Source organism: Acipenser ruthenus, chromosome 8 (genome assembly GCF_902713425.1).
Source record: "Acipenser ruthenus chromosome 8, fAciRut3.2 maternal haplotype, whole genome shotgun sequence".
Lineage (NCBI taxonomy): Eukaryota > Metazoa > Chordata > Actinopteri > Acipenseriformes > Acipenseridae > Acipenser > Acipenser ruthenus.
In genome coordinates, this window is record NC_081196.1 from 10,470,557 (window position 1) to 10,541,898 (window position 71,342).

General features: G+C 37.6%; 6 protein-coding genes across 9 annotated transcripts in view; 4 read left to right on the plus strand and 2 right to left on the minus strand.

Annotated features, from left to right (window-relative positions):
- LOC117972629 (galactosylgalactosylxylosylprotein 3-beta-glucuronosyltransferase 1-like) overlaps positions 1–1,368 on the plus strand; it is a 21,072-nt gene extending 19,704 nt beyond the window's left edge. Inside the window, exon 6 of the mRNA XM_034922365.2 lies at positions 1–1,368. This exon is cut by the window's left edge and continues 964 nt beyond it. The gene's annotated coding sequence lies outside the window, so the exon portion shown is untranslated.
- Positions 1,369–7,473: 6,105 nt separating this feature from the next.
- Positions 7,474–20,660, plus strand: LOC117405342 (beta-1,4-galactosyltransferase 3-like). The gene is made up of 7 exons (XM_059028436.1): positions 7,474–7,623; positions 10,477–10,887; positions 11,240–11,475; positions 12,503–12,693; positions 15,226–15,348; positions 15,807–15,911; positions 17,144–20,660. The coding sequence occupies exons 2-7, from the start codon at positions 10,647–10,649 to the stop codon at positions 17,301–17,303; spliced, it is 1,056 nt and encodes a 351-aa protein (XP_058884419.1). The 5' UTR covers positions 7,474–7,623; positions 10,477–10,646; the 3' UTR covers positions 17,304–20,660.
- Positions 20,661–22,949: 2,289 nt separating this feature from the next.
- On the minus strand, positions 22,950–37,811 carry LOC117972656 (beta-1,4-galactosyltransferase 4-like). Of its 3 annotated transcripts, none has more exons than XM_034922459.2 (7): positions 37,558–37,808; positions 32,903–33,506; positions 31,825–32,057; positions 31,269–31,456; positions 30,333–30,455; positions 26,162–26,266; positions 22,950–25,464 (listed from the first exon to the last, which is right to left on the minus strand). In XM_034922459.2, exons 2-7 carry the CDS (start codon positions 33,174–33,176, stop codon positions 25,323–25,325), a joined length of 1,065 nt encoding a protein of 354 aa, XP_034778350.2. In that variant the 5' UTR covers positions 33,177–33,506; positions 37,558–37,808; the 3' UTR covers positions 22,950–25,322. The 3 variants fall into 3 exon arrangements, with proteins under 3 accessions (XP_034778350.2, XP_034778349.2, XP_058884417.1); XM_034922458.2 differs by having other exon boundaries at positions 37,377–37,808; XM_059028434.1 differs by having other exon boundaries at positions 25,405–25,540; positions 37,377–37,811.
- A 6,900-nt stretch (positions 37,812–44,711) lies between these two features.
- LOC117405907 (myotubularin-related protein 2) lies at positions 44,712–54,321 on the plus strand. Its single transcript, XM_034009411.3, has 15 exons — positions 44,712–44,971; positions 46,451–46,547; positions 47,236–47,311; positions 47,723–47,817; positions 48,131–48,235; positions 48,893–48,994; positions 49,158–49,241; positions 49,488–49,637; positions 49,763–49,951; positions 50,555–50,740; positions 50,947–51,153; positions 51,382–51,474; positions 52,122–52,235; positions 52,407–52,583; positions 53,459–54,321. Exons 1-15 carry the CDS (start codon positions 44,892–44,894, stop codon positions 53,621–53,623), a joined length of 1,920 nt encoding a protein of 639 aa, XP_033865302.3. The 5' UTR covers positions 44,712–44,891; the 3' UTR covers positions 53,624–54,321.
- A 1,944-nt stretch (positions 54,322–56,265) lies between these two features.
- Positions 56,266–63,468, minus strand: LOC117405392 (centrosomal protein of 57 kDa). The gene is made up of 11 exons (XM_034008416.3): positions 63,247–63,468; positions 61,827–61,989; positions 60,420–60,599; positions 59,714–59,835; positions 59,449–59,565; positions 58,806–58,883; positions 58,140–58,241; positions 57,924–58,004; positions 57,378–57,622; positions 56,803–56,947; positions 56,266–56,679 (listed from the first exon to the last, which is right to left on the minus strand). Exons 1-11 carry the CDS (start codon positions 63,280–63,282, stop codon positions 56,449–56,451), a joined length of 1,500 nt encoding a protein of 499 aa, XP_033864307.3. The 5' UTR covers positions 63,283–63,468; the 3' UTR covers positions 56,266–56,448.
- Positions 63,469–64,258: 790 nt separating this feature from the next.
- LOC117972859 (protein FAM76B) overlaps positions 64,259–71,342 on the plus strand; it is a 9,646-nt gene continuing 2,562 nt past the window's right edge. The window contains exons 1-10 of one of the 2 annotated variants that reach the window (XM_059028438.1): positions 64,259–64,610; positions 65,627–65,691; positions 66,037–66,091; positions 66,321–66,476; positions 67,341–67,537; positions 68,166–68,213; positions 68,392–68,469; positions 68,703–68,838; positions 70,550–70,651; positions 71,254–71,316. In XM_059028438.1, coding sequence (XP_058884421.1) covers positions 64,524–64,610; positions 65,627–65,691; positions 66,037–66,091; positions 66,321–66,476; positions 67,341–67,537; positions 68,166–68,213; positions 68,392–68,469; positions 68,703–68,838; positions 70,550–70,651; positions 71,254–71,301 — 972 coding nt within the window. In that variant the 5' untranslated portion in view covers positions 64,259–64,523 and the 3' untranslated portion in view covers positions 71,302–71,316. Of the gene's footprint in view, positions 64,611–65,626; positions 65,692–66,036; positions 66,092–66,320; positions 66,477–67,340; positions 67,538–68,165; positions 68,214–68,391; positions 68,470–68,702; positions 68,839–70,549; positions 70,652–71,253; positions 71,317–71,342 lie in introns of those variants that run through there. The other variant, XM_059028437.1, reaches the window with a different exon arrangement.

Below are 71,342 nucleotides of genomic sequence, written 5' to 3' on the forward strand. Positions count from 1 at the left end.
TTTAAATCTGTATATAAAGTTGCATCATATGTAGTTGTATCTTGGTAAAATGTTTCAGATGTGTTATAGTCATATCCAATGAGACAGTGAAACATCTTATGAAGGAATGGTTGAAATCATAACTACAATCAGCACAAACATTGCATTCCAAAGGCTTTATAGCAGTGCTCTTACCTCTTTTCAGAAAAAGGGAAAAAAAGGCATGAAATTCCTATCTTAAGAAAAACCACAAATTGACTTTTACAACAAAGAAACACCTACAACTATTGTAAACTTTTCACTTTGATGGTTTAGTGTGGTCGTTGGACATGCAGTCTTGCTCCAAGCATTTGAAAGAGATTAGTTAAGATGATTTATTGATATAATAACCAGTATCCTTTTTCGTAATCTGTGCATAAATACATTTTAGTAAAATAAATACAAAAATAAATAACCACATAGCTTGGTGGCATAAATGAATATAAACTGTAATTTTATTGTAAAAGCTTTCTTAATTGTACTGTATATAGTTTAAAATATTAATATTAGGTGAATAAATATTTAGCCAAACCGTTCATCAGTGTTTTTAGTGTAATAAGTTTTTTTTTTGTTTTGTTTTGTTTTATCAAGGTCTTTCCTCAGTTTGTACATTAAAATTAATGTCTAAAAAGTGGCCTGTGTTTGTTAATAGTCTTGTTGCCAGTTTTGATACAAAGACATTTATCACTGGGGGCACTGTGTGTTGTTAAATGAAGATCAGTATTTAATAATGTTCAATTAGGCTCATGTTTCTTTGCATTGCAAAAAGGCCTTGTCTTCCAGGTGAGTGATGATTACTGCAGCCTTTTGTTATTGCCGTGGAAACGTGAACATAGGCAAGTGTTTGATCAAGGGAAGACTTGCCTTCTCCATACATAGGCACACAGAAGAGAGGTGTGAGACCAGCTGAATGAGGAATGACGTGGAAGGGTTGTTTAAATAATGTATAAATAATGTTTCAATCAGTGTTTTAATCTAAAAGAGAAATATGTTTTTCTAGTGCTGCTAGTTGCCAAATGAAAATGACGTGCATTCACTGGTAATACAATCTGTTTTGCAATTTGATACTGTGTCCTGTTATACTCATGTACATTTTCTTTTTTTTCTGTATTTGCTTTTTAAAATATAAAACAAATGCGCACCTACCTACTGTAAAACAAGCAACTGGTAAGACAGTGTACACGGTATAATGTCACTGTGCAAATTCACTGTGTTAAAGTCTTACCCCTATCGGTTTGAATGAGATATATTCTTTAAATAATTGAATTAGTAAACAATAAAAGCTGCTTAATATCTCATAATTTGTCAGTAATGTAATAAAAGCTTTCTTTCTAAATCCATGAAAACAAATTGGCCTGCTAGTTTATTTCATTCCATCATGTTCTTAATCTTAGTAGTGCTCCATTCTGCGTTTTAATATTTACACAAGAGATGGATTTTTGTTCTGGATTCTAGCTTTGTGAAGGTATAATCCTTGGCCCTATTTCCTGCCATGTTCTGTTGTATCAATTTTAAGTCACTCCTGAACTCTGGACAATATATGGGTGCTGTTGAGGTGAGTATAGCTTCAGGAACGTGTCTTGCAGTACCATGACTGGATTCTAAGAGCCAGGACGCAAAAACCTACCTGTATGGAAATATTGGAGGGTTGATTGAGTCTCTAGATTACCAATCAACCCTGTCTGGTTCTAGTGCAATGATAGCTACAATGGAATGAGCCTTTGGAATAATGGAACAGTGGTAACTATTTTCACATACCTGTACCAATGGCATCACAATGGTATGAAATGCTAAATATTGGCAACCCATTATAGGATCATGGTAACAATATATATATAGTGATGTGGGTGAAGCTAAAGTACCATGTCAAAAAAAGATGATGCTACGAGTTGGCTAATTTTACAAGTGAAATAATCTCTCAAACAAACCACCACATTACAGCAAGAAGCAATCCAAATGGCAGTACTGTAACAGCAATTTACACTGACATGTACAATACAATTTCTCTTGAGCGGCAATCAATAAGGGTTAACCTCAGCGTTTCAGTCTGCAACCTCAAGTGTACCTGATTCACTTCATGTTCCCATATTGCACAGTCACCTTCCCTTTACATTTGTGGACAGCATATTTTGTGAATCAGCAGTTTCTTTGCTCATTATTTGAGAAGAAATTACATTATTATTATTTTATTTCTTAGCAGACGCCCTTATCCAGGGTGATTTACAATTGTTACAAGATATCACTTCATACACATTATACTGATATCACATTATTTTTACATACAATTACCCATTTATACAGTTGGGTTCTTACTGGAGCAATCTAGGTAAAGTACCTTGCTCAAGGGTACAACAGCAGTGTCCCACACCTGGGATTGAACCCATGACCCTCTGGTCAAGAGTCCACAGCCTTAACCACTACTCCACACTGCTGGCCACATGACCCATCACTTTAAATTCTTGTTCAGTAAGGCAGGTGATATTCAGTATATCTATATTAAAACAAATAAATCATCCTACTAGAGGAGTACCCAGAAAATAGCAGAACCATTTACTTGGTTAATTTGGCTGTTTTCCCCCAATTTAGAATGTCCCCAATTATGCTGCCTCACTGCAACTCTCCACTGAAGGACACTGAAGGACAAAAGCCGGTCCTGCTGTCTGCTTCAGCTCACTAGGCGGCTGGCCAGTAGGGTGCTGTGAGTTGACACAGTCCCATAGGAGCGCCAGAACCAGTGCAACCCTCCCTGTGGAATCCCAAGCGCAGATTGTGCCCGGTGTCGTTTTAGCTCCATTCTTGAATTTTCACTCGCCTCAAATAATAAATAGTTTTCTGTCATTGGCTGAAAAAAAAGGTGAGATTAATGACCTTTGAATCATTAGTGTGCTTGTTTTATAACCATGTAAATCATTTAGAATCGTATTGTTTGTATTTATTGATGCCCTGCAATTTGTGTTGAGTTGTGCCAAATTGTTGGTGATACATATTGCACGTTAATTTGAGACGATCATTATCCTTTTACTTAATCCAGATTCCAAAAATAGGCTTCTGATGATTTTTTTTTTTGGTTTTTTGCATTAACCTACCTAGCTATTATCAATTCCACAAATGTTAACTAAATATATTTGTGCAGTCTGTGCTACCAGTGGATAACCCAACAGTAAAAACAAACCATGACAGGTAAATATAGTAATGTCTTATGTTCAACATTTTTAGCTGTTAAAAAACATTTGTTCCAAATGAGAGTGCTTACGCTGCTGTAATATTATGTTATACACCATCTTATAAATGTTGGTGTGTTGAAAACCTGCATGAAGCTAGTGGCTTCAGGGGATATAATGAGACAAGCATTAATGTCCAGTGGTTGGTCCAGTCCAGTGGTTAAAGAGAAGGGGCTTGATACTTGGAGGTTCCCGGTTCAAATCCCAGCTCAGCAATTGACTCACTGTGCGTGACCCTGAGAAAGTCACTTAACCTCGTTGTGCTCTGTCCTTCGGATGAGACGTTAAACAGAGGTCCTATTGAGGGTTTTCACGTGACGTCACCGGCTGCTGAGGCGCCATGCTGGCAGGAAGCAGGTAAAAAGCACTGTCTTTTAGCGCGGTACGTAGGCCTACCTTAACCACATTGTTAACGCTGTACTCATTTTTGCACAGCATAGAACTTACAGTAACTTAGCTGTCACAAGTTGATTTTACAGGAACCCGTTCTACAGATTTCAGTTAATGACGCTCCCTAGTTTGTTTGTTTTTTATCCTTATATTAAATGATTATACTGTAGTTTATACCAAAAAAATCCTATACATCTATTTTTTTTCTGAGTATAGTACCGAAGTCTAGTTAACAAAAGATGTTATGCGCGTATATAGTACTGTACATAATTCATATTAGTTTTAATTACTGTATTTTCTTTAGAGTCGGGTCCCAAACAGTAACCTTTCCTACCTTAGCCTTGATTACAAAGAACTTCTTCCTCTGTAAGTGCCACCGGATCGGGTCGTTCACCCACCCAGATGTGAAGTATCTGTAGCTGTCAGTACTTTTGAAGCTGTGTAACGTGAGGGATTATCTACCACCAGATACAGCCATTTGTCACAGAAATCAAGGTCGGGGAGTAATGTACACAGTAAGGGTGCACGGTAAGGGTCACATATACCATTAATTTGACATTTCTCGTTGTATCTTATTAACTCCTTATTTTGGAGGTGACGTGTGTTTTCGTTATTAGTGTGTTGTGTGGAATCTATGTAATGTGTGTTTGCCGCCATTGCTGTTTTGCCTGCCAGTATGGCGCTGGGGTCACGTGACTGCAACCCCTCGATTGTTAAGTGACTGCAGCAGCTTCTCAGTCTTTCTGTCACACCCTAGTCTCTGTAGGAGCTAGACTATTTTGGCCATTTTTTTCTAATATAAATTACACCATTTTAACATCATATAACAAATTAAAATCTCAAAACAATTAAAATGATCTACCTGGAGGCTTCGACTAAGTTAAAATGGGGACACGCTTTTGCACCAGCTTCAAAATCAGACTCTGTATCTTTTAAAGGGACCTTATTCGTTTCTGCAGCTACACATTCTGCTGCATCACCTAATTATCCATCCTATCTGAAATGCAGACTATATCCAATTTATTTTATTTACTTTGCAGTGGAGCATCTCTCCTTGCATTGTCCTCTTGAAATAAATGCTCATGTTTATGTATGCAGTGGTTACATATGCAATTCCCCTCTGATCCCGTATTAAAGACACTCAGCCATAAACAAAAACAGAAACAACACACTCCATCTGTAAAGTGGTACTTAAAACAAACCCCCCTTGTACTGTATACGTATCTACTCAGTACAGTAGCACTTGTTTCCTCATTCCATGTCATTATTTTGCTTGGTATCGTCTTTGCTGCAGTCTTGCTTAACAAGCGTAAAAGGCATCTAATGAGAAAAGCAATCAAGGGTTGCATTGGCCTTTGCTCTCCCATGGGATGAGTAATGAGGAAAACCTCATGCACTTCAGTGACCACTAATGGTCAGGCGACCATAAAGAAATATTTTTGGAAGTTTTAAAAATCCTATTGTGGGTACTATTCCGTTTTTAATGAATGACACTTTGGAAACCCATTGCATACACAACTGATAAGTGTTGCTTCAGTGCTTGTGCCTTTAAAAACATGTGAGGATGTTAACGACAGTTAATAGTAATAATAATAATAATAAGAATAATAATAATAATAATAATAATAGAAGCAAATAATAATTGAATGTAGGTTTAATACTGCTCATATGGTACTATCGTTGCTACTTCAAATTATATACCATGTTGTTTACAGCAGTAGCATCCACATAGCCAGCTCCCACTGATTGTGGTCTTCAAATTGTGCTTGTCCTTTCAGAAAAACAGCTTAAAATGTGTTTTATTTTAATTGATTATTAATGATTGCCACTTTGAAAAGATTTTTTTCAGATCCCAAAATTGAATGAATAAATGAACTCACTTAGTTGAAGTTGAAGTACTGTATGCTTTTGGAACTACTGTACTTGTTTAATGACAGCAATCACACACCCTAGTGTCTGTAAGTCGCCTTAGATAAAGGCGTCTTGCTAAATAAACAAATAATAATGAGTGGTTGGCGATTATATAAAAAGTGATCTAGACATATAGTATATTATAGCTGCAAAAATGCAGTCAGGATACTTAGGTGTAATTAATAATACACTTCTTAAAAACAAAGAGATACTGTAAATAAGAGGGGTTACACATATACAAAGAGAGAACAAGAACTGGAATTATCTTGGAAGGTTACAGTAATACTGTGTTATTGTAACTTCAAAATTGTAATTTACAACACTCACCACTGGAGGGCAACATAGACCACCAATTAACATCACTTTATGGACTGGAATTTGAATATAAGTTTTTATCTAGACTAGTATTTCTCAACCTCACCAGACACCAGATAAAAAAAAGCTCTATTGTGCGCTATTACCAGATCAAAATGACTTAAACACTGATTTATAATACATAAAGAGTAAACTCTTGTGTTTTTACAGTGCTACAGTATAAACACAATGAAGTCACTGTTGTATTTTGAAGCTGTCTTGCTGTGCCTTGGCAGTATGAAGACTTTTTTAAAAGCCAGGTGATGACTGTCGTTGTGGTCATTGATGGAGCTCCTGCATCATTTCTAAGCACACCCAGTATGATACCAAAAGCCATAGGGCTACAGAAATAGGAAAGAGGTCATAAGCACCTAATACATGTGTCAAATAAACACTAAACAATTCATTACAATTCTTGTTACACAATGTTTTTGTGATTTTTATGTAAACATCAATATATAGAATTTATAAAAGTATCCAGTAGTCTGCTTGAGCATTTATACCCTCCTGCTGTTTTAATAGTATGAAGGGTATGCTGTGGCAGTGTGGTCCAGTGGTTAAAGAAACAGCCTTGTAACCAGGAGGTCCCCCGTTCAAATCCCACCTCAGCCACTGACTCATTGTGTGACCCTGAGCAAGTCACTTAACCTCCTTGTGCTCCGTCTTTCGGGTGAGACGTAATTGTAAGTGACTCTGCAGCTGATGCATAGTTCACACACCCTAGTCTCTGTAAGTCGCCTTGGATAAAGGCGTCTGCTAAATAAACAAATAACACAAAGTCGGATCTGTCTCGTGGTTTACCTCTGGCTTCCTGACTATGCAAATCCAATCAGGAGAATGACAAGTTTACAACAGCAAAAGCATAGCAAAGTGTGATACAGCACAGCGAAAGCATGGTGAAGCACAGATTGTGAAGCCTAGAGGAGGTATGATAAAGTATAGTTTTAAAAAAAATGGCAAATACTTTTTGATGTCAAATGGCAGAATCTTGCACGAACCGTTAGTCCATCCTAAAATGGTCAGTTTCATGTCTCTACAGTGATATGTTGAGTGAAATCTTCCATTCATTGGCATACAAAATCTTGTTATCCTACTACAGGGCACCGTGCAGTGTTGCAATAATCAAACGTCACAAAGACTCCCATTCACATCACAGCTCTCGTTGATCAGCAACATTTGCTGGAATCGCACAGTAAATGGAGGACAAGATCGATTTTTTCAGTGCTGATGAGAATTTTATTGTTAGAATAAAAGGGTGTCATTTTGTAGACTTTTTAAAATGTGCTTTTAAACAGGATTGAATAGTAAAACAGTAAGTGCCATACCGTCATGTTTATATGACTTCCTAGATATCATATTCATAATCCAAAGAATTAAATAAATAAATACATTTTAAAGTCGGCCTTCATAATATCTGCCGTCAGTAATTATCAGACACATCGTCCTCATACTTTCTACTCAGTCGACCACCTTTCATTTGCTGAACGTAACATAGCTATTGTGCTCCACTGTTGCCAGGAGCTGAAGGGGTGTGGTTTGCTAAAAAAAAAAAAAAAAAAAATCGCAGGCGGGACTAATCCATCCAAATTTTAATGTAGGTCAAGGGAAGTGGTTGTGTAAAGTGAAGGTTCCTCATTAGCCTACTCAGTTGTAGCTGCAAAGTTCACCTCAGTACCGCATCTACCTTCATGACAACACAGCCTGTGACCTGTTATTACGACGTGAAGGGGTAAGTAATGTGCTTAATTACAGCCTGATGTCAATTAAACTTGTTAAAACTTCCAAATAAGTTGCGCTCGCTAGACGTGTTTGTGTCGCGGAGAGCGGAATTGAAGCATTTGTTATTTTTTGGCATCTTAATAACGTTTCGAGTATTAATGAATCTCTAAACTTGCATATAAACTGCGTGTAGTAGCCTAAGCTTTTTAATTTATACTCGCGTAACCACCGACGGAGCAGAATATGATTTTTCAGAATAGGGAAGCGCAGACCTAGTTACGTTACGGGTTTTGACAGGAATAAATAAAGTCTCTCGGTTCCGGGGTTAGGAGCCAATCAGCGATAAAATGGTTTTCTTCATCCAGGTGCTTTCTCAAATTACACTGCGCTGCACATTGCGAGTGACAGCCGGCCGAATTGTGCTCGTGTAACAGGATATAATGGGTTTAATCATCATTATTATTTAAAGTGATGCCGTCAATGCATATACCACCAGTCGTCTTAAGTTAAAAAGCTATTGGAGATATTGGTGAAAGCTGGTGTTTTTGACTGCCAATGTCCACTTTTCAAGGTCAAACCAGTGCACACCTTTCTTAAAAGAGAGTCAGAAGGCTGCACATTACAGAATACCAGTAATAAGATTATATTCGGAAGGCCAATCCAAGTTTTCATATACAGTATATATTAAAAAAAAGACACGATGAATATTAATTATACCATATGTTGTGATTTTGTGGTATATATTGTGGTCTATCATTGTCTTAAGTGTTCCAACCTGTGGAGCAAGTACAGTTTGTTTTTACACCTGCAGGGTATCCTTGTGACTGACTGATTCACTTTGGCAGGGGTGGGTGAGGGTTACAAAAACACATTCCTATGGGGTGCCGTGATTTAACGTAAATCTTGTACTTTTCCCCCAGATTTATAAATGCTGTGAAAATAAATATATATTTTTTAAATGTGTACATTCAGATAATTTATAAATCTAGTTACAAGATTTAACATTTAGCTAAATATTTAACTGGCCAGCTAAATCTCTAAAAAAAAAGATTTAACATTTAGCTAAATATTTAACTAAATCTTAAATCTCTTAACAAGATTTAACATTTATCGCGTGAAAGCACAAAGCGGGCGGAGCTCCTTTGCATACAAACTCCAGATTTAGCTGGCCAGTTTAAATATTTAGCTGAATGTTAAATCTTGTTAAGATATTTAAGATTTATTTAAATATTTAGCTAAATGTTAAATCTTGTAACTAGATTTATAAATTATATCTGAATGTACACATTTAAAAAAATATTTTTTTTCACAACATTTATAAATCTGGGGCAAAAATACAACATTTAAGTTAAATCTGGAAAAAAAAGACGTTAAAACATGAACGCTTTTTTTTTTTTTTTTTTTTTTTTTTTACACATGGCACCTCATACATTCCTGGGAGTTCAGATGTTGTCCAGTATGTGTTGTTTCACGCTGTACCAGTTAGACCGGATAGTTTACCATGTCAATAACTTACACCCCCAGCATGTAGAACTGCCTCGGCAAATGCCCACTTTTATTGTTCCCTCTAGGGTTCATGCGTAGGAATAGGTATACAGCAGACAGTGTCATCACAACTGAACGAGGGACAATAAGTAAAGACAGTCAGTGACGATAGACCTTTTATGATATTGTTAGCTATAATTTTGTATTTTTTTATGATATTGCTAGCTCTAATTTTGTATTTTTTTTATGATATTGCTAGTTATAATTTTGTCTGTGCAACCGTGGCAGGATATGTGTGTTTAAAATTGTTCAGTGACTTCAGTCTACCACAGGAAACAAGTTAAGTATGTAAGTTAATGTCACACCTACGTCATTTTGTATTCTTTCACAAAAGGGAACTGGAAGTAGAATATATGTTATATAGGATGTTTGAAAATCCCCCCCCCAAAAAGTGTCGTAAATACTACTGTGCATTCCCCCATATTTCCGTTCAACAGTGTACAAAACAATACTTGAATGGCAATCCCAGCAAATGTCTATTTCTAATTAAACAGAAAATGAGACGTGTTACGTAATTGCTTTTCAAAAATGAAAACTTTTAAAGAGAATGAGTCAATACTGGTAAGAATATATATATTTTTAAATAACATGAAAGTGTGCTTGTTTTGTGATTTTCATTGTAAAATCACTTTGCATCCTGTCAGCAACCGTGGTAAAGAAAATCATGAGATCATGAATGCTCAGTGCTACTTTGTTTTTTACATTTCAATTTGGTGACTAACATGTTCCACACCCATTCTCAATAGAACTATGTATAGTCCTGGATGCAACATGCATAACAACCACGGATGGAACCAAGATAAAAATGAGTTCATACACATAACCTCAGAATGTTGTTCTTTCTAGGTGTAGTGAAAACACACAAGGTAACGTCACGTGTTTGGGTAGTTGTGTAATCTCTTGGAAGCTTATTTATAAGAGAAAAGAGAAGGGCCAGGGATAATCCTTTCTGAACTTTTGTAAGGTGTTTTTTTTTTTTTTTTAAGTATTATCAAAGAGCTTACAACATTCAAAAGAAAGACGGGATTGTGGGTCATGAGAATCAAGGCTCATTAGGAGCTGAGCATTGTGTTAAAAAAAAAAAAAAAAAAAGTATTGTGAACTATTGTATTCAAATAAAACATGGTACATGCAATGATTTTTTGGTACATGCAGTGATTTTTTGCTTGGGGAAAATCATTGTAAGCTGCAAATGTGCATCTCGTACCAGTTTTACCCAGCATTTTGTCTGCTGTATCCTTCTGCTTTCACATTCGTTGTTTTGCGTGTCCCCTGTATTTTAATAATCAGCTCCACTTTGTATGTTTTTGTGTCTTAGGAAAATGTGAGCCTCAGATCGATGTCAAATCAGAATGAGAAGTCCAAAGATGAAGGAGCTTGAGGAGATAAACCCAGAAGAGTTTTCATTTTGTAAATGAGATGGTCCCTGTTTCCCAATTGTAACATTTTTTTGTTTATTGAACGTGTGTCCTGCAGCTTTTTTGAAGAATGAACCGGATAAGAACGATAGGAAAACCGTGCTTTTTACTCATTCTGGCTTTTCTTCAAGTCCTTTTTTTTGTGGTCATGTACTGCAGAGGTTCAGGTAAAATCTTTGAGTCGTTTTCCAAAAGAAATGGGAAAAACTGGGACTATTCAAAAGTCAAAGACATTTATACAAACTTGACCCTTTTTACTCCAGCATTAACAGATGAACTGCAATACTGCCCTCCTAAGTCTCCATTGCTTGGTAAGGAGCATGCTCTGTATTTACTCATGGCAACTGTTTACAGTAGGGATAAAATGAGTCATTCTTATAGTCTTAGAGCTTCTATTTTATTTGTCTTTTCAGAAACAAAAGGCAGCTTTGCCATCATAGATAAGCCAGTTGGCAGAACAGTTCAGAAAAACAAATATTAACTTAAATGTCATGTTTATTAGGAGCCTGGATAACTTCCGCCTGTTGCAACTATAGTAACTAACTGCTATTGACAGGAAACTGTGTTAATGTTAAAGTTGGTATTGTTTTAATATTTAAGCCTGCACTGTAAAAGCATACTGTATGGTCCCCAAGTAATGACTGTATACCATGTTAACTCCAGTGGGCCCCCTGAGCATCACTTTCCAGAACATTCCCAGTCTAAAGAGGATACTGAAGAAGAACCCATATGTAAAGAGAGGGGGTCTCTACACCCCTCCACACTGCCAGGCACGCTACAAGACTGCCATTCTCATACCTCACCGCAACAGGGAGATGCACCTACGCCACCTACTGTATTACCTGCACCCCTTTCTACAGCGCCAGCAGCTCCACTACAGGATTTATCTCATCCACCAGGTAAAATAAGGTTTCTTGGGTGAATCTGTTTCAGCGGATGGGAATGTGTTGCCTGCATTGCATGCTGTTATATGAAATCCCAAATTCCCATCCATCCTGGTCTAAACTACAGTGTTCTTTGCTTCTGGTGTAAAATGATGTAAACTTCTCTTTTCTGGGGTTCAAAGTTTGGATATCAGAAAGTCTTTGATATGTGTGCGAAAGCTGTGTTTTGTTCAGCAGTCACGATGATCAGTTGAAGGAGCTTTTTTTGGAGATTGTCCTCTTTTTGGATATTGTGTAATAACACTGATAAACCAAGAAAGCCAGTCCTCTGTTAGTAAGGAACTTAATGACTTTTCCATTGAATGGATTTCACTGGATATTTCCAGACTGTTTTCACATTAAACCATGTGTGTCTGTTTACATTAAAACCATGTGGTCTACTCACTGGAAAAGAACAAGCTAAAAATAAATCTAACATGAATGCCAGTTTCGTAATCCAAAAATAACCACTGTATTACAGTACTGTGTTACAGTACTGTGTTACAGTAAAAGGAAAATATGAAACAGGTGTGATTTGATTATCGCATTCTACAGTACGTTTTTACCTTAACTGTAGCACATGGAAAATAGGTTCAGTTGATCCAAGTGCATTGAATGGCCGTATCACAAGAGATCTGTGACTTCCATAAGAGAATCACATATTGAAGAATGTGTATCTAATGGTTAGAGGCTGTATCTAATGGTTAGAGATTGTATGTACTTAATAATATTGGTTGCATGTAGTAGGTATGTGAGTTATAAAAAAGCAATTTTCAACACTTGTTGCCTAATGAACATGCAACATATAGAGCCATATAGAGAACCGCATATCCAATTATCTTGAACCCTTTAGATACCATTGCTTATATATTGTCACATGTATTATTTAGAAATAAATTACATGTGCATTTTTACATAGTACATACAGTGGCTGTAGGTTCTGGTGATCTCTTTAATGTATGTATGTTAATATAATAGTACATTACTAACTTTTTATTAACAGGCAGGAAATGAAACTTTTAACAGAGCAAAGCTTCTCAATGTCGGTGTACGAGAATCTCTAAAAGATGAGGATTGGGACTGCCTTTTTCTACATGATGTGGACCTCATTCCAGAGAATGACCATAATCTCTATGTCTGTGATGAAACGTACCCCAAACACTTCTCTAGTGCAATGGATAAATTCAACTACAGGTAAGTTGTCCCATAGATTGTTCTAAATATACAGTGCCTTGCATAAGTATTCACCCCCCTTGGACTTTTCCACATTTTGTAGTGTTATAACCTGGAATTAAAATGGATTTAATTAGGATTTTTTGTCACTGATCTACACACAATAGTCCATAATGTCGAAGTGGGGAAAAAAATCTACATATTTTTCAAAATTATTTACAAATAAAAAACTGAAAAGTCTTGATTGCATAAGTATTCACCCCCTTTGCTGTGACACCCCTAAATAAGCTCTGGTGCAACCAACTGCCTTCAGAAGTCACATAATTATTATTTTATTATTATTATTAAATTTCTTAGCAGACGCCCTTATCCAGGGCGACTTACAATTATTACAAGATATCACATTATTTTTACATACAATTACCCATTTATACAGTTGGGTTTTTACTGGAGCAATCTAGGTAAAGTACCTTGCTCAGGGGTACAACAGCAGTGTCTCCCCCCCAGGATTGAACCCACAACCCTCTGGTCTGAAGTCCAGAGCCCTAACCACTATTCCACACTAATTAGTTGAATAGAGTCCATCTCAGATTAAATACACCTGTTTCTGGAAGGCCCCAGAGTTTGTTAGAGAGCATATCTAAACAAACAGCATCATGAAGACCAAGGAGCTATCAAAACAAGTCCGGAATAAAGTTCTGGAGAAGCACCAATCAGGGTTGGGTTATAAAAAAATATCCCAAACTTTGAACATCCCCCGGAGCACCGTTAAATCCATTATTAAAAAATGGAAAGAATATGGCACAACCGCGACTCTGCCTAGAGTAATCTAAATGGTCTTTTAAAAAACCCTTAACAAAAAGTTCTTAAAGTTTTGTGAATAGTAGTAATTTGTATTGGCATAACATTAACATTGCGTTGTGGTTGACTGCACATTCATATATAAATTGTGAAATCAATTACCAAGCAACCACAGCATAAATAATTAAAATGAATACAAAACTGCACTAGCTGTTACTGTTTTCACATGGCTTGTTTTAGTGCTGTCTGCATATTTATGGGGGTAGCTAAGGGGCCGTCTGAAAGCATACTGTACAAAGCGTAGAATATTCACGTCTTAAAATATTCACATCTTCCTGAAATAGTATTACAGCCACCAGAGGTGTTATTTTTGTCAAGAGTTCATGATATTTTACTTTTGGTTGAGACAAAAGATCCTGTTGGCACACAGCTATGTTATACTGTATTTCCCCAGTATGCAAATACATACACAATTCATTCCAATACTGGTAAATACAATAATAATATTTTTAAAAAATCTAATATATAAAAAAATCTGTTGTGTATCCATCCGTCACATATCCGCTTCAAAACGTTTACCCGCCATGATCAAGCTCTTCAGCAACACTTTTCATACACTGTGTTGTATGTGCTCCATGCGCTGCCATTGCTGGTAGTGTCACATGAGCTGTTCAGTGTGTTGATATGTAAATAAATCCTGTTCGCCTGCGGGGTATATCAACTTCAAACTCCATCTCGATCTCCTGCATGTCACTCCGCAGCAAATGCATGCACCCACACCCTGTATCTTTCTAAACAAGTGATTTAGGGGAGCCCCCTAATAAAAGCTGAATCTCTATACAATAATTGTGTGAATATAGCAATTGTTTCAGCTGTGCATAATGGGATTTAAAACAGGATTCATTTATGCGACTTTTTACACATCCACCCTTACTCTGGTCACACTGCAGTCGGATACGCGACGGATCACTGTACTGTACAAATAGGAGCAAGACCGCTCCAAAAAGTCGCTAGAGCCTCGTACCGTACCATACAAAAAAGCTTCTGTAAACAAAAAAAATAAATGGAACTAGATTGGAAAATTCCACGTTCTGTTTCATTGTGGAATCGGACTAGAAAACTAAAGATGTATTTGCGAAGTCACTGGTTAGTCTGTCCTTTTATTAAAACCATTAAACAGTTGTGTATTAACTACTTTGGCACCTTTATCCAGTATTCATTTGCTAAATGGTGCATGAAAATTTAGATTGTTATCAGTAACCTTTTCAAACGTTCTGAAAGTCAGTAGTATTTTTGGAAATCTGGCCTCATAACTATTTAAAGCAGTTGTAGGCCGTAACTTGCGTTAGTCTTTAAAAAGCATTATAGAAAATTACTGGTTCTTCTGTACGTAGTCTGCTGTATCAATGTAATTTTGTGTGATGTTAAGTAAATTACCACAATACACATTTATTTATTTTATTTAAAAATCTACTTAAGATTAAGTGCCAGCAAAGCTGATCTTGCTTAGGATTTATCATAGCTGCTTGAATTTTATGTTTTATAAATGTTTATTTTTTTTATATAATGGGACATAACAATATGCCATAGAGAATGTCTTGAGCTCATTTTAGTTTGCTGGCTTTATGCTGTGTTTGTTACTCATCCTCTAATGAAACGGCTCCTCTTTAATGCTACCGTAGCTACTCGGATGATATGAACCACCGTAGATGGGCGTTACGTTAACCAGATGCTTATTTGTTTGTTTTTTAGGTTACCCTATTGGTCTTATTTTGGCGGTGTGTCGGCTATGACACCTGAACAGTATATGAAGATAAATGGGTTTCCAAACAGCTACTGGGGTTGGGGTGGTGAGGACGATGATATTGCCTACAGGTAGGAAACCTCCATTCCTGCAAATTCAGGTTCAGGTTTTGGCAGCTTAACTTTTTACTGAAACTAGAATTGTATTGCAGCTGCTAATTCTTTTTCATTAAGCCAGTGTATTGTCCTTTGTCAATAATATGATGATTTGGTATAAAGATAGGAGTTCTGTGACTATTAACCTTTTCCTTCATTTTGTTTATGAAATGTTGTATCTGTAAAGATTAAACACGTTTTAACTTGCATCATGAACCCCCCAACTCTGCCTGGTAGTGAGAGATCCAGCTTCCTTCAGTGGTGTTGACCTGGTTGCTTGGCAGACAATCCTTGCTTGCTCATAGCAATGGCCACAGCTATAAGAAAGCAGTCAGTTTGAATGTGAGCACATGTTTTCAATAAACAACGGTGTATCAAGCTTTTTGTTCCCCAAATCATGCACTAATTTAGTGACATTAATGTATACTTTTAAGGGTGAAGTATGCTGGATTGAAGATTGTCAGGGTTCCACTTAATATTGGACACTACAAAATGGTCACTCACAACACGGATAAAGGAAATGAAGAAAACCAAAAACGGTAAAAATAAATAAATGCATTCTGTATAAAAGTATGAAGCAGTAAATGTTTTGTAGCCTGAAATGTGCCTAAAATGTAGTCTGGGTAGTCTGAGAAATATTCTTGGGTCCCCTCCCAACTGTAGTTAGTTTTACCTTTTTGGACACATTCCATTTATTAGACGATAATGAGGAATAGATTTCCTTCCAATGTTATACATTAGCAAGCTAATGAAGGTGCTTTTGGATGAGCTGCAGCTGCCTACAGAAGATTTCAATCTACAAAACCATTAATAAAACATGCTTACTCTATCAGTTGTTTTGTGAAGTAAATGATTGAAACATTTATGACATGTTAGGAACAATACTGACCCTTATAAAAGTTTACTATAGTAGTAGTATAACAAAGTGAAATAAAGCATAGTGAAAGCATGGTAAAACATTGGTATGCACTATAAAGCCCAGAGAGGTATGGTAGAGCATATTAAACATGGCAAGTGCCTGGTAAAAACATGGGAAATTCTACGGAAAACTGTGAAGTAACCATGCAAAACTACCTTCGTAACTTTTAAGGGGACACCAAGGGATTGTGGACCACTTTAGGCTGTTAAAGCAATATGATATTTTGTCAGAAATACGTTTGACAAATTGACAGCTTATTATATTAGAAAAATATTGACCTAGGCATTGGCTTATTTATGTATTTATTTACATAGTTTTATTAAACTAACCAAGTAACCGCTGGATCATCCCTGGTGATGCACGTTGTTTTTATACCTACCCCAATTACACAGAAACATGTTTAAGCAAAAATATTTAAAGGTCTTCAGCTCAAAGACAACATGATGTGCAGCTAAGGCGAACAAAGGTGAAGTGACATGTTCAGGTTTACCTGGGCAGTAATTGACCTTGAAACGTATAGCATGAATATAATTGTGTGTAGGTCGCCACTATGCTTGGCAAACCTCCATTTACCTGAATGGACTAGCAAATCCAGTATGGCTGGCTAGAGGTTAGCTTGGATTACCATAAGATGTATCTGTACAGTAGGATGCATACAAAAAAGTTTCCTAAAAATATAATTCTAATACAGTACTGAATCTTAGAGGTCTTTGTGTGACATTGTCATTAATAATGAAGTCATAATGTTTATTGTAACTGTTACAATACCTTTTAATTATATGTGATATGCTTATTCTATATATATATATATATATAATGTGTGTGTGTGTGTGTGTTCACATTCTTTTACAGGTTTGACTTGTTGGTGAAGTCACCAAGGAAATGGAAAGAAGATGGCATGAACTCTTTGGAGTACAAGTTAATTTCAAAAAGGCTGATGTACCTTTTCACCAACATTACTGTGGATGTCGGAGCGGCCCCTAAAGATAAGAAGACCAAAACTAGAAGCTGAAAAGAAATGCAATGCCCTTGTTTAACCAGTACTGGAGGCTGGAGAAGGAAGTGTATTCTCTCTGCCTGGAGGAAATATCTGCAACATGCGTATGTCATATCAACATGCACTTTAAATAGAAATAGCGCTTTTTAACACATGTGAAAAGTTCTTGAGTCCCTGTTAAGTAACTGAAGGAAGGTGTGTTTTATGGAGATGGGGGTTCAAAACATCCGGAATGTAATTCATTGTTTAAAGAAGATATGACTGATTGCTCAGGATTTTTAAATTGGCAATTCAGTAATCAACAGATGTTTGCAAAAAGTCAGCTAATCTAGGTGAATTTCAATATTAAATTGTAACTTTGTACCTGTGCTAAGTATAGGTTTCAGCAGTGCTAAGCTGACAGTGTTTTGCATAGTTAACAGACAAAGTGCACAAATATCATTTGCATCTTTTTAGGTTCAAGGAGTTTTTGTTTGTGTTGCATAAAGAAACAACACAACTTTTCTCTGCCAGGCTAAATAGAACATTACTTCTCCTGCTGTGCCACGGTAAAAATGGCCACTTTACATTGTTCTATTGAAGTTAACGTTACATTATAATGTGAGAAAATCTTAAAAGAAAACACTTGCAATGATAAAGTAATTTGGGATTGTGGACAGGATGCAAAATAGCAGCTAGAGAGTTTTTCAATGCTTTGTGTCGTCCATTTCAGAAACAGCTGCTAAATCCCAGTCGCTTATAAATACATAAAAAAAAAATACTATTGAGAAATCACATTTCTAAAATGTGATTTACACATTTATAAGCATTAAGCTAGCTGTCGTCTGTGTTTTCTTACGCAGAAAGATGAGAAACAATGCTTAAGGGAGTTGCAGTTCCCTTTCTGCACCTGTATGTGAAACCCGACTTGCTGCACCATTTTGTTTTTCTTTCACTTGGTGTGTCGTCCAGCACCACCACTGCTCAGTGTCTTTGTGCCTTCTGCTGCTGATGAGAATGTCACACAAAAATATACATTAAGTGCCTTTGCAATGGAAAAAATAGCAAGTGCCACCTATAAAAAATAATATATATATATATATATATATATATATATATATATATATATATATATATACTGCTGTGCAAAAGTCTTAGACTGTTGCATTTTTCTACTCTGATGTATTATGAGCATCAACAATTTACTCAAAACAGAACTGGCAGAAGGCACAGGTGTCGTTGTCCATCCATCAACAGTCCAAAGCACCTTTGACCACTGTCCCATAGTCCAAATTCTGTGTTCTTGTGCATATTCTAGCCTTTTCGTCTTGTTCCCCTTTCTTAACAGAGGTATTCTTACTGCAACACATCCTTGATTTCAAGTGATCTTCGTACTGTTGATATGATGGACAACGACATCTGTGCCTTCTGCAAGTTTTGGTGTCAATTCAACGCGTGTCTTCTTTCTATTCCTTAAGGTTATTATCTTCAAGTATTGCTCATCCTTGTTAGGCAGCTTTTTGGGTATTCCAGTCACGGGATTGTCAATTACAGATGAAGTTTCTCTGTACTTGTTGATTATGCTTCAGATACCACACCTTGAAAATCGAGTGATGCAAGCTATTTCACTCAATGTAGAAAACACTAATGGAGGCTTTGAGTAAATTGTTGATGCTCATAATGCATCAGAGTAGAAAAATGCAACATGTTTAAGACTTTTGCACAGCAGTGTGTGTGTGTATATATATATATATATATATATATATATAAAATAATACATTGTATCTCAAATAACATACTAAAATAAAAGATGGGACTCAAAGGGGTGAAATTGAACAACCAAGCCGTTTACACCAAAAGAGCTATCAAACCGGCCCAGTTTTCTGGCCAGAACCTCATCTTATTTCATCGTTAATTCAGCTAAGAATCATAACATTTTATTTGGTCATTACTTGTATAGACTCTTAACATGGGCAGCATGCTACTATAAAGGAGTTTACAGTACTTACCAGGACTTGTTAGTATGAGATAACATTTTACATGTTGTAGTCGCTATATATGTATTGTTGTTTAAAATTTTTAATCTTATTTATTTGTTACCGTATGTTCAAAATGAAACTTGAAATTTGCCGAATTGAAAGCTGTATAGATGTTTTTCATGCACGTGGGGTTTAGTTGTTACACTGGCACTGTCTCTTACATTATATTGTGTGCTTGCTTCAGTTGGAAAGAGAGCTCACATTGTATCTTGGTGGTTTGAATAACTTTAAAGGAGTGTATGTACTTACAGGGGTTAGACAAAATGATAATTTTGTTATGCAAGTAGCATTCTTAACATTTTGTGATTTTATATATATATATATATAAATAAACATAAAAGCTACATCTTTGGTTTCAGTCACAGTGGACAAGTGAATACGTTGCTGCCTTATCCACAATGCACAAATGAATCATTCAGGGATGGTAAAATATTCCTTCAGCACAGTATGTTGAATATGGGTCATATCAATTTGGTGGCCTGTGTTTCTAATTTATTGTCACACCTCTGTATAAGGACCATTATCATGTGTAGCAGTACATACAAGTTTATAAATTGTTTGTTTTTATTACACTTTTGTAGATTTTTCTGTGTGAAGATTTTTCTTGTTGAATTTTGTGTGTTTATGATGCATACACTATTTGCAGTTACTGTGTGTTTTAAAAACCCAATAACATTGACTCCAGTGTTTAGGGACCAAAACCTGTATTGGCAAAAAAAAATTGCTAACACGTCAAACTAGAACCAGTAGGGCATAAGAAGAGTATATTCTGCTCAAAACTACAATTTCTCATTCCTAATCAAAGACTTGATGCTAAAAATGGTGTCTATTTTTATATAACAGAATACAATAAAACTCATTACTAACGAATCTACGATACAATAGAAGGAAGCAACAACTTTATTCTTAAAAGTGTCATTACAGCTGTTAGATAAAGGAAACAAGTTATGAATCATTAGTGATCTTTTGAGAAATGAATGGACCAGACATGTTTTAAAAAGTTATTTTTTTCATGTTTGTAAAAATGCTGTATGAGGTTAGGAAATTGCTGGGGAAAATGTTCTGTGTCAAACATTAAACGCAAGCTTTACCTTAATATTTTGTTTTAGTTTGTCACAAAAATGTATTATAAAAAAAAACTGAAGTGTACTGGTGGTGAATGCACTAGGGCTGTTACATTTCTTGAATGTTAAAAGAATACATTTTCTGTAAGCAATCAGAAAACCCATCATAAGAAGCTGTCTATAATGTATTGCTGTTACTTTTTCAGGAATGACACAATTGCTATGTATAATACCATGTATGGTAAAGGCTTAATTATTAAAGAATAAATATTGAATGTAAAAATGTTCAACATGACTAATGTTTAATCTCTCCCCCTGCTGTTTGGTGTGTGTGTTTACCAGTACACGATTTCAAGCATGGTGGTTTACTTTGGCACAGTATCACATTTTATCAGAACCTTATTACTCCGGAAGTGCAAGAACATTAGGAATGTGCATGGTTAATGCTTAAACATATGGTTTTTACAGTGCTCACACTTCCACACAGAATCATTTGTTTTGCCAATGCATTTTACTTTACATTTTGAATAATAAAATTACCAGCCAGTAAACCTCAGAACTGAGTAAATGACAGACGGACCTTGAATTTTGTAGTCCCTTTGTTGCCCGATTTAATTCAGGCTTCTCTGAAACTAACAAGGAGATACTCTGAATCGTTTTCCATACTAATAGTGTGGCAAAATCACTGTATCTAAAAAAGAAAGCATTTCAGCATTTTTATTCATTAAAGTGTGTGACCTGCTTCCTGGCTTCTGCTCTACTGAAGCTTGGAATTGAAACCAGGGCAGGTAACTGATTAAACAGAGTAAACGCAACACTACCTGAATGCATTTCTCCCTTTTAGTGCCTAGTGCACACATTATTTCATTATTTTGAACCCTACCAGCGAAAACAATAATACCCGTTGCAATGTAAAGGATTGAAACTTTCCTTAATAGTGTAGCGTATACGTTTACTCAGCAAGAACCGGGTTAGTTTTGCTGTGCACATGTCAAGGTACCAGGTGCATCCTGCATTGTAAACGTTCATGTACTTCTGCCTTACAAAGCCAACATCGGCACAAATAATTCAGAACTGTTTTTCAAGAAGCATTACTTTCCTTGGAGTAAGTACATGTAATACTTTCATTTATAATTTGAAATTAGAATATATCTGCACATAACCTGATTGATGCCAATGATTAACATGTTATCTTGATGTGGAGTAATATTTATTTTGATCAATTGACACACCATCAAATCTAAATCAATAGAATTCCATAACTTCTATAATTCTCTGTTAATTGCATGCATTTATAATGTCTAAATATTTTTCTTCGGCTCAAAGGCTTCCTTTATGAATAAAATGTCCCTTTATTTGTGGGACAAGAACATGATTTATTTATATTCTATATATTACACACACACATACATACATGCAAAAAGCTTTGACCACAACACCTGATTTTCCATACAACAGAAAACAAAAACTACTCTTGGAATAAAGTCGTATAGGTAGAGATCAATTCCCTAGCACAACACTTTCTAGTGATTTTGAATAAACTGGGATTACCCCTTCTTATACTGTTATTTTCTCATATTTAGCCGTATTCCTAGCAGGATTGAGCCATTCAGCACTACCATTTGAGCTAACCTCCTGATAGTCTTGGGTAAGTGAAAACATTTCAAAAGCAGCCTCTGCATTCCTTGAATTACTCTGACCACGGGACTCTAATTTGCAATGTTAATTTACACAAACTAAATAATGTTTGCATGCAACTTTTTTGCTTACAGTTGGAATAGTTAACCCCCCTGTGTTTCTTTACTGGCAAAGTTAGGAGTATCCATCAGTCTGCACAGAAGTATAACTTACTATTGTTTTGAAAGAAAAAATATATATAAATATAAAATTTGCATGAAGCAAACCAAAAATGCAACAAATTAATGTGCTGCTGAAAGCCAGGACGCAATGATTAACAACAAATAAAAATAATTTAATAACTTATCACCTGGAAATGTTTTAACAAAATTTAACTTGTATTCAGAATAATACACAGGGGTCTGTTCAGCTGATCTCAATGGTGGTTGTGGTTTTTTTTAGCAGGGAGGTGGGTTAGAGGTTCTGGATCTGGCATTTAATATACTTTCAAAATACACTAAAGAGACTTGCATTCACTGTTAAGTTGGTTAGGTTTTGTGATCTAAATGTATTATAATTTTGCTACCCCAAATATTCATTGTGGCTGCAATTAATAATTGGGGTAGCAAAATATAATAAATTTGCACTTTGCATTAAACAGCCACACATGCTATGGATTATCTAGCCTGCATAGAGTGCTGAACTTTGCTACTGGCACAGAGAAGACAATAATGCTAATAAAATGCCCAGGGTGTGCTGTTGAAGCTCGTTGTGCACGTCATGTGTTTGAGGCTCAGTGTATTCATTCAGCATTGTAACACTCGGTGATGTTAAAATAGTTATTAAAACATATCATGCGGGCTACATAGCCACCCCATTAATACAGCTCTTGACAAAAGTTTTGCGTCAGCTAGAATTTTAGTATTGAGACAATTAAAAAAAAAAAAAAACAACACACTATATGAACATTTAGATATTTTATTTAACATCATGTAAATCAATGAAACTACAAAAAAGATTTCGCAAACGTTTACCGGAAGCCATAAATCGTTAGTCAGTATTTCATGTTAGATTTCCAAACGTGTCTGTGTCCGGGTGAAGGACATTTAGTTGTGAAGTTTGGCTTCCTGACAGGTAAAGTCGCTAAAGCCATTAACGTCCTTCCCTTGTCAAGATGGAACAGACCCGTGTCTATGGCGGGTTTATGTTTCCAACCTTCCCCACTTCAATACAAAGATTAAGGTGGTACGTCTGCCAACGAGTGATCAGTGCATCACTGATTGGGGAGGTGGATGTTGCAAGCATATCAGGGGACTGTGGTGGCTTGGGAGTTAGTTAATGTTTTGGAAAGCATAGGAGGAGATCAGCTGCAGCCAAAGGACCCGAGGGGAAAAAAGCATACTTTGCTGCCACAGTGACTCTTGTTTGTGCCTTCAGAATCATAGACCCGCAATTCCCACCTGTGACCAGGAGGCGGACACGGTACTAAGGGAACCCCTGTGACCAGATTCCAGGTCCCTTTGAAACCAAGGGAAAGCCCCCACTTTAAGATTTAGTTTATTCTTTTTTTGTGTGTGTATTTATTTATTTATTTTAAGTTTAATTTTGTTTTGGGTTAGGACTAGCCCAGTTTCCAGTCCAGTTTCCATTTGCAATTTGTCAGTTCTTCATTGATTATATGGAAAACTACAAAGCAGTATGCAATTCAATATGTTGACGTAACATTATTCAGCAGGTTTCATTCGACTTTACGAATCAAAATTAGTTAATGCTATAGGGTGATGCAAAACATTCTGTCTGCATGTATGCCTAGGAACTGTATCAGAAAAGTAAATTATGTAAAAAAGAAAAAGAAATGATTGAGTATTCAACAGATTGTAATAGCAATTTAAATATATATCCCACTATACCCTGTATCATGGTGATTGAGGCTCCATGGACACTTCAGTTTTACATTTCAGCATCAGTTTTACAATTGCACTGAACTTCAGTATAACTGCCATACATTCATCTTAGTATTTGATAAACACTGCCTCCTCAGTCACAGTGGCTATTTTATTGAAGGCTGGGATTTTCACCGCAAATCATAAGGCAGGTGTTTTGGTTCTTTAAAAGGAAATCCAGAACGGCATTTTAAAATATTTTGTAATAGAAAGGAGTCATATTCATTATAATTAGGGCTTCTGTTTTTCAGTTTTTATTAATTTAAATTTTTAGCTATTTGAGTTTTATGTTAAAAAAAAATTGGGGGGGATTTCGCTCTTTATATACTGTATGAAATGATTGTTTTCGGTTACTTTCCAGAATGCTTGGGAACTCAACAGCACATACCTTCTTTCCTTTGCTGTGTTCCACAACTAAATCCCTATAGTCACGGGAACATTCATCTGGGTTATGTTGTGTGTAGGCATTTTTTTTACATTTCGCCACAATTTGCTATTCTGTTTTAAATCCTCCATATCTTAACTGTAATACAGCTTTAAATCCCTAGAACAAGCCTCCATTCCTAATTGTAATCTCAGTTTAAATCTCGCAAGCAGCGTCTCCAATAGAAAAGTAGGAATGTGCTGCCACTCAGTAGTTGGGGTGGGTTTAAAGTATTCAGAACGAATCAATTATAGATACGAGTCAGGAAGGAGGGACATTGCCCAGCTGCACTGGGAAATGTAGTGTTTTTTTTTTGTTTTTTTTTTGTTTTTTTAAATAAATGGGAAAGGGGTGGTCAACATGAATTGAGTAACCACTTCCAGTTATTCCAGTGTTTATTGGCTGTACACCGATTTAATTTTTTACACTCTGATGCATCATATACTCTTCCCAGCCCAGCTTGCTTAATCACAATTCCTTGCAAAAATATACTGTACATGTAAATGAAGATTATAAAGAGATTACATTTAAAAGGCTGCTCACCCATGACAATGAACTACCTTTTTAGTTTGCACCCGTGAATATTAGTATAGAGCTCCACAGGCCTGCCACTAAGGGGGCTCAGTTTCCAATTTCCCACACAGACTCAGAATTCGAATTAGAATACAATTACAAAAGCGCTCACTTGATTCGACAGTCGCCTGTGATGAAGACAGCACAGGCCTTCAGCACCCCGCATCTACTGGTGGTACTGTAGAAATCCCAAATAGAAATCTGAAGGACACTTGAGGGGGAAAAAAGACAATCTTTAGCAACACATTGTGAGAGAAATTGCCCAGGTCTGTTTTACAAGTTCACAGTGGCTCGCTCTCCTTGCTGTTGATTCAAGCATTTTTCTTTAACACAGTCTAGCAGTGTCTTTTCACTTCATCGGTTTCAGGAAGATATCCTTCTAACAAAGCCTGGGCTTAGGGATGTCCCGGAGGCTTGCCAATGTCCACAGTGACGTTGATGTAGAGCGGCACTCGCTCTAGTGACAGCTCCTTGTAGGTGCAGGAATTCAGGCCGTCCGTCTTCCACACACGGGAGGTCCGGCTCAAGAGACGCATCCTGCACAGTAGACAACAGCATTCATATTGATCGACAACACTGGCACAGATCTGACATGAACCCTATCTCTGGGGTGCTGAAAAAGAGAGGACACAACAGATCTGACATGAACCCTATCTCTGGGGTGCTGAAAGAGAGAAGACAGCTAATGAAAAAAGTAGTGCTATTATTTCTGAGCAAAGTTTATGCAAATATAATCTCCACCACTAAAAAAAAAAACCAACAAGCTCGCTAACAAAAAAATTTTAAAAAAAAATCCCTTTCAAATTGGAGAAATATTATGATCTCTTCCCTATTAGGCTCAGCTCTCAATCAAAACCATTTTAAAAAGGTCTCATTTGAGGGGAATCGTTAGTCTCAACTATTGTCGTATGTGACTGGCTAGCTTTGATTTTACTAGGGATTTTTAATTAAAATATAATCTGTAAAACATGACAAATCTACGAGAGAATTTAACACCACAACATGACTCGCCCTGAATTACAAACACAGCATACATTTTAAATAATTGAAATAAATATTTGTTGCTGGGTGGGGTAACGCTTCATTCACTTGGTATTACTGCATTGTATCTAAAGCCAATGTCAGCCACACCTACTGTACATGAGGGACTAGCAAGCAGCTACAAATACTACTGGTGAGCAATGCAGCGCTGGTGAGACCTTACACATTGATGTGTGGTCTATGTTCACCTCACCTGTCTTTATTCACTTCGTTGCCATTGTCCCTGGTGTGGAAGATCATCGTGTAGCGGGCTACTTCAGGGGACGGACGAACAATCTTCATTCTCTGAAGTTCAACCCTAAAGGAGGAGGGGGAGGGGGAGGAGGAGGAGCGCAAACCACATCATGCAATGAAATGGAATGGAATACAATTTGCATTGTGTTGAAATCTGATGAACAAGCCAGACATTGGTTTACATGGCATCAGAGTTGATTTGATCACCCCTGCTTCCTGCTAGGACAAGACACAGACACCACTGTTTATTGATAGTGACTCAGTTCAATCTCAAAAACAGCAGTGCAACCAATACCTGGCATGAGAAAAAAACTAGATTTTGCAGTTTCCAGAGCTCTGGTATGAAATCATAAGACATTTTTGCATGGTTGATCACTTGTCTACACCATGAACTGTAGTTTATTGATGCAATACACAGTAAAACCTTGCATTAATAACCATTAGAAACTAAAACAGTAAAATAGAACAGTTTTCACAGATGGAAGTTAAAATAAATAAGGCCACTCCTGTATTAAGGCCAGATTGTGTTGTTTTACATTTAAAAAAAAAAAAAAAAAAGGTGTTCAAATTATGGGTAGGGCAGGTAACAGCATACAAAATAGACAGCGCTACCCTGTTATAATGCGGTTGTCAGGGTCCATAATTAGGAGACCGCATTATTTGTGTTTCGCCTTATAACAAGTATTGGCATTTTTGTTCCCGAAATGATTTACAATGGGATTTAATTTACTCCCTGGGCCATACCAAAAACAACAGTCTTGCACTCTTACAGCAGCACATTCTCTATGCTTTCATGTCCCCGCCTCCCCAGATGTCAGTCACCAATCCCGTCCGAGGCAAGCTTACCGCTTCCCTACTAACAAACAAACACACACACACACACAGGTCCGTAGACCAGTCGTGCAACAGTATTAATCCCGGGTCATTACAATAAATGCAGTATAATAAAAACTGCTATTCCACCAGTTGAAAGTTTACACCACTTTGATTTCAATTGTATATATTTTTTTTATAATAAATGTTTAATAAAAAAAACATTTGAGCGTTATAAGTACTAGTTTCAACTTAAATGCGTTTAAATACAGTAATGTAAAAACAACAACACAACAAAATCTGAGTTCTCTTATTTATCCCAGCATAATTCACGATATCACCTCGTCACACACACAGCCTAAATGCGGTTGCGAGTTCACCTTTTGCTCTTAATACAGTTTAAGTACACACACAGTTCAGTTGCAAAAGGCAGCGACAACCGCACTAGTTGATCAAGTAGCGAGCTCTGTTATTAATTCAGTTTGGTTACTTAATGCACAGCAACTGTGTGTGTGTGTGTGTGTGTGTGTGTGTGTGTGTGTGTGTGTGTGTGTGTGTGTGTATATATATAAACAAAAACACAGCCTCCATGCTGCCGCCACACAAACCTAACGAATGTCATGAATGGTGGTCCGAGTTCAGTTGTTAGTTTAAACAGGGAGTGCACTCACTTCAGTAATGAAACGCGTGTGTGTACAACAAAAGTATCTGGAACGTTCATCCAACCTTTACTATTCAAATTGCATTATGGGGAAAATGGGAGCCACAACCTCACCGTGTTCTATGATTTCACACTGTAACAGGTCGCTTTATAACGGGGTAGCACTGTATATTTTTTGTTACGGCCTTAAATGACACTTGAGACCTCTATATAATTTAACCTTTGCACAAGTTGTAAAAAGATTTATTGGGGGAGTGATAGTTTATTATTTAGTGTTCCTCATGAAGATTTTTGCACAGCTATCTGGTTCAAGTATACTGATGTCAAATCCAAACTTAGAGGCAAGGGAGACTAGAGACAATGAACTGATAGGTGTAACATACTTCAGGAATGACAGGTAACTAACTTTACTACCTGCTCTCCACCTTGTACAAATGGACAGCATTGCAACAGACATCTCAATACCCAGTCAATGACTTATCAGCCTTTATGATGGCCTTCGCACAGACTTTATTGAATCTGGGTGGAGAGTTAGTCACATATTTACAAATCACTAATTTAAGATTTTAGCACCTTTTGTTCCACTAACTGTAGGGTGCTATAAAAGGAGCTGGTTTACTTCCCCAACAGTTTAGCCTGCAAGCCATATTTCTACAGCAGTATTCCAGCTCACATTTAATTTCCATCTGCAGGTTTGAGCAGAAAAAAAACAAAAAAAACCTAGTCAGGTAGTTGTTACACTACAACCCCAGATAAAACTATCACCACAATTAAATTAGATGCATTTACATGCCTTGGTTTAATTCAAACACAGCATCTCAGTTTCTAAAGTTTTATAGTCGCCACCTCTGATAAATGGAAGTTAAAATAATGTATTTATACATTAATTGAAAAAAAAAAATCTTAGTCTATTGCAGACAAAAAGTTACCCGCTTTATTAAACAGTTGATTGGAGCAAAAGAACATTCCACTGCAATATATTCACAATGCAACACACACACGTCCTTCAAAGATTCACTGTAAAGCGTCCGTTTTGTACCCTTCAGAATGAGATTTCAATTTGCAGATACTCTGTGAATGCTGTGTACGAGCATAAATACATCAAACATGTGTAATACTGTGGCATTGTGCCCCACCCCTGTGTGCATTTGTGTGTTATATGTTGCGTGTGGTGTGTTAATGTTGGTGTATTGTAGTTGGTACATGGGATATAATGTGGGTAATGACACATTATCTTGTAACAATTGTAAGTCGCCCTGGATAAGGGCGTCTGCTAAGAAATAAATAATAATGAGCACGAGTGTTTAAAATGTATAATTGTATTTAGGCACGGGGATTGCACTTCACGTGCATTTAAAGTATTTAATAGTATGTGAGCACGGGGTTGCACAAATAAGTTCACGTGCTGCGATTCAAGTGAATAATTAATTAGTAATTGAATCCCGGCACAACAGTATATATAGATGCCCGTTTTACTCATTCGGTGTGTGTTCAGGGCAAAAGAACAGAGAGAGAGAGAGAGAGGTAAATGTAATAATAATAATAATAATACTAATACTAATAATATTAAACAACTGCTACGAGTGCTGGAAGCACTAGCACTGTACTTGTTTTGTGTTTAGTGTTCATCCCTGCTCGTTAGTGCTTGTTAGTGCTTGTTTATTCGTTTTGTTTGTCTGTTTATTCTGGCGTCAAGTGCCGTGTGCTGTTTTTGTTTAAATATTTTATTTGTTTCATTAAAAACACTGAGTGCCGCAGCATCTCAGTTTCACCTGCAAGTACTGCCTGTCTGTGATTCTTTCTGGCCTGACATACCCCTACAGCTAGCCTGTCACAAACACATATACATACAGATATCTGTATATATATGTGTTTGTGACAGGCTAGCTGTAGGGGTATGTTAGTTATATATGTTAGTTACTGCACTGTATCCAATATAAGCTCCTGTGGTGGGATGATTACTACAGTGGAAATAATAAATGCTTATTTTATTATCAAAAATGAAAGAACACACATGTGCAGTTTCTCTTGATTTGCATAGCCTTTCTGCCTCTCTTCCCTGTGGATTGGCCAGCACTAACCAAACAGCAACACCATCCAGCCTTTGCTCTGGGTAAAATCACAACATGTGGGATATGGCAGGATGCAATGCAGACACTCTTGAGTTTGCATATTGCCTTCCATCGTTTTTAGCCTTCATTAATATTGACCGCAGAAAAGGTCAGCTCTTAGAATGCTACAGAACACTGTGACTTCGAGCAGGGGGATTAACAGTTTATTTATACTGTCCTGTCCACGTAATGGTTTGGTGGGGGCTCCTATGGTATTTCAATTCCCATGCATGTTATACATTCACAAATTAAACAACCCTTTCTTTGCAACACATACTTTTGGCTGTATGGTGCCGAAGGAGACAATAGTAGGGGGGTGCAGAAAATGCTGCAATTCCACTAAGAATAATGCTTCAGTTCAACTCGTTTCACCAGTCTGACAACTAACAATGAGACCAAGCAGTGTTTCATACTGTGGAATAAGCTATTCCCTTACCCTCAGGTCATTGCTCTCCTCCATATCCCAAGCATGTATAGAAAATGCTGCAGTTCACCTCGTTTCACCAGTCTGAAGCAGTGTTTCCCATGCTGTGGTTCACACCCACCTTATCCTCAGGTCATCATCTTCTCCTCCCCAGCCCCAGTATGTATTTGAAAAGCCGTTCACTTTGGAGAACTGCTCCCTCGTCATAGCAGTCACTCCTCCAAAATAGCCTTTATAGCGCAGCCTGAGCATTAAAAAAATAACTGCAAATAGTTACAATAATACACACCTTCTCAAGTCACTGAAAGAACAGCAGTACAATGACTGGAGGGTTTTAGGGCTAGATTTTCAAAGTTTCTGCTCAAGTGCAAAGTGTGCCCTCTTTTACTAATATTACCAATTTAGTAAGAAACAATTAGCTTCACAGCACTGGGATCCCTTCAATTTAGAGTTCTTTTTTTGTAAACTTTTTTTAAATTTAATTAAGCAAACAAGTGGTGCAAGCTCAGAACTGCAGGGTATTAAACTTGTCCTTCACTGTTCAATGAAGAAATAAATAATAATAAAGACATTATATATATATAAATCTCTTCTAAAACTACAGTACCTTTTCACCAATGAGAGCCTGCAACATGTAACATGCACTTTTGTGTAGAAGGACTGTCCCTCACATTGCTGATGAATCCGTTATGTAATTGGATTTCCAGACAAGTCTCAAGTCTCAAGTCTCAATCACAATGGGCAGGGCAGTAGATATGACACAGTTTAAGAGATGGCTGATAGCAAGAACTTCTACAGCAGAAAGCATGTGCCTCACTATAAAATAAAACGTGCAAATTAATCCAAAGTGGAAAATATAGTTCACTGAATACTCCAAACTCTGCTGAAAGACTTAAAGACGGTATCTACTGAGGAGGTATCCTTCCAGAACAATTTAAACATACTGCATACTTGTCATACTCTGTGCTGTCATGGTGGCCCTACGCCTCGCATTCAGAGTGCCTGGTTTGTTGTAACCGCTGTACGTATTTCTTGTACACCAGCTCTAGCTACTTGCCTGTATCCCGTGGCATTCCTCCCCACCACGAGGTGTTTGGGCTGGCTGTCGCAGACGTACAAGTTCAAGTCGTTTTCTGGGACCAGGTCGACGTCGTGGAAGATGAAGCAATCCCACTTATAGTCCTTCAGAGCCTCCAGGTACCCTACATTCAGTAGCTTGGCTCGATTGAATTTCACATTCCCAGCCTATTAAACACAAATTAAAAGGTTCAGGCTTGTTTAGTTTGTGAACTGTAAATCCACAACTTTAAAACACTCAATCAACTATCTATGGCATTTCACAATAGGACAAGTTGAATTCTAGCATTCTACTGCCACCAAGAGTCAAGATATAGTACAGGCTATGACAATCCGAATGAATGAGTTTGTCTACACACACACACACACACACACACAGAGGCCTCATAATAAATTAATTTAATAAGGTAATACTTAGCTACTAAATTCTGTAGCCAAGTAATACCTTCTGTCTAAAGTACACAAGCTTTGACTGCAATTGAACATTACATGGGGGCGACACCAGGTGTTATGGTGTGTCCCTTATCATCCTGTACCTGGTGGATGATGTAGATGGCGTAGTGCAGCTGCTGACGCTGCAGGAAAGGGTGCAGGTGCTGCAGCAGGTAGAGCAGGTGCTTTTCGCGGCTGCGGTGGGGGATCAGAATGGCAACGCTCTGGCGGGGCTGGCAATCCGCAGGCTCATACTGCCCCTCCACCACCTGGGCATTCTCCTGCTCCACCTCGGCCAGTGTTAGAGAGGGCTTGAAGGAGAGTGCCAGCAGACCACCTGCATGTCAATTAATTCACATACTAACATTCTATACATTTACCAGGGAAGAAAGATCTGATACCCTCTTAAATGATGGACCTTTGCACTTTACACATGCTGCTACTGACTGGATGGTACTGATGGAAACCGATCAATGCACATTTTGTGTGTCTAAAACAAGAAATTCACCTCTTAGCAGAACAATGGATTCAGTTGCAGATGGAAAAAAAAAAAAGAAAAAAAGACAATGCGTTTGGGAATTCAGTTTCACTTTTTACATGCTGTCACTTCACAGAACTGCCCAGTTTAACCATGTTAAGTAAACGAAAACAAGGAAGCAAGGGATTCATATAATTGCTGTACTGTTAAACCGAAACAAGATATGTTTTGCTGAATTCCAAAGCCCGTTTGTGTTTGTGTGCACGGTTTCTCATTGTTTCTGTCTTGGGTTAACTCGGATTACTTTGGCATAGACGGAGACAGCACGGTAAGAACTGTAGTTGGAATGCTACTTTGTAAATTGCCAAATACTGTATTACACGCGTTGTTTTGCAATCATTTTCATTTTGACATTGATTTAAAGATATACGTTCCATCCTCTCATAATCATTGCAACGTGTCCTTGGTTTCAGAACTATCCTTAATTGGTATTATTGGTTTACTTGCTGGGAGTTATCCAGGTAGGAACAATTTATTTAACCAGTTCAAGTCAGACTGTGGCATCATGTCATTTCAATAATACACTTCAACGTGTGTAATTTAAAATGGGGCTGATGGTTACCTTGCGTATCTTTACTTGTTAACCTACACTGAGCACAGGAGTATTTTTATTGATTTTTTGGTCACATACACACAGTACTTACGTAGATGAGGAGAAAGCGCAGGGCAGGGCTGGAGTGTGGCCACTGGGGCTGGAGAAGGATGGCGATTCCCCCATTCCGACTCCTCTGCGTTTCTCAATCCCTCAGTCACAACCTTCTGTGACCTCATCAGCTCCACCAATTGTGGCCGGTCTCTGACTGCGTTGGTCACATTGCCAAAGGTGGCAATCCAAGTCAGGATCATCACGCAGAAGCCAACCAGCACCAAGAACTTGACTTTCCGCGACAGCTTGAAGAATGCCGAGGAGAAGCACATGATACTTGCAGATGGCAAATTCCAGCGTTACTATGCCCTTTGCAGCTGACAGTCACAAAGCAGCACATGTGTTTAATGAAAGGAAACAAATAAAAGTCTTTGCCACAGTCAAACAAGAAAAACTGAAATGAGTTATTCACTTGATGACTGGATTATTTCTCTGTGTTTTCGGTGTTGCTACCAGATAGCAGGCTCTTGCTCAAGGCTTATAATTTCTCTGTGCACAGTAGGTGATCTCTACCAGCAGCAGCACTCCAGTGTGGGGAAAGCCACCCGCAGCTGTGTATCAAGTGGCCAGAGGTCAGTTCGGATGCAGCAAACAATGCAGATCTGCAAATTAAAAAAAGGGAGAAACAGAAAATTCAAATTAAAAAGGCAAGATTCAGTACTGGGTTTCCTTACCTGTACCTACATGTAAAAAAAACAAAACAGATAAATACAGCATAACGGTATGTACATTCAAAGCATGCCAGTCAGGTCCGAATACATATTCATCAGGTAAATTCAGGTACTTTGACAAGACATGTATTTGTACCGAGGACTACAACTCAAAAAGCACACAAATACAGCATCCCCAGTTCATAATACTGACATTTTAAAAGCCACCTAGCATAGAATAACCTAATGATTTTATAATATTATACCTGTTTCTACCAATCTGTCTTTTTTTCTTTCTATCCTCATTCTCCCCAGTGGTACAGGAACTAGGGGTGCTGACTGTGCACCTGCTGGTGCAATGATAAATCCTGATAGTTTTGTGAATCTTATGAGCTGTGTGTGCAGTGCACTGCGCCTTTTTACATTGCTTTCAAACACAAATGATAATAGACCAATCAGCGCTGGCAGTCACAACATGGATGGGACATTTTATAAATCACACGGTTACAATCTCACGAGAGTCGGTTAGTAGCTGGAATGCATTAGAGCGCATGTACAGTAGAACGGTTATTGAAAATGTCCCAAAAATAAATATCGTCACAAATGCCACTAACTGGGGGTGCTGCTTTGTGGAGCAATACTAAACACACTCGTTCACCGTGACATTCCGGACGCGCAAGACGTCCATTCCATCAGCATGACATCGGAGCACATAATCAGCACCCCCACTAAATAAAAATTGTTCCAGCACCTGTGTATCTACATATGAAGATCCCGTTCCAAAAGCTGATTGTCAGCAGTTCAGTTCAATCTCTCTCTCTCTCTCTGAAACAAATAAATTTGGCTAAACCCACTTACACATTATTTCTAATGATTAGTTGGAAAATATTCAAAACATACTTTTTAATGGCATTTGCAGTAGACAGCTGGAGGCACATGCTCTACTACAAACACAGTGGAATATATATAGGACACATGACTTTTTTACATTCATTTTCACATACAGCCTGCATATACAATCATCTACAGTGTGTGATTCTCTGGGTCCTACATAGACGTGTTTACCTGAAGAAACTAACTTTAAATGAGCCCCAACCTTAGTTACACTCCACAGATCCAGTAGCTCCTTCCCATTTTAACCAATTGCTTTAACCCTCACCTAACTGGTTCAACGACATTTTGCCCACACTATGTCAAATGTGTCTTTAATTGCCTTTACTAAAGATGGAGTGTATATGCCTCATACAAACAGTATATTTTTGGTAAAATGTTTTACAAAATACTATACCTGTTAGGATTTTGTATTCACAAGGCATTTGATGTGGTACCAAAAAAGTATTGAGTTGCCTAAAATCCCACCATCCATTAAGTGAATACAGGGACTGAAACACATGTGTTTACTGTACAGTCATTAGTCAGATGTTTGACTTCTCAAATCTACAATTTTCACTAAATGGCCCAATGGCACTTTCTCAACAGGATATAGGTAAAGCAATGTGGAGAAATAAACGGAGAGAAACTCAAATGGTTGTAACCTCAGACTGCAATTCATTTTCTGCACTTGCCATCTGTTAACAATCTCCTTGTAATCCACCTCTGGAAAGCTGCTTGCACATTGACCGAGTCACAAAGGTGTCTTTATTGCAGGGTGACAGCCTTCAGGATGTAAGGCATACCTTCATCTCGAGGCAAGCCAAGATGGAACATTAGAAAGCAGCGCAACAACCTTCAAATCAAAAGATTCTCTTTATTCATTCTTACAAAGAAATACTGCAATACTTACATTTGGTACGGGTCCCTATTAGAATGCTGTAAACGAATTTCGAATTTTAGCAGTGCTATAAATTCGAAATTCTTAAATTGGTGTCGCTTCTGTTAAGGTTAGCAGTAGGTTATCATTGCACTATCTAGTGGAATTATCTGTATAAAACTCTAGCATTAACTAATATTGGGCTAAGTAATGTCCTTTGTAAACGCCAGCTTCCTCGTGAATTGCCTGCCAAGAACTTGCAGATCTAACGAGAACACACTTGATGTTCATAACAACTGCTGTAAAAGCCAGCGTCACACTCATGGAATTTTAAAGGGACAAACAGTAAAATATTGCAATAATTCAGTGTGGACTTTTAATAGTTAGAAAGCACAAGGCACATGTTAAAAAAAAAAAGTGGTGCAAGAATAAATATGTTGTTTCTGTTGTACGCTCTGATTCTGGATTTTTTCAAACTTTCAGGAAAAGACCCTTTCCATTTCTATGAAAAAGGCTTAAAAAAAAAAGAAAGAAATGTGAGGTCATCTGCAAAATAGGGAAGGGCTGGAAAATGAGAAAACAGAATGAAAATAAAATTAAAGGTCACAACTAATCATGCATTTTAATGATCCCAATGTACAATAAAATATATTTATATTTTCGATTTTCACTTTTTCAATTATTGGTGATCGTTGAGTGCATGTGTGTTGTCAAAACGTATAGTATGGTCAAATAAACAGCACTGCAGCTTAGCAACGGATGGTCTGTCATCATGAGAACATGTTTTTTTTTCAAAGTCGGGCCTCTTTGGGCTGCGAGTGAGTAGCAGGGCTCTGATAAATACAGCGTTATACGTTCCCAAGTGTTGATACAACTGTTTAAATAGCGCACCTGTCATTTTTCTTTTCATTGTTAACATCCTGATAACTTTTTACACTTATAACTTAAAGACTGTTTCAAAGCTCTTTCCAAAATGTCCACTTACAGGTACGCTACGTAAACAGTTGTAGCAGCACGTATAACGCTATACTCTTTAAAGATCTACCTTCAACAAAGAGAGAGAGTAATGTCTCTAAACAGATTGTATTCACCCTTATCTACGTCAAAGGTGTAATTACTAAGGCATAAATAATCTCACAGCCCGATGCGTATTGCATGGCCATGGCGATATCCTGACGATTTAAGTTTCGTTTACACAGCTGGTCTGTATAGCTTCAGGTTCGGAGTAAACCGTCATTGATGTGTGAAAAGATAACACGCTAAACCGGAGATAACGGCACTCGCTGCTGTGCTCTTCAAATATCACAGTGTGGGTGACCACAGGAACAAACCAAATACAGAGTCCACTGTTGATTAACCATTACAATTATCTGTCCTTACACAACCAACTACCGTAGGCATGAACTGTCGGAAAAAACTGTTGCACAAAACAAATTAAGACTTTTAATAATTACACTACCCAGTTCAAACTTATCTTGGGATAATCATGGATTTTTCCTTTCCTGCATTTTCTCTAAGTTCATATGAATACTCACATTTGTTTATAGCAGAAAATTTAATTTATATCACTACTGAATGTATAACCCCACAAAAGATAAATTTTCATAGTATGCCATTATAATTTGTGTCTTTTGTCACTGCAATTCAAATGTATGTTATTTTAATATCACAGACGTGGTATCGAACACAAAGTCTAAGTTTTACACCGTTTTAAAACGTGTAAAATATTTTAACACTGAACGGTAAATTCTAAATGTGTTGTTTATATTTAATACACATTACACTGACATTTCAGTTTAAATTGAATACATTAAAGTTTTTACAATATTTTAATGAAAAAAAAACGAAATCAATCTTCTGTTTAGTCCGATTTAGCGGATGATCCACCTGTGGTGATTACCTTCTGATACAATGCAATAGGGATTAACAAGTGGACTAAACCTGCTTAAATCCGCTAGTTAGACGCATCAAGTGGACTAACTTGTGTACGCTGCAATCGACCCTACATGTTTATTCTGTTGTTTAAAAAAATGCACAAATCAACGAAAAGACTTCATTACCCTAACGCCTACCTCAAGTTTCGGTCCGCGTTCAAAATATCCTCCCAGTAATTTGACTGCGTTTTGCAAAGATGGACGGACCGATGTCACCACAATTGTAAGGGTTTTATATTTTCCTTCTCGGTGTTAAAAAAACCCACATATTTTGGAAAATGATGGCCTATGTAATATATTGCATTATAACAGCACAAACCGTCCAGTCGCAGCATCAGTCTTATCCACACAAGTTACGTTAGAAGCTTTTCCGCTCGGTCAGTGGTCCAATAAAAAGGAGAATGGTACGGCTGCATGGGGTAGGCGTGCCATCTGGGGGCGAGCTATAGATCAATCTTTTAAAGTACTGTACGTTTAAATCAAGACCCCTGGAAAAGATGAGCCATTTATGTGATTTTCAACAATTAATGGTCTAACAATTGTTTTATCAGAAAATAAAGATACTGGAGACAGCTAACGGTTACCGTTTTCTCTGCCTGATCATTAACTTGCTATGGGTGGGATCAGTGTGGGACTTTGGCGATCGCGTCATTGTAGGGGTTAGTGTGCGCGCGCAACTGTACCAGATTGGATGTACTGGATGGGAAGCGTAGCTCTTGCAGCTTTACCCAATTGATGAAAAGGGACTCTGCAACAACTCTATTGGTTAACGGGACCATCCTTCGAAGCTGTGCTACTTCCTGGTTCGCTAACACGTTACAAGCAATGTAACAGATCACACTGTAGTTACACGGTATACAAACTACCCTATAGTGCAACAATATGACATTTTTTGTGTCGCTGACCAGGTTAACTGACAAACGTATTAACTTGTTTTGCTTCTTACAATTTGTTAATCTAAATTGTGTAGATTGCAATGGCAATAACGCTAAATTGGCCCCAACCCGCTTGCTAATTAATTGGTCTCAAACTGACTTCCTTTCGCATACACAAATCTGATAAAATGACACACAAGCAATTAACAGTTTTTTTTTTTAAAGCTCCCTGGAGCGAATTTGAGACTCAGTGATCCGATTTGCAAACGTGCTCAAGTAACAAGGTCGTTTGATTACCACTGTTATTTATTTATTTTAAAACAAGCTGCCTTTGTAAGTTGTCGGTCTTTCTGGTGATATTATTTTCCATAGTTTCCTCCATGAATCATTAATATAGTTTTCTTGCCAAAAAAAAAAAAAAAGGATGTTGACTGACGAGCTAGAACAGTTATCATATTATTTAAAGATTATCTGAAATTAAAACACTTTCCCCATTTACGCGTTTATGCTGCGTTGTCAACATGGCCGTACCTAGCTAAGAAGTCACCGAGGTCGTGCCCTGTGTTTTTTTTTGTTTGTTTGTTTTGTTTTGGTTCCTCCTCCTCCTCCTCCTCCATGCTGATGTAAGAATTCTGTAAAGTACAAAATACACCTTAATTTTCTCTGCTGGTTTTCCGTGTAACATAGATTTGGAGGTTGAAGGTCACTGCCAGCTAAAGCTTGAACCCTAAATTTGACCTAGGTAGAATGTCAGCTCTGTTGTCAATGTATTGCAGCTTCCTAAATAAAAGACAACTGAGTTCAAGCTTTACTTCAGTTGGAATTCACAAATGTCAACGACTCAATTACACCCTCTTGTGACCCTAAACTTGTCCAATTTTACTGGACAGTACAGGAGGCCGATTTTGATGGCTGATAAGTTTCTAACTAAAATGCTGTAATTTAGTGTATCTATCTTTGTTAGACAGAGAACAGTTTTTATGCTGTCGATGTTTCAAAGCTTTTACTGTAGTATGGTACTGAATGCAATAATAATATGTAGGAACTAGTGTATACATCCCTTTTGGAAATTCCAGCATCAACCACCACTGTTTCCCTGTTTTATGTTCCGTCACATTTCAAGGGTGTGGCTTTTTTGCTACTGCAATGATGTATTTGGGGTTATGTTCTGTGTGTCTGTAAGTTACATCTTGAGAAATAAAAAACTTTTTTTTTTTACCTTTTTTATTCACATTTTTTTCAATCAATTACAAGACAGTTTTAAACCCCATGATTACTAAATTTAAATATTTAAATATAAGGATTTTTTAAAGTAATTGAGCATGATTAAAATCAAACATCCAATAGTGCATGCTAGTCTCTGATGTATTTATTCTTGTAAAAATATGAACAGTTCATGTTTTCAGGATTTCATTTACAGTCTTCCACCACTGTTTGGATCAATTCAATCGACTCCAGTGTGTTTCATTGACAAGTATGTTCTACGATCAGCTTTTTAAAACGCCTTCCCCAGTTAGTTACATTTCAGCATTCATCTCATAGCAACAAACTACCAGCTTGTTTTACAACCATTAGTATTATTTCCCCTGTCTCGACCACTAAGGTGCGCTGAGGCAGACCACACTAAAAAGTGATTTTGTTTATTGCTCATTTTTTTAAAAAAACAGAAAACTTTGAAACTTTATTTTCAGCATGTAAAAGGGAGTCTGCAGCTTATCTCCATTGGTTCAGGCTTTTTTGTTATAGTTCTGCTTTTCCAACAGAAACACTGTGCCAGACAAAAAAGCATTCCTTCATCAGGTGACGGTGGGTGTTCATTGGATTTTGATGAAGAGTCTGGGTCTATCGTCGGCAGTCTCAAAAATACATGTTTAGACGTAGTCCTACTAGTTTGATTTTTGGCAGAATCTTTTGATTGCAACTTCTTTGCTGTAAAAAAACAGAAAAAAAGATGTATGAGCGCAGTGATGTTAGAATTTGTTTAGGACCGACCATACAGTGCATGCTGGGAGAGTCAGGAGTTTTGAGTTTTATTGCATTGTTCATTTTGAACCAATAGGCTCTATTTAACAAGGTGAAGGTGGGGCCTGTCCACTTCAAGCTGTCAAAAGGTTGGAACAGCTTCCAATAGGCAATGATTAAACATTTTTTTGGATTGAATTGTAACTTCTGCATAGTAAACTAATAATAAAATTGATGATTTCAAATAAGCCACCTTGCTGGCTGCAAGATATGAGCATTTCTTGGTTCAGTTTGTTGTAGTGCATATGCACTCTGTGTTTGACCTTGTTTCCACTGGAATCAATACAATTTGAAATGGGAAAGTTTTTCAAACTGACAGAGTTTGCTCTGGCCCACTTGCTCTGCTAATGAGCATAAAATAAGAACTTTAGAGGACAGTTTTAAACAGCATACTGTATTTCCGATGGAAACATGGATTGAAAGACAAATGGGGCTGCTGTTTTTTCCTGCCAAAATCAGTTCTAACAGGGGAAAGGATGTGCATAAAAGCAAAAAAAATGTATTACAGTATTATGGTTTCGGGTAATTAATAAAACAACATGGGGATTGTATTAAAAATATCCACAGGAAAAAAGCCCTGTATATTACCTATATTCTGTCAATAAGTTTATGTACTTTTTCTTTATATGGTGCATTTATAGTAAAAGGAATTGACAAAATAAAAAATAAAAAAAACATATGATGTTTCTGACTGGTCATTTCTTAAAGAAATTCCAAGAACAGGACAGGTATTTTGAAGTTTTTTAAACAGATACAAAACAGCCTAAACATGGAAATAAAATGGTGTTTATTTCGGGGGGGGGGGGGGGGGGGGGAGGTTGGAAGCATGTTTTTTTTTTTTTTGTTGGAGTAAGGAATTTTTTACATGGCCTGAGAGGAGGCAGAGTCGGAGCACTGTTTGAATTTCCGAGGGGAAAAACAAAAGTGCAAAATTATACAAGGGTTACACAAAAGATGCCCTTCATCTGTAGGTCACATTTCAATAAGAAAACAGTGCCTCTGTGTACCCAAGCTATTAAAACTATTTGTAATAGTGCACGTACTGTAAGACTCAAAAGGGTGCTTTTTTACCTTCTTGGATTGAAAGCTGCTCTAACAGGTCACCAAGCTGTGGATAGGTATCTTGCACTTCTGTCAGCATGTTCCGGAACTTCTGGCAGGTCTGCTCTCCGCGGCCCAGCATAATATCCAGCAACTCAGTCACCCTCTCCGCCGGGTCCTGGGTGGACTTGATCCTCTGGTACTCCAGCTGCGTCAGCAGGTCTTTGGAGTGTGCTTTCTGCAGGATGTAGCTTGAGTCGCTCTGGAACCACGTAATTAGCTCGCATTTATGTGACTGAACGAAGGCGCTGGCCTTCGTTTGACAGTTTTTTGGCAACATCTACTGCGTTGTGTCTAAAAAAAATAAATATCAGTCTTAGACTTGGATTAAACCAACACTGAAGCACCACTATAGCAAGAATATAGCTAGAGACACCGCACTAAAGCAGTTCTATAACTAAGCGCCATGCTGTGTCCTGTAAAGAGGTAATGAAATTGAGCGAGGAGAACACACCCCACCCCAGCAATGCCATTATCATAGTTTACTTTTTAAAGTGTATTTATTTATTTATTTATTTATCTTTGTTTGTTTGAAATAAGAATTGTAGTCCACTGGATAAGTGAGACTTTTTGAGAGCAGGGCTTGAGTGTCCATGATTACAATTGTTATTAATTTGTGTCATCTGAGCCGTGCTTTATTTGCCGTTCCTTTATTGGGTAATAATAGAACAGTATGTAAAACAATGTGAGACCAGAATGCGGTTGTTGTATAATTTATATTTCATTTCAGCCTTCATAGTGAACAGAACTAAGGGAAACGTTGCATCTTTTTAGGTGACATGTACGGTGTTGTTTATTGACCATTAGGAATCTGGGGTAGAGTGCACCAAGCAGGCCTATGTGTTCCTTGTTCAGGTCATACAGGGGTCGTAACTGTACGCCTGCTAGGGGGTAGTTGTAAGGCTGGCATAGACAGGCAAATAACATAGTGCATAGAGGCAGAAAGAGTTACATTTAAAAGCAAAGCAGCTTCGAATATTGTAAAATACCATTTAGTTTATCAAAAGCCAAAGATGGGTGGAATAGTACATTGGTTTGATGATTTACAGTAGCGCTATGCAATGCGTCGAGAAAGAATCATACGGGACAGAATTAATCCATTGGATATGTTTGATGATCTTGAGTTCTATCAGGGCTATCGATTACCAAGACAGAACCTCCTATCTTATAGATAAAATACGGGATGATCTTCAATATATGAACCAAAGGAATGCTGCCGCCTTCTTACTAAATATTACTGTCATGTTAAGCAGTTCCCTTTTCTCTTTATATAGAAACAGCAGTGATCTGCAGTGATATTTCGTGATCTGGAAAGTTTTTTCTTGACATTTTTGTTTATAGAATGCGAAGGATAACACGTGAAACAATGGCAATTTCCCTTCTCTGCTGCGCCTCGGTCCCAACGCGGCCTTTACTACGACCAAGGGCGATCTCGGTTAACGTAGGCAGGTGCATCACACAGGGCGAGGCAATCCACACATTAAAACATAATGCATGAATATAAGCTGTTACAAAATACTGGACTCTCCCCCCTATGAGCAATGTATAATTATGTTAGAAACTACTTACTACTGTTTTTTTTGTTTTGTTTTCAGGATCACCAGAATTAACAAGACAAGTTTGTGAAAGAGGAAGTGAAATATATTTGAAGCTGACATACCTTTTTTTATGCAGGAAAGTCAAAATATTGGAAAGATAGTGAATAGTTAATATAACTACAGTACAGATGAAATACACCAGAGAAAACGTAAATACGAGAGAAAGCATTTTGTTTTCAAGTTGCCTTTCTAAAAATCTGCTATTATGTTGTTTCTGTGTATGTATCAAAACTGTTTTTTTTACACAAGGTAATTTTTATTTAAAAATTACAATTTTTTTGTAAACTCTATCATAAACTATATTTTAAAAATGCAAACAGAAGAAAACACATCAGATAAACCTTGCTGTGATAGTAATCCTGGTTTTCCCGTGTTACAGTTCAGCTAACGCAATTGGGTAATGATATGGGCGCGGTCTATTATAATGAAACATAATGTAATTAAAATATTTTTGTACACTGTATCTATCCCAATAAACAAAACAAAACAAATACAATCTTGGTAAAAATCCCATACTGTCCCCTGTTTTTGAAATTGTTCAAATAAATTGAGACTTCAGTTTTATTCACAGGGAAGATTACATATATTGTAGACATAGTCAATTGAAGTACAGTACACTTCAACAAAACATGTGTTTGCAATTATAGGATTATTGTATTAGGGAACAATGCTAAATGTACTTGTACCAAGATTCTGGCACGTGTAATTGTCAGTGACATTTATATCAAACAAAATTAGAGCTGGCAGTAACTTGAAAAGTAGGCTAGCATGTCCTCTATCGACTGTATGCACATGTAAAAATGTAACAAGGAAAAAAAACTATATATATATATATATATATAATATGCCATTCATAAATAAATAGCCACAATAACCCACAAGCACCAACCCGTCTACCCCATAAGGGTAATACTCCAATATATTCCACGAACTTGTTAATAAACTGCCATGTGCCCCTGTTTGAATCATTATTATTATTCATACTTACTCAAAAATATCAGTAAAAATAATTGTTGTTAATAAATCTTTAGCAGTACCTGACGCTCCAGCTTTTAAAACTATACAATATAGAATTATTAGGCACACGAGACTGGACCATAACCTACATATTTTAAACGAGAAAGCATGTTTTAACTATCAAACTGATAATAATAATAATAATACTAATACGACTACTACAACTACCACCCGTACTACTACTACTAATATATATTTATATATATATTTCCCCCTCAATGATTGCTTAATAATAATAATAATAATAATAATAATAATAATAATAATAATAATAAACAACTCACTAACCAGGCAACAATGATGGGTTCAGCTGATCCCTGTTGTTTGTCTGTACGCTTGCTACTGGGTTTGTTTTTTACTGGTGCCACATAAGAACGAAACCACTGTACTTTTTAAACAGGAAATGTGCTTTCAGTCACCTCTTTTTGTATGCCTTACAAAATTCTGTTTTTAGGAGTGGGCCCTTCAGGTTTTTTTTTGCATAAGATCAATTGTTAATACACCACTGGCTCTCACCACATGAAAAAAAAAAAAAAGAACTAACAAGTTCCCTAAAAAAACAAAAAAAACAAAGGGAGTCAAATATAGTGATTTCCCTTACATTTTCAGAGAAAAAAAAGTAAAGTTTAATAAGACTGTAATAGTATAATTGAGAATAAAACCGAAGGTAATAGCCTTTTTTTGAACATGAACATTTAGGGGTGAAAGAAAATATGATTTTTCTGTGGAAAAAAAAAAAAAGCAAATGTATGCTTTCTTATTTGCTGTTTTTCCATTTACAAACACCATCCCCGCTTCACGAGTACATTTGTGACCGCTAGGTAGCGCCACACAACTGACGGGATGCAAATTAACCCCACCCATGTGTTTTTCTAGCACTCTGGGTAAAGATGTCAGCTTCCTGGTCCTGTTACAGGTTTACTCTATAGTATTTTCCTATTCACTACGGGATTATAGTTTCGTGGTTTTGTTTCCAGCTGTATGAGTACTCTCATGTCTAGTTTTACGGTTGATACAATATTAAATTAAAACAGATAAAGATGGAGAATAGTGTGAGTAGCGACAGCCTCGGGTCCAAGCAGTCATCCTCCCGGCAGCCCAGTGTGGATTCATTATCCAGGTGGGGTTAGTTCAACATGCAAGACGGAACTGTTACTGTATTAATATCACATTAGTCAAGGAAGAAAAAAAAGTACTGTTATCAGTATGTCTAGCTAGAAAACAAAACTGCTAAGTGTTATTGCAGTAGTGCTGCTAAGTAGGTTATTGTTATTAAAAACAAGTAATAACATTTTTATTTGGTGAAGCAGACAAAAATCACAACAGTAGTAAAAATAATAGTTTACAATAAATATTCATATATTCACCAAACACATTTTTTTGTGATTAGCCTCCTCCTAACACAGATCATTCTAACTGTCAATGCTAGGTCAAACTACATAAGATAACAAACGTGTTTTTGCCACAGGCTGGCAGACATCAGATTCTCTACTGTTGCAATATGGAACTGATTTGTATTGTCGTTCAACAGATGTATGTAATTCTGTATTCAATCACAACTTAGATCTCCGTTAGCTAGTAGTGATCACAGGATCCTGAATGACTCACGTCGACCACGGGGTGAATGCAATTGGAACAAATGATGACAATGCAGCGCAAAACACGAGTTGCTTCTGGTGTTTTTGTTAGTGCTGTCAGACTAGACTCTAAATTGCAGTTGTGTTTCTTGCAACAGCAGGGATTCTTTTTTTTTTTTTTTCTCGGTTTGAAGGAAACCATTTTAAGTCACCGGATGCAATGCACTGAATACATTTACTTCATGTGGCAAAAATTCATATTTAGTACACATCTGCATTCTTTTCTCAAGCAGGCTCCAGTACTGGAGTTGTCCAGTAAAAATGAACCCTTTCCCTGCCATATATTTTAACCACTGGCCATATCAGTGATACAAATCACACCTTTTACATTTGACATTCTGTAGCTGTATTCTCAGTGATTGTTTCCGTTCCTTTAACTGTGTTGTCTAGTAAAACAAATGACCTTTTTAATTGAATGTTGGAAGCATTCCGGTTTGCCCACCGCTTTTAATGTCTTAATAAAAACCCTTCCAGTTACTCAGTGGACGCCGCTATACGCAATGTTAGCTCAGTGGATCCTTTCAACACGAATGAATGGTCAAAATTACATATTTCATACATATTTAAGAACATTTGTGTTTTCCTGCTTTCATCCCATAACATACAGTTCAAAAATAAGCATTTCACGTTTATTGCACTGCATAAGCTGGTTCATTGTATGGGTAGACTTACCACCACTGAGCCTCTATATGCCTGTTTCTCGTACAGTATTCTGCAATGTATTGGTCTTTTACCTTTTCGATCACTGTGAATTGTCCACGTTGATAAAGATCACTAGAAAATGCAATGTGATGCTATATAATAAAGTAAACCCTCTTTCATAGATGAGCTGTGCTTATTTGTCACCAAGAATTATTTTTTTATGCAAGAATTCAAGTTAAAAGATGTGGTTTGTAGCATTGTTCCTGATGTTAAATGTTATTGGATTGATAGGTGGAAACGTCATGTTTTGCTCTCCACAGTTCTTCCACATCCCGATCTGATCGCTCCTACCACACAAAGCCGGATCCATCATCTGATTCCGTTTCCACATCAACAGACTTCTCACCAGAGCTCAGGGTAGGTTAAGAAGGGCACAGTAAACAACTTCTGAAGTTAAACAAGACACCTCGTTCACTCCCAGTGCTTAGCTTTCAACACAATTCAATGGTCATGAATTCAAAAGTTACCAATTCCTTTTTACATTTAGTTTCAGAATCCTAGCTCATCAGCCATGGATAATTTACTTTGTAGCAAATGTTTTGCAGAGTTGTTCCTTTACTTTCTAATACAGATTTGACTGAAATTCAGCTACACTCATCTCCACATTGAACTGTGCCATTCTTCAGACACATAGCCTACATCTTAGTTATTTTACACTGGTATTTGTCTATAGGGCCTGGCTATTTATTACCTTTGATTCCTGTGAGATTTACAATATTGAGATGTATCACGTTCTCAATGATTTTGCTTAATTGTATTTTCATATTCTCGAAGGTCCCCAAATCTACTTGTTCTGTTGCCTGAGCCCCTGTCTTTGTGTTTTTATATGTTGTTAGCCAATAGCTTCTGCTAATACTCTATTACTTATGTAACTATGTATGCTTTGGGTTCTATTATCTGCAACACAGAAAGTGAAAACTTAACCACCTGATTGACAGCTAAATTAGAAAAAAAAAAAAAAAAAAGAATCAACAAAAAACATCCTAATCTGACTTCAATGTAAAGCATGCAAGCTTTTTGTATCTGCTTTTATTCCAATGTTTAGGTGCTAAGGGATGCTAATAAATTGGCTCAGTTGGAAGAACCGCGCTTGCTACCAAAGGAATCGATACAGGACATGGGTAAGCCCACTCTTATCTTATCTGTACCAGATCCATACACTCACCTAAGCAGCAGCATGTGAACAGTGTATGTGCATTTAACCCCTTTGCCCCTAGCCATTTTTTACAAGCAGTACAATATGAATTATATACAAAGCATCTACCACATCAGGTTTTATATAAGTGGCATAATACTTTAATGGGTGCATTATTGAAACACAAATTTCCAATGCAGGGGTGTGGGAAACAGGTAACATTTACAACATTGTGTTTTGTTTAAATGTCAGTGTTTAACTTCTGTCTCCCCTCTGAATTTCTATTATGAAATATAGGGGGTAATGTGTACCTTGATATTTCTACTTGATTTACTGATGTCAATAAATTATTTGATGTATAAACATAATTTTTATGTGTAAAATCATCACTTTGCAGCCAAAGATGTTACTTATATCTGTCCATTCATTGGTGACATAAGAGGGACCTTGACTGTTACAAACTACAGACTGTTTTTCAAATGCATGGACAAGGTAAGCTCATGTTTCCCTTTTTTCTGTGAAGTTTTAAAAAGTATACAACATAGTTTTAAAAAACGAGGATACAAAGGTTTGGTATCTCAGAAGCCTGTGCTCGCATTTTTGAGAGAAGTTGTGCAAATCTTCAGTTGTATTCCAAAGCTAACAAACGGTGCACAGTGCACTTTCTCAGAAGTGCTTTTTACAGACTTGGAAGAGCAGACACCGTATGAGGTTACAGCGATCAATCATGTGCAAACTGTTCATTTTTTTTCTTTTCTGGTTGATACAATACACATGTTTATATGACTGCCTGTTTGTGACTCAGGATCCAGCGTTTGTTCTTGACATTCCACTGGGGGTGATCAGTCGAATTGAGAAGATTGGGGGAGCTTCGAGCCGTGGGGAGGTTTCTTACGGGCTGGTCTGTAAAGTAAGTGGAAATGACTGCTGTGCCCTGCTTAGGGTCTGCTTGCAAATACCCCTTTCACGGGGCTCACGAGTGGTGCATCCAGTAAAGGCGCTCCGCATGGAGTGCAGGATGCGCCCTATAGCCTGGAGATCATCGGTTCGAATCCAGGTCATTGCTGACCGTGACCCGGGGTTCCTAGGGGGCGGCTCACAATTGGCGAAGCGCGGCCCAGGTAGGGAGGGCTTAGGTCGGCAGGGCAATCCTTGGTTCACCGCACACCAGAGACCCCTGTGGCTGATAGGGTGCCTGCAGGTCTGCAGTGGAGCCATTCAGATCTGGCACTATAGGTCTGGTGGCTTCGCTGTGGATCTGCAGTTCGAAAAATGACGGCTTGGCAGGAACACATTTCGAGTCGTTGGGGGGTTGCAGCGGTGAACCGGGATAAAAATAATAATTGGGCATTCCAAACTGGGGAGAAAACCAGGGTTAAAAAAAAAAAAAGACCACTTTAACTACAGACTTATCATAAGTGGAATCCAGATCAAGTGTACCAAATTATGGGTCCAATTTGTATAGCATTCTCGCTGTAAGAGTGCAAAGTTTTGTTAAATTAATCTGATATGCCTAGAAATCTAGAAATCGGAAAGAAATCTTTTTTTTTTTTTTTTTGTTCTTCAGGACATACGAAACCTGCGGTTTGCTCATAAACAGGAAGGGGACGCCAGGAGATCCATATTTGAGAATCTCATGAAGTTTGCATTTCCTGTTTCCAACAACCAGGTAATAAATGTATTTATTTGGGGGTTTTATCTGTGGACTTTCACATGTTTTTATAGCTAATGTGTGATAAGGAGCTGTATAAATACAGCTTTATTATTTGTAGACAAGTTCAGTATTAATTATTGTTTGTTGCTTATTTTTCCCCCGTTGTTTTTCTTTTAAGCAAATGTTTGCATTTGAATATGGGCAGATTTTCCCTGGTAATGGCTGGAAAGTGTATGACCCCATTGCAGAGTATAAGAGACAGGTAACTATAACCTTCAGTTTTTCTGTAGTTTGACAACATATTATTCACTCATATGTTCAGTCTGTCATACCTTTGTAACATATTTGAATTAGCTCTATTCCCATTCCTTTCCCTTTTCTCTTCTGCTTGTGGATATCGACACTACTTCGACTTGCCCCGTCTCTTTGTGTCGTATTTTTAGTTTTCAATGCTGTTTACCCTGTGCGTATAAGAGTTGAAGATCATATTTCTGTCTTTCCCTCTTAGGGATTGCTCAACGAAAGCTGGAGAGTAACAAAGATCAATGACCATTATGAGCTGTGTGATACCTACCCTGCTGTGCTGGTTGTGCCAGTGAACATTCCTGATGAAGAATTAAAGAAAGTGGCAGCCTTCCGAGCCAAAGGGAGAATCCCAGTGAGTGTGTGTCCCCTTGGTCATGTGACATCTCAATGACATCAAAATGACTGGGTGAGTTATTTCTTCATTTTACTATTGCAGAAACACACTTTTTAAAAATAGGTGCCTCCATTGTTGCCTAGGTGTTGTCATGGATCCACCCAGAGAGTCAGGCCACAGTGACGCGCTGCAGCCAACCCATGGTGGGGGTGAACGGGAAGCGCTGCAAGGAGGATGAGAAGTACCTGCAGGCTATCATGGATGCCAACGCCCAGTCACACAAACTATTCATCTTCGATGCCCGGCCCAGTGTCAACGCTGTTGCCAACAAGGTTTGTGGAAAGATTCTGTCTATGAATAGCACTGGCTTTAACTTGCATCACAGAATTTGAAATACACTGGATTTATTTGATCATTATGGAGTATGGTAGAAGTTGGAACATTTGATTATGGATGAAACACCAGACCTCAATCCACTTAGTCTGAGGGCCCATCGCCTGTGGTTGGCCGTGGGGTGTGAAGAAAGGTGGCAATTGGGGGAGGTGGTGGGATATGCATTTGATTGAACAAAAAGAGGGGTAAGTGACTTTCCTTTTTTTTTGATTGATGAGTGACGTAATGAAAGTTTAAGCCTTGCACTGCATAATTTTCCTTCAGCTTAAGTCTTTTGTCCTCCTATGTTTTACTAGTTTGAATGAATCAATGCTTTGTTTCAATGGGCACATTTTTTTTACTATTTTAATATAGTTACTAGTGCACTAAATGTAATTTACAAAACTCATTTTGACCATAAAAAAAAAGAATGTCAGATACACTTTATCCATTAAGTCTTATCTTCGATTTTTCATAAGAAAGGTCTTTATTTGCCCGTGTGTTGCCAGCATTAGGCACATTTCTCCTATGTCTGCTTATTCCACTGTCTTGCAACCCCACAGACGAAAGGAGGAGGCTTCGAGAGCGAGGACGCCTACCAGAACGCAGAGCTGGTCTTCTTGGACATACACAACATCCACGTGATGAGGGAGTCCCTGCGCAAACTCAAGGAGGTGGTCTACCCCGACATCGAGGAGTCCCGCTGGCTCTCCAACCTGGAGTCCACACACTGGCTGGAGCACATCAAGGTGAGTGCAGGACGAGCTTATCTAGCCAATGTGAAATCCTGAATGTTGGTACCAAGGTGTTTTGACTGTGAGTTAAGGAGATTCTGGTCAGTTCTGGTTGCCTGTCATAGTCATTGTCTTTAAGTTGCAGTAGCAAGGTAGCGGATCTCTAGAAGGAGAACCACCCGCTTTTACCTGCTCTCTTTGTGTGTGTGTGTGTGTTTTAGTTGATCCTGGCAGGAGCTCTGCGCATTGCTGATAAGGTGGAGTCTGGGAAGACCTCTGTGGTGGTGCACTGCAGCGACGGTTGGGACCGGACTGCCCAGCTTACCTCCCTGGCCATGCTGATGCTGGATAGTTATTACCGTACTATCCAGGGTTTCCAGGTGCTCATTGAGAAGGAGTGGCTCAGCTTCGGACACCGCTTCCAGCTGGTATGTAACAGCCTTTGTTATAGACTCTGCTGCAGGAAAACATCTGTATTAAAGGGCAGTTGCATTCAGAGAAGTTGTATTTATTTTGTCCCTGGATAGACCGTTGTCTTTTGTGTATTCTCTGTAGCATTTTAAAAACCGCTATTCCATCCTTGTTTAGTGAGGTTTTAACTCCTTCCCCATGTACATTTTAATGTATATTTTAAGTTTAAAAATTTTACTCCACAGAGAATTGGCCATGGGGACAAGAATCACACAGATGCAGACAGGTCACCTGTATTTTTGCAGTTCATTGACTGTGTGTGGCAGATGACAAGACAGGTATTGGCAAAGACAAATCTTCCATTTAGGTGTTTAAAACAGTAAATATGTGCTGGCTTGGTAGTTTTTGTGACTATATTATACAAAATTACTGCAATTAAAAATATCAATATGCTATGGTGCGTTGATGTGGAAAACTTAATCTCTGATCACTGTGTGTACATATATATATATATATATATATATATATATATATATATATATATATAGCTATGAGGCACAAGCTCTTTTACACGTTGTTTTGCCACAAAATAAAATGCATTTTCACCCCTTGTTATATGCATAGATTAAAAGTCCCTCTGATATCTATAGCCTCTGTACTCTTCAAAATCTTTTACTGTCATTGCTGACTTCAGGGATACCATACAGGGGGGGGGGGGATGGGATGGGATGCATAGGCAAGTTCCTCTGTGATTTTTCATGGCTGGCTATGGTCCTTTGTATAATAAATATTATATATAATTAGTTTTCATTGCCAGAGAACCGCTAAGTATACAGTATGTCTTCCATACTGGTTTTTACTTTACCCATTGTCTGTGTTCTTTAGTCCTGCATGACTCAGTGTTTCGTCCATATTGTACACAAACAAATCCTTTAAGATACTAATGTTAATACTTGTACAATCAAACATATTTTTTGTGTTGCAGTTTCCTGCAGCGTTTGAGTTCAACGAATACTTTCTGATCACCATATTAGACCACCTGTACAGCTGCTTGTTTGGAACATTCCTTTGTAACGGTGAACAGCAGCGAGTAAAAGAGGTAAGAGGTTTCCACATTACCAACCCACTGTTTGTTATGCTGCTATAATACAAAGTCTGTGTTTATTTACCAATTGGGATTGACATGTTTGTATTGAGAAGTAAGCGGTACATATTTTATGGGTCACTCTGTATTTAAGTGGAAAGACTCCACTGTGTTTTGTTTTTTTAGGAACTGCAGAAAAAGACTGTCTCACTGTGGTCATACATTAACAGCCAGCTGCAGGAGTTCACCAACCCACTGTATGTGAACTACTCAAACCACGTTCTGTTCCCAGTGGTGAGCGTGCGCCACCTGGAGCTCTGGGTGGGGTACTACATCAGGTGGAACCCAAGAATGAGACCACAGGTAAACACTTGGCTCTAGGAAGTATATAAAAATTATAGCAAAGAATGACTTTGCTATTGAGTTTTTTGCAGTCTTCATTTTTGTAATCAGGGTTTGGGGTCAATTCATGTCTTTCAATTCCTTTTTTAAAATCAATTCCCTGTTGATATTTTAGAGACATAATTGTTGCAATTGTTCAGCTGCTTCCATTTGAAGCCAATTTAATTGACTAACAGTCACATCAATTTAAGTAATTTGTTGCCACTGTGAGAAGCTCAGTTTAACAGAATCCTGCTAATTGCAATTTAGATCAATGATGTGTTGGAATTGATTAAAAGGGAATGGGAATGGATTTTAAAAAACAGGAACTGACCCCAACCCTCTTTGTAATCTTGACTTTTACCTTTTTAACTCACTATTCCAATGTGTTGTCAATAAAGGCATCACTGTTTCATCAGTATCACAGTGCCTGGAGTAATTTACTCAAAACAACCTGAAATATCATAGAAAGTCAGATGGAACGATGGTATATGTTATAAATGTGTTAAATACTTTACCAAGCAAATGAAACGAATCATACTCTGAGTGGCCATCTGCTATCAGGATATTAAAGGCCGATGTTTCCCCAGTTTCTTTTACACTAAATATAAGCAAACAACAACAGGCACTCCAAAATCCAGTATTGTTCCTTGATGCTTTTTGTTTTCTAATAAAGTAACAAATCAGCAAGACACTGCAGATTTTAAAATATTGTCGATGCGCCACAATTGCGTTTTCCTGTGTTTTTCTGAGACGTCTTAAAAACCAACACGCGAGTGTTAATGCTGTGTCGAGACTGCTTTCTCAATATGAAAATCCATTAACTTGGCACACCTAAAAATCTTTTTTGTGTTTAGGAGCCTGTTCACCAGCGCTACAAGGAGCTCCTGGCGAAGAGGGCGGAGCTTCAGAAGAAGGTGGAGGAGCTGCAGCGCGAGGTGACCAACCGGTCAGCCTCCTCGTCCTCCGAGCGAGCCGGCTCGCCCGCACGCTCCATCACCCCCGTACAAACCTTCGTCTAAAAAAACAGCCCTCTGGCCTATTTACTGAAAACGCTAGCCAGTTTAGTGCTTAAATTAAAAATATGTAGTACTTAAAGCTAATAAATACACTACACTGCAGTATATTATTGCAGGGCTTACTCGAGCTAATGCCATTCCATAGTAAGTAGTGACACCCGCTGGAAGGCACAGGGACTGCAGTGTCAGCAAATGTCTTTTCCTGTGCTGGGAGTCTAACACACTACCACTTAAAAGGACATGTCTCAAAGCCACCTATTTGGATATGTAACACACTGCAGCAGAGATAATTGCACAAATGAGTCAAATGACAAAACTTGTATATGGCACCTCCACATTGTTGGTGTAAAATGCTGCTAAATGGCAAAAATGACCGGACAGTGTTTGACCGTTTCCCCATTGCGGGTATACTCACAGAATATATAACAGGCTCGAGAAATATTAAAGTTTCCCTGTGTCACCTGCAATAGAAGTCTAAGAGCTAGTTTTGCGGTAACCCACTCGTGGCGACATAATGCAAAGAATGTGCCTCATAAAGATGCTGAATAGCTGTGAAAGTACAGTAGTACAAATTCATTCCCTGTGTTCTTGAGGAGTTCTAAATAGCTAGTTCCACCAAATTTACTTGAAACACATCAACTTACATCATTTTTGTCTGTGTTGCTTAATATTTTTAGTTCACATATATTAACAGGATGCTTTATGTAACAAACTAAAGCTTACTTATTGCATCTTTTAACACTACGAAGAACAGAAAAGTGTGTCAACCTGTTCTGTGTTTGGGATGGTGCCCAGAAAGCCCTCCACTTTAACATGTTTAACATAAAGTTGTTGAATTTTAGGCGTTCCTAGAGAATATTACTGTCAGGATAGCCAAATATGCAGTTAGCCTACATTGCACTACTCATAATAATACTAACACTAGCAGTTAAAATTAATGATTTATTATAATTAAGACTAAAATCATTAGATTATATCTACTGTGCTAGTACTTAACATGTTTACCTTGGTTTGAGACTTATTTATTATTTTAATGTTACATATTGAGCAATATTGCAGACCTCTATGTTACAGTAGTTTGTTTGTAAATGCATATTTATTTTATTGCTTAAATATTAATACATATTTAACCTTTAATCTTTCCTGTTGGGAGTGCTCAGTGTTAATCACAGTCACTAAATGTTTTGGCTGTCTATGTGGCCATAAAAAATACAAGGGGAACATTATGAATGTGAGCTGGGTTCTCTGTAATGTTATTTCTTCATGTTTTCTGTATTTATCATAACATTCCTAACATCAGTTATGTTACTTACATAAATAAAAAAAAAAACTATTTGCCATAGAATTGTGTGCTTGAGGAGGGGTACAGATACAGCTGCAGAATGTAATTCTGCTGCTAATACACATTAATACACTGGCTAAAATGTGCAACGCTTTCTGTTCAAAATTATACCAATGACATTTGTATTCTACTGGCAAAAATACAAAAAAAACTAGTTGCATTACTGTGATTTTGAGCTATACACTTCTAAGTGATGTGAGGTGTGAACCCAAATGTTACTTCCTTTGACTCTGATCGTCATGCACAACAAATTTGCTTCCAATTGAAGATCAATGGTTTTATTATTGAAGATGTATTTTGCAGCTGTTGTCCAAACTGTCTTTGAATCATTTAAGAGTAACAGCTAAGGATACAATTGGTTTCTGACACAACCTTAAACAGGCCACAGGGGAGTTATTTTTTATTTAGAAACACTCGTCTGATTCACACAGTGTAGTCATTATTGAACATGATAAGCCTTTGGACTGTGCTTGATTCTTGTTAAGACGCGCCGATCTGTGTGTGGATTTAGTAATAATAACGCCATAAAATATATAATTGATTGTTGTGCAGACGGTTATATCTGGTGTTTGTGTGTATTTAGAGTGCTCACATTTGGGGTCTATTTTAATGATCTTAATTACACCATCCTGCAGTTTTTAAAGCTGATCTTTCAGCTGATCTTCCTCAGTATTATTATTGTATTTATAGTTGTTAATAAGTGGCCAATAAATCACACATGGGAGAAAACCCTAGCAGTGGCAATATTTAGATCTGCTACTTTTCGGATCACTGAAATAGACCCCTTGTATTAACACGTTAACAAAAAGGGGGCACGTATCTGGATTCAGTCTGAATCTGGTGAGCGGCGTTGATGCGTCTATACTATACTCAAGATTCTGGCATAACTATTTAAATAAAGAAAACACACAAACAGAAAAATAAATGAGATTTTATATATATATATATATATATATATATATATATATATATCCGTCCTGCAGGTGTCCATGGGCATTAATGTAAAAAAAACTGCCTGCTTGCAATAGATCACAAAATAAAATGACATTGGGCCATCTCCAAGCATGGTGGCTACTCAAACGGCAGTCTTAAATGCATCTCCCAATCTCTCTTTGTTTGATTAAGACAGTTCCTGAGATTGGGCTGATCGTCGCAGGGTGTTGTTTAGCTCTCTGTCCATCTTTGTGTGTTGCAGAAAAAAAAAAAAAATCACAGCTTTCTCCGTCATGCCTGACGATGTCGGCTCACCCAGTAAATCTACCCAGATTAAAAATACGTTTTTAAACAGATCCAAAAACACATGTAAAAAATAAATATTTTATTTTAAAATGTTAGAATCACAGCGGATAGTAGCAATAAAAAAAAAAAAATCCAAACCAGATACAGATAAAAACACCACAATGTACATGAAGGTGGAGGAATAGCATGGTGCGATCCCAATCCATAAACACCAAACCCTGAGTGTGTCACTCCCTCCCCAAGGCGCTCAGTAATCCCAGTGGATATCGTCCTTGCGGAGTGAAGTCTGCAGGGTCTGCATGTCCCTGAGCAGTCTCAGACTGTCCTTGCTTTTCTCCCCTGGTTTCACCTTGATCTGACCCGCACTCTTTCCTCTTGTGGTGACAGTGGTTGTGACCTTCACCTCCCCGACTCCAGACACTCTCCTGCTCCCCCTGCCATCGCTTGAATGCTTCCTTTGTGACTTTAATTTCTCCAGCTGAAAAACACCCAACAGCACAAAACAGGCGTAAATGACAGACATCTTCTTGTTTGGATGTTTGTTTCTATGAAAACTTTTGAGCTTGGCTTGATGTGAAATGTGGAAAATTGGCATGTTTACCTGTCCTTGGTGCCTGTGCACTTTCGCTATCTGGTCCCCTTTAGCCTCCATTCTCTTAACCAGCGATTCCAACTCTCGTTCCAAGTCTTGTCGCAAACGGTCTGTCCGAGTTTCGTGAATCTGTTTCACTAGTTCTTGGTGTTCACTTGAAAATAGGAAAGCAAAACACAGTGCTTAATCAACGTACTCAGTTAAGCATATTATTCATTATTGTAAATTAAGGAAGCACAGCCAAACCTATGCTGAAGGTTTGACAATGATGTGGCAACTATATAAAATTTTAGTACTCTGTGAATGATATTTTTTTTTCTGGTCACTGCTTACTCCCCAAGCAACTTTATAACCAACTAGTACAAACACTAACTTAAAATATAATTATTTTGTTTTCTAAAAGATTTGTGAAAGCACCTGAAAACAGACTTAACAAACCCAACATATGAGAAACTGCCTTTTTTATCTGCTTACAATCAGTAGTAGTTTTTATTGCAAAGGGGTAGTGAAACTTAAATCCAACATGAAACTACTTACTCTATAAAAAAAAATGTCATAATGCCCATTCACAACATTCCACTTACAAGCTCATGTGCCCAAACTCATCCTGCAGTGCCAGCAACAGGTCGGAGAGCTCCTCGCTGCAGGAAGAGGAGGAGCTAGTGGTGGAGGTGGTCGAAGCCCTCCTGCAATTGGTGGTGGAGCTTAACTTCCTGGCCACTGGCCTATCGCTCAGCACACGGTCGTTACACAGCAGCCTGTTGTGCTGCTTCATCAGGTGCAGCACATGCTGGACATTGGCACGTACCGAGTGGCTGGTACCAGTGGACTAGGAAGAGGGATTCAAAAATAGGAGTGGGGTTGTTAATCATGATGCCTGCAATACCAAATAATCTGTAACAATTTATTAATTAAACAGCTACAAATCTAATTCTTAAAAAAATAACATTTACATTGCAAATGTAGGCTGCATCGGTAATATTCTGGGGTGGACTATCTTCAAATTAAACATGCAAATAACCCATGAAAGAATTCAACTGATTTAAGATGCAGGCATCAAGTTTGATATTGGAGCATGTACTGTACTGAACACATTCTGCCAACATGTAAAGATAACTTTATTGACTCACCTTTCCTGCTACAAAGGGGACGTCCCCTAGACTCAGTCTGTAATGAGGCTGGGTGTGTGAATAGTGCTGTTGAACAGGCCTCTAAGAGAAAGAAAAGATATTTGATGAATTTCTACATAATGTAGGCAACAGAAATAACATGAGAACAGTTCATTTTTAATTTAAGTGACAGTAGGCAATTATAATCTACTTTTATTTTTTGTACAGAAATCTTACTTTTGCTGCTTGTTTTTTCTTCTTTTTTGTTTTCTTTGCCTTTGGTGGTTTAGGGGACACAGACTGAAGCAAGATTCGATTGGCTTCTAACCCGGTCTGTAACTGTAACAAAAGAGTGAGTCTTCAGCCAGCAGAAAACACAGTTTCCTATCAGCTGTGTTTCACTTAAACAGACTATAGTTTATCATAGTTCACCACAAACTGTAGTCATTGAATTAAACTCTTAAATGAAACCTGAAACCAACATGGTTCTATGTGATATTTGTTTCCCAGTAAGCTTTATACTTATGGCTAATTTATATCAACCTTGTCCTCAATTAATTTTAGCATTAGCATTCATAATTATTCTTCATCAATTCGTTTTTTAGACTTGATCAACCAACATATCCTAATTAAACTTAGCAGTCTGACCTGCTCCGTCTATGGCCAAGCATACGTTATGCGCCTGTTTAGCCATGTTCTTAAGATCGTTTTCCAGATTTTATTGTTGATGGCCCAGTTTGTAAAATAAAGTTATTCAGTTATTTCCTAATGTATCGTGTCACTGTTAGAAACTTGTGCTAATCAGTTATTATGAATTATGCAACAAAAGTGAACCTGGCAAGATTATCTGAAAAATTGAATTCTTTTGGCCAAATAAATAACTGACCTAAATGAAGAAAGTACCTGAGCAGCCTTGTCCTGAACCAGTTTTCTCTGGTGCTCTTCTTCTCGAAGCTTCTCTTGCAGCTCACAGATTTTATTCTACAATAGAGGGAAAAACAACCCCACTGAAGCTCGCATACTTTAAAAAGAACTGCTGCTAAACATAAACAGCATTTTGCCTAAATTACGAAACATCACTTTCGTTTATCTTTGTACCGTGTACAAAACCATAAACCCCTGAACACTATGAAACAGAAAATAGTTCTAGAACACTTTAAAAATAAGACACCTGGAGCTATGTAAATGCAAAAGTGGATTAACCTTACCCTTCCAGGACAGGCCACGATTGTTTTAGCGCATTACAGGATCTGGGAACCATGTAAAAAGTGCTGTAAAATGATCAAAATCAATTCCTCCAGTGGCTTATCCCGGCGGGATATAGGTTGATCAAATCAATACCTAAGTGTGATGGACCAAATATAGGCCACAATTTAGAACTCGTATTACATTGACATAAAAGCCATTTAAGATTTAGTGTGACCTTAATGACATGCATCATGCATTATTGGTATTGATTAGAAAACGGTGGATTCACAGAAAATCCTGGAATGGATTGAACAGTCCAGCAATCTGTCAGAACAACTCCTCTTTAACCTCTGCTGACCTCTGCCAGTCCCTGTGTTGCTGTGAGCCTGAGGTATTCTTGTTCCAGCAGGTCCAGCTTCTCAAACTTGGCCTGGACATCTGATGTGTCGACAGATCGCTCTTGTTCTAAAGAAACCTGAAACAGAATCCAAAAATTAGTATTTCGGTGATGTTTAAAAAATAGTTCCGATAATTAATTTACGTGTACATTGTAATGATATTTTCACTGTTCAAGTTACCAGCTACGAGATCAATGATTTGTATGTTTGTTTTTTTGCAGATACCTGCTTCTTTAACAGCGTTGTTCTTTCCGTTTCTGCGTTGCGGACCATCTTCCTCATGTATTCCAGCTGTTTCTCCAGAAGTTTACACCGAGATTCAGCAGCTGCTAGCTGTGTTGACAGCTCTACGTAACAGGAGAAATAACAGCCGATAGCTATTTTGTCTTCTCAAGCAACAAATGAGATACAGGAGCAAGACCTATTGCAGTATTCAGGAGTCAAGATTCTTAGATTGTTGGGCAAACACTGAGTTGCTTGAGTTATAAACAAACTTAAATTGTATTACTTTGTTCTAATTAGCAGGTGTTTTGTCCTTTTAAAAACATTTACTGTATTTTGAAAGACTGGAAGTGAACACCACGATAGCCTGCCCCAAAACATCAATCTAGGTAACAGTTTAATTTGGCATCAGACAACGACCTCAGATTACATTGAAAAGAACACATTTGCTGATTATCTCTTATCTTATGTTAGGTTAATGCTACTTTAGGGTACAATACGGCAGTCCAATATTAGTTGTAATGAGTGTTTGTGAAACCCTTAGTATTTTGCCTAGACAAGTCTTATTAGCCACAGCTGGTATGAGGGTGACAGGAAACATCCCTAACTTCAAAACCAAAAGCTCATTTATTTAATTACTAATATTAGGAAACAGCAAGTGGCAGACCGGAGTGAACCCAGGTTGCTCACCGTTCCCCCACACACCCACCTTGGTTGTGCCTGGTTGCCTGCGTCTTGCTGGAGTCGCGGTGCTCTCGCTCGCGGTCCAGCACCTTCTTGTACTCGCTGGTCTGGTGGGAGAGCCGCTGCAGGTTCTCCTCAGCCTGCGCCCGCTCCACTTCTAGATGCTGAATCTTTTCCTGTAGGTTCTTCAGCGCCGATAGGATCGCTGGGAAAACAGCATGAAACAAACAAAAACAAAAAACCATCAATCTCATTTATACATTCTTGAGACACATATCTCCGGTCCTTAAGCGTTTGCATTGGCTTCCTATCCAGTCCCGTGTTTCCTTTAAAATATTATTGTTGACCTACAAGGCTTTGCACGGTCAGGGTCCTAGTTAAATAATGGACCTTGTTAGCCCTTACATCCCTGGGAGGCAGCTTAGATCCTCTAACTCTGGACTGTTCAAATGCATGCTTCCAAAACGTGTTACAGCTATGGTAGGTGTGAATTTATACCATATGGATATAGTCATCGAATTTCCATTAGGACAAGGATCATATTCCTCAGTGTTACTTACCGATATTACCTGTTAATTACTCAAAATTAGCACTCAGAAAATGTTTTAATAGATACTTTTACCACCAGTAAAAGTATTTCTTATAAATAAAAAATTTAATGTTTTCAAACACTGGCCATTATACACAACAAACCAATATGTACCGTTATCAATAATTAGTAAGTCTGAGTATTTATGTTTCTATACAGCACTTACTATATGGTTGTCATGTATAGGGCTAAACTATCTTGTGTTGTGTACAGCAGTCTCTAACTAAATGCACCAGGCAGCTTACCAGTAAAACCTGTGCGTTTTTATATAAGATATGTTCATTATTTTCATTATAAATTTGGTATTTTTGTCTTTCAGGCTGCTGGACACTGATAAATGAAAACGGCAACATGATTTGAGTTGTGACTACTTTTGTTCTAATAATATCTTTATAAAATGTTTTCATTTCAGAATATAAATGAACAGTATGAGATGCTATTAGAAATAAAAAAGTCAAATACTAATATTACACTATAGAAAGTATTATATCGGTACTGAATAGTAAAGGTCTGACGTCATTTCTGAATGTTTGAGCAGATGTGCAAATGTATGAAGGAAGTCCTTTTAGAGTGCTGGCAATCTACAACCCACATCTACCTACAACAGCTTGAAACTAGATGAAATGCATAATGTTTATCAAAGCTATTTGGGTTTGTGTAGAAGCGAGAGACCCATCTTGGATAGGTGCGATTATTTCCAGCTTGTGAGCTGGTAGGTTAGGTACCTTTTGTTCGTGGATAAATAAAAAAAAGAGAGTTACTGTAAATAACCTGTTTTGTCATTCTAATGTTCTCGGGTGCCACACACAGACCAGCTTACAGAACAATCTTGGGTGAGTTTACCTGTGCTGCTGCTCTCCGGGTACGCTTTGACTGGTTTGTCAGGGGATCTCCGCAGGTCAGCGTTGAGGAAGGGGCGGTGCATCGGGTACTCCGCAAAGGAGGGTAAGGATGGAGGCTGAGACATGGCCGGACCACAGGAGCTTACACCGAGCAGGTCTCGCAGCTGGGGAAAGCAAAGGGAGATTGTCAGCACCAGCGTAAGCACACATCTGACTGCAGTGTGGAATAGCAGCACTGCGATCTAGACACAGAGAAAGCTACAGAACTACTGTGCCATTTTAACCCTTCACTGTGCAGCAGCTAATACTGGATAACTTGTATTTATAGGCTTTGTACCTCACTCCTTCATATATATCACAGCTGGAAATAAAAATCCTATTGCACAGCAGTTTCACCCATTCCAGGTTTTACTACAAACTTCATTAGCCACAGTGTGCATTTAACAAGCTTTGGTGTGTCTTATTAAAGTCATAATAAAACCAGACTGGATCAAACTTCTACGCAATGGCTTATTGCATAACCTTACTATAACATCCCTGTATATTCCCCTCAGATTCTGAGCATCGAAAGAAACTGTGCTGAAGCCACAACTTACTAAGCTTCCTCACACCATCATCATAATAATAATAATAATAATAATAATAATAATAATAATAAACTTGACTTGACTAATTAAAATGTTTGCTCTGAGATTTTACCAGGTTCTATGAATGGCAGAAATCATTTGAAGAATCTCAGCCCACAATGACAGGTAAACTGAAACAACCTCATGTATTATCATTACAGTCGGTTTACACACATGTATATAATGTACTAATATGATATTATTCTGCAATAGTTTACCCTAACATACTCAATACAGATAATGTTACCGTACATAGACCAAGGCGGTTCAACATGACAAAAATCAGCTCATCTAACTACAAAGGTGTAGTTAATTATATTCCCTATTGAAAATTATATAATGTGAAATATGTGGGATCCAAATGTTTAACACTTTGTTGAGAGAGCTTAACCCAGTTTTTAGAGAGAAAAATAATCTACGTCTACACGATCACTAAATTAGACATCAGGCAAACTAAAATCATTGTAAACGTGAGCAATTCTGTAAGTCATTCATGACCATTTTAATGAAATGCTGTAATAGAATTGCAGGTAATATATTATTTATCAGCAAGCTCGCTCGATGGGTGTTGTGTAACATGAGCTATATCAAGTGTTCTGCAATTTACAGTAACATTCATCACATACACAAAAACAGTACACGTTTTAAAAATTGATTGTTTCGCTAGTGTAACATCGACGTTACTTTGTCTATTCAAGGATACATTGTATCTTATCGCTGCAGATACAGAGTTAATTACAAATAACGTATTTATTTAATACAAAGACCATATTAAATTGTTAAAGCATTTCGTACCGTCTCAGAAGAGTAGGTTGCTGCTGCTGTCGCCATCAAACATGCGCCGTTTTGTTTTTACTTCTAATGTTTTATCTAACTAACGTTTTAAATTTCCTACCACTCTGCAAACCTACAGCTGCCTCTACGCAGGAAACACCATAAACACCAACTAAGCGTGCAGCGTGAGCAGGAGGGGCCGGGGAAGACGTGATGACGTCACAATTCAGCTTGACTGAAATGCAGCAAGACCAATTACAAAGCGCAAAGGAAAAATAACCTATAACTAATGGAAAGAATAAACCTTTACATTTGTTTTATATCTATTTGTCTTTAAGTTAACCCAAGGGTGTGAACAATAAAATTATCAACGCTATATTAAATAATAATAGCATTTGCATATCCATGTTGGTTACCCAGAAGAAACCATTTATTACGTGTTAGATATTCTAGTATTCACTGGTTTTGGTTGTCTATGTGCTTTTTCAAGAATAAAGTTGTACACTAACTACCAATACGCTGTTTAAGCTGCTATTGTTCACACAGTACGCATGTTATATTGTTTAAATCGATTAAGTTGCTGTTAACCTGAGATGGGACAAAAAAACGACTGTGGCCCTCTTTCTTGAAACCTATATAAAACTAGATGAATATTTAAGTTACATTGCAGATTGTCAATACTAGTCCTCTTGAAATACAGTACATTGGCTTGTTTGAAGGGCAGATACCAACATGCTGTCGTGTAGGTAGCTAGCCGAATGTATTTTTCTAAGGGGATTTGTAGTCTGCTTTCTAAATGAAACATTAGATCTGTTTCTTGTAGCTCTAATCTGTAGTATACTTAGTTAGCATCCATTTTCACGTAATATTGCTCCCCTCTTTACACAAGTGACGTACTTGTGTAAAGAGACCGAACTTCTACTTTGTGTCGGTTGCGTCACAAAAATAGCGCAAAACAAGGCGTTTCATTTGAGAAGCAGAGCACACAGTGTGCTATCATTGGCTGCTGGTTTTTAAAACCCACGTTCCCGCCCATTTGCAGATTGTGCTGGTTGGTCAGGCTCTCCTTCCTTTGTCGGTGTTGGTCGGCATCCGGTCCGAGTGACGCCGCGGAAACAAAAAACCGTAAAGAGCTTGAAACTCCTTTTAAATATTTTAACCCTGGATATTTTTTAAAAGGACTTCTTTGGGTTTGGCTTTCTTAGAGGTGTAGTGTAAAGAACACGCTTTTAACCCACTAGTGTATTGTTTTTTTAAGTATATAATATTTTTCTTGTGTGGTTCTATTTTTGTTGAGAATGGCGACGACGGCCCTGTACGCGTGTACGAAGTGTAACCAGCGGTACCCGTTTGAGGAGCTTTCACAGGGGCAGCAGCTTTGCAAGGTCTGGGTCTGTTGTTTCTTCTCTATGTATGTGTGTGCATAATCTCCTACATCTGACTGTTAGGCACTGTTTTTAAAGGGTGTCGTAATGCATTTTTGTTTATATGTATATTTGTGGTATTTATTTATTATTATTCCATTCAGGTACCTTAGTATGTAGCAAATACGAGTAACATCATAATGCGTTTAGTAGTTACTTGCTGCAGTGTGAGCCTAGTCAGACACTAGTAGTAATATCAGCTGACGATACACTAAAACACCGCCTGAGAATAAAACTGATAAAAGGCTACGAGAAAAGAAAAACCGATACCCTTTGTTTTGAAATCCATTGCCTGCGCGAACATCTGATTTTTGAATTCATATGTTTAGATTAAAGGCGACCGAACTTCTAGTTATGGCTAGACACAATTTTGTTAAAATGTGGAGTTACAGTTTCAATTCCGGTTTTAAAACTGCATCTTCTTAAAGCAGTACACTTTAAATTAGAATAAACTTGCTCCCAGTTGACAGCAAAACATTATTCTTGATCCTACCATTGGTAGTCAAGTATCGCAGGATTTTAGTTCTGATTTCAGTTTCATAATTATTGCCAGGAATCAGAATGCCAACTCCTACCACCCTGTCTCTTAAATCCTGTAAAAACAGATGTACTACTGTATCGATAATCTGCAAAGCCACAGTAAAGCAAGGCAGCATGTTTCCCTCTGTTGATAACGCAGAGAGGCGTGCTTTTTAATGTGGTGTTGTATGCGATTCTGTGTTACCCTTCGGAGAGCTGTGCCAGATGTATAGCACATCCGTTGGGTTAATAGACTTAGTGCTGAGGTGCTTTTTTCTATCTTAGTTTTTATTCAATTTTGTATGCCCCCCCCCCCCCCCCCCAAATGCTTTAGATGTGTATATAAGGAATATATCACTGAAGTATCCTTGCAATAGAAAAGGATTTTTGCCTCAAAAACAAATTAGGCAATGGACTCAATTGCTGTAATTAACACAATGTTACTTTTTAATTTACAGGAATGCCGGATAGCACACCCAATTGTGAAATGTACATACTGTAGATCTGAATTTCAACAGGAAAGGTAATTTATTTTTTTTGGGGGGGGGGGATCCAGGAAAAGCTAACCCATGTGGGCACCTACCCAGATTTTTATTAACCAGTGTTCATTTAATGCATCATGATGTTGATGGTTGATATTAAAATATAGGTCCCTTTGGCGCTTAATTTATTATCTGTTGTTAATTTACTCTAATCTGTTTTGCTCAGACACACTGCTGCTTTTATCACTAACCTAAGAGTTGTCTCTGTTAGTGTTAAGCAGGTACCCATCTCAAGCTTGTTTTATATACCAAATATATTTTATTATAGTTTGCAATGACGATTTAGCAAAGTAAATTGTTTTTATATTTGTTTTGTTATTTTTCAGCAAAACAAACACAATTTGCAAGAAGTGTGCTCAGAATGTGAAGCAGTTTGGGACGGTAAGTTATCTGACAATACCCCAAAAAGTATATTGATAATTAATAGAGAAGTACAGTGCATTTTTATATCGTTTTTACAAACTTGTACAGCTTTTTGTGAGGTTTTCATTGTGCATTTAGCCTTTAGGATAAAGGCGCACAAGATTGATGTGTAAAGTTAGGATGTTGTAGTAAATGTTTGAGAGTGTGATCCTGTTTAATTTTAGATTTTTTTGGCTTTATTTTACAGCCCAAGCCTTGTCAGTACTGTAATATAATTGCAGCCTTTATTGGAACCAAGTGTCAACGCTGCACAAACTCAGAAAAGAAATACGGCCCTCCCCAGACCTGTGAACAGTGCAAGCAGCAGTGTGCTTTTGATCGCAAAGAGGAAGGCAGACGGAAGGTATTGAAATGGAATGATAACACTTACCACTTTGTACACTCTCGGGTCCATGCATTTTAAAATGACTGTTCTCTTTTGGAATGTCATCAGGTGAGTATTACAAACAAACAACATATTAAATGTGACTGTCAGCTTGGACTAATAAAAAAAGGTTTGAGGCCATCAGTGAAGCTACTGAGTCACACAATCATGAATATGATTGATTGGTGATTGATTGATTGATTTTTTCTGCATAACTCCATATTTTTATTTAGCGTGAAACCTGAGTAATGCATATACCAATTGTAGCCACAGCAACACCTAATAACAGCAATACAGTAAGTACTAAATTGTTTGGAATTGGTTATTGCAAAGGCTTTTTTATGCTCCTAAAAATTAATAGAAAATAACGGGGGAAAAAAACATGCAAGGCATTTACCAGATAGGTACGCACAGTAATTTTTTATAAAAGGTGTTTGTGTTAATGTGCAATCAAAGATTACTGTATGTTGTGTAATAAATTAAAATAACTATTCTGGTTTCCTTGGCTGTAATTAAAGTTTTGGAATAGTTTTTGTAGTTCATACAAAGTTATAACAATGCTTAAACCTGCAATGTTGACATGTGACCAGTACATTAAGATCCCAATATCAAAATCCATTAGTCATCCATGAGTATCAAACTGCAAACATGAGAAGGGTTCTACTGGCTAGGCTATCAAAAAAAACTATTCTAAATTCTAAAGCTGTTTTCTAAGGATATAAGGCATTTATATTGTAGTTCATGCACATTATGTGCATTTAGTGTATATACAAATCCTATTGCATTTTTATTTAATTTCTGTTGTCAGTATTGTTACTAAATCAAATTGTTTTGTTTTTCCAGGTTGACGGGAAGTTACTTTGTTGGCTATGCACTCTGTCGTACAGACGCGTCCTACAGAAAACTAAAGAGCAGAGAAAGGGGTTGGGGTCATCGCATTCCAATTCTTCCTCAGCCTCACTCACTGAGAAGGACCAGCATCATTCCAGACACCACCACCACCACCACCACCACCACAGGCACAGCAGCGGCCACCATAAGTATGTACTTTAGTCTTATGAGTAAGTTGGTTTCTACAGTTTTGATTGATCCTTTGTTTTTTTGTGACGTCATTTTGCATTAAGGCACAAAAGATTGCCGTATTTACCAAACAAGGAAAAACAAACAATTACATTAATCAAAGGGTCATTGCGGAAAAAGACAGAGAAATGAACCAATGAAAACTGTAAACCTGTGGCCGGGGCAAGTTGCAAACCAATTTGGCTGGTTTTAGATGCTTTCTTAATGCATGTTTTAAGTCACATTAGGAGCATTTTTTAAAAGAAACAGGGATGCAAAGGTGTTGCTGTGTGAAGTCACACGCGGACTTGCTGTTTCTGGTTGTAGATGACTAGAAGATAAGAAAATCAAACAGTGCTGACTTGCAACCTCCCTTGTGTGAATGTCTCGTTACTGTACCTGCTCTTGATGATTTTTGTTAAATTCTGATTGTTATAATCTGACCTTTTAAAAATGCAGTCCAATCTGTTTGTGAATTGATCGCAGCTAACACGAGTTAATGTTCTGCCTCCATCCCATCCCCTCATTGTTTTGACAGTTGTGGACTGAGCTTTTACTATGGTACACTGTATTTCGTTTACAATTTACAATTTGCATGTTTTTAAATAGACTCGACAGCCTCAGCCCAGAGCAAGACCAGGGACTGTGGAAACAGAGGTAAATAGCACTGCAGTAAACTAATATCCATCTAGTATGTTAAGTAATATTCAGTACATTTAAGGAATGACCCTGGCTTTACTTCCTATTCTGCTTCTGTCAGCAAAATAATCTAAAACTGTACAAGTTGAGGTTGTAAGTATGTTTTTTAACTCCTTTTAATGTTTCTTTGTTTTAGCCATACAGCTTCATCTATTCAGAATGAAACTCCAAAGAAGAAACCAAAACTGGAGACCAAGCCATCAAATGGAGATAGGTAAGTTTGACATACAGTAGTTATAACTGGAAATCGAATGGGTGATTTATAAATATTGACTTCTTTCTAGTGTACATTATCTTCATTATGTGGAGGACTTTGTTCTGGTCAGAAGATAATTAATAGTTTATTAGCAAATGCTACTCTTTAACTGTTTTCATGAATGGCTCATGTAATGAGTTGCTTATATCCAAAAAGTGTTAATGACATATATTTATTTTTTTGTTCTTTAGTAGTTCTATTAACCAGTCAATGGACTCTGGAGGAACTGATAACTTTATCCTGATCAGTCAGCTGAAGGAGGAGGTGATGTCCTTGAAAAGATTACTGCAGCAGAGAGATCAAACCATATTAGAAAAGGATAAAAAGGTAAAGGGTTTAATCTTGAACCTATGTGTTCTGTCTACCACTCAACTGGACCTTGAATAAGGTGATCCAGGTGTGCTTTGACCAGAAGAAGTCTTTAAAGTTGTGATTTCATACGTTATTTTTTTTATTGTGATGCGAGTATTTGACAATTGGGTCATTCAACGCCCATATTCAAGTCCCATATGAAAGTTCATAACCCCTCAGCTCCAAGCTAGTGCCATTGGAGGCCCACATTGTTATTTTTTCCTCTAGATCAATCCTCAGAGAATGCACAATTGAAGAAATAACCAGTTTGGATAGAACTATGTGACACTTTAACCTCACCAAAGTGGCCATAAGCAATGATCGAATGCATGACAAATGCAACTTCAAAATCCCTGGTTACCATAATATTTTGCTTGATTCTTGTAGATCTCATCAACATCTGTCCAAACATATCTTTGGGTGATTTTTTGGAGTGCCCCCACGCAAAGTTATTACAGCCTAAACGGTACAAATAGCAAAAATTCAAATTTCAAGGGGGTTTAGTGACCAGTGGTGGGACTTGAAACCAAATGTTTTTCACAGAATTTGGAAGACTGGTACCTAAGGGTCTTATCGCAATACTTTACATTTTAGGACCCACATCCCCTACAGGGTAAAGGGTTAGGCTGAGGTTTGAATAAAACTTGTCTGTTACCCCTTGTCTGGCAATTTGCCAGAAGTGAGTAGGGTGCTCCTAGTATCTTTTTTCCGAAAAGCAATATTCATTTCAAGTAGAACGAGGTGCTACACATGATGGTAACATCTGAATTGCACCCAGGGTGATTTTTTGGTCAAGGTCCCTTTCTCACTTTAGGTTGACCTTTGCAAGGTCAACCTAATTGTGAATTTTTCTAGGAATTTTTGCAGATGCAGATGAACCTGTTTTGTGTCACCTGGCTTCATCATACCTTTTTAATTTTCACGATTTTTCAAAAACCACTCACCATGCACCGTAGATTTGGGAAATTGCCTCTGTTAATATCGTCACACAAACCCGCTTATTGTCGCGTTTTGTGCAGCCTGTCAAATGCTGCATGGCCAGGCTTTACTAAGTAACCACAGAATATAATTAATTTCCAGTGCAAATAGCAACCAATAATCTCGGCTATAAACTGACATTTTGTACAGCGCCTCAAATGCTGCGTGGGTGGTCTTAACGGTACAGTTCAGTTACAAAACACCAACGTCACCAAATGTTTCTTTAACATAGTCTTATACAAATAACCAAACGAGCAAGATGGGCCACATGGCCTCCTCTCGTTAGTAAACTTTATGTTCTAACTGCACACAAAAAAAAACACCAAGTGCAACACCTAATTTGATAGCTCTCATCATTTGACAAATCATGTTTTTTTTTTGTTTGTTTGTTTTTTTAGATAATGACACACTGTTTTGTTCCAGTTAATGAAACAAAACTTTTGTCCTGTAGTAAACTATATGCATTTGTTTAAATGTACAGTATTAAAACACTGCTCTTTAGTTCACTGTTAGTTTTCTTTCTTTTCTCTCGCACTCGTAATGTGCTGCCATAGGCAAACGTGAAAGCCGGTTTATATCACAAAGTATGTCTGCACGGCAATCATGATATAAAGTGTGTTCATCTGTATTTGGAGAACATTCTTTACTGAAATCTGAGGATATATGGAAGATGGCTCTAGGTTTTTATTATTATTTTTTTCTCTTACAGCTTACGGAACTAAAGGCAGATTTTCAGTACCAGGAATCAAATATGAGAACAAAAATGAACAACATGGAGAAAGCACACAAAGAAGCTATGGAGGCGCAACAGGTATGGTGGTTTTGCTGCTTAACCGAAAAGCAAACTGATACAGCATTAACCAGGAGTTTGAGAGTCCAATACTGTCTTGTGCATACCCTGCAGCTGGAATATAGTTGAGGCATACTTAGTTCTACATATATCAAGAGAACCACTTTTTCAATTGTGATGAAACATGGTTGGACTATTCTTTAACACATGGTAGGTTGCTGCTAAACTGAAGGACATGTTTTTCTCAGTGGAAAAATGTGAAGCCCATCCTTCCCAATTTTTCTACAGAGAAAAGCCCTGTTTACAGTTTTTCTTGTGAGAAAAACCGCACCCTTCTCAATTTAATGTAGCACCCGCATGTTACATTAATCTGGCAAATTGATTATCAAATTGTGATTAAACATTTAATTCCTTCTATATTCTGAAGTGTATTTGTTTACGACTGTAAGTCGCCCTGGATAAGGGCGTCTGCTAAGAAATAAATAAATAAAAAATAAAGTAATAGTGTTGATGTTTGTCAAACTGATAGCTATAATTTTGAATTTACAGCCGTGGCGAGAAATGCATGTTACTGACATACTTGTTTAATTGGGATACAACATTATTTACATTATGTTATTTAGAGTATAAGAATCATGGATGGAGAGAGAGAGGGGAGAAAAATAAGTTAAGTTATCTCAGGATCTCAAGAAAAGTTTCCTGAGAATTTATC

Coding starts and splice junctions, on each gene's coding strand:
- LOC117405342 (XM_059028436.1), top strand. CDS start 10,647: ATGAACCGGATAAGAACGATAGGAAAACCGTGCTTTTTACTCATTCTG. Junction 12,694..15,225: donor ATGGATAAATTCAACTACAG/GTAAGTTGTCCC, acceptor TTTGTTTTTTAG/GTTACCCTATTGGTCTTATT. Junction 15,349..15,806: donor GACGATGATATTGCCTACAG/GTAGGAAACCTC, acceptor TATACTTTTAAG/GGTGAAGTATGCTGGATTGA.
- LOC117972656 (XM_034922459.2), bottom strand. CDS start 33,176: ATGTGCTTCTCCTCGGCATTCTTCAAGCTGTCGCGGAAAGTCAAGTTC. Junction 26,267..30,332: donor GATGATGACCTGAGGATAAG/GTGGGTGTGAAC, acceptor CTCCTCCTTTAG/GGTTGAACTTCAGAGAATGA. Junction 25,465..26,161: donor AACGAAGTGAATAAAGACAG/GTGAGGTGAACA, acceptor TCTACTGTGCAG/GATGCGTCTCTTGAGCCGGA.
- LOC117405907 (XM_034009411.3), top strand. CDS start 44,892: ATGGAGAATAGTGTGAGTAGCGACAGCCTCGGGTCCAAGCAGTCATCC. Junction 47,312..47,722: donor GGAATCGATACAGGACATGG/GTAAGCCCACTC, acceptor ATCACTTTGCAG/CCAAAGATGTTACTTATATC. Junction 49,638..49,762: donor GAGCCAAAGGGAGAATCCCA/GTGAGTGTGTGT, acceptor ATTGTTGCCTAG/GTGTTGTCATGGATCCACCC.
- LOC117405392 (XM_034008416.3), bottom strand. CDS start 63,282: ATGGCGACAGCAGCAGCAACCTACTCTTCTGAGACG. Junction 59,566..59,713: donor CAACGCTGTTAAAGAAGCAG/GTATCTGCAAAA, acceptor ATTCTGTTTCAG/GTTTCTTTAGAACAAGAGCG. Junction 58,884..59,448: donor CAACACAGGGACTGGCAGAG/GTCAGCAGAGGT, acceptor CCTCTATTGTAG/AATAAAATCTGTGAGCTGCA.